Source organism: Aedes aegypti, chromosome 3, assembly GCF_002204515.2.
Source record: "Aedes aegypti strain LVP_AGWG chromosome 3, AaegL5.0 Primary Assembly, whole genome shotgun sequence".
Taxonomy (NCBI): domain Eukaryota; kingdom Metazoa; phylum Arthropoda; class Insecta; order Diptera; family Culicidae; genus Aedes; species Aedes aegypti.
Genome location: NC_035109.1, coordinates 2,826,856 through 2,898,944, shown reverse-complemented (window position 1 = coordinate 2,898,944; position 72,089 = coordinate 2,826,856). Strand labels below are relative to the sequence as shown.

The following is a 72,089-nucleotide window of genomic DNA, read 5'->3' as shown; positions in this document are numbered from 1 at the left end:
TTTATCATCATTTTTATATTCTGCCCATATAGTAGAGGTTGAAATCTTTCTGTTGACGTTAAAAGATCTCTGTTAAGGCTTTTCGTTATTTTGTTATGATTTTTTAAAGCTTAGGTAGTCCACTAATGGTACCGGCACCCTGCCCCCTTATTTGCACATCGTTCAGATTAAAAATGGTTCAAACGTCATTCAGCTCATAGAACGGAGTAAAGTTAAATGGAACGCTGTGGAACGGAACGCAGAATCAAAACAAAATAGTCAAAAAGGGTAACCAGAAGTACGATTTTCTGTTGTTCGTAGGGTAACTAGAAGTTCAAATTGAAAATTGGTTTGCTTGAGGTACCGTTTAAATTAGCGGGGTTGCACGGTATGTGTTTTCGGACTATTTTCAAGCTTTAAAAAATCATAACTACTGAAAGGAACATCAAAACTTATCGGAAAAACACAGTAGTTTATCCAATTCTACAAACTTTTGTCGAACACGATTTTATGATTGGAGCAAGTTTTAACCTAGTTTGGTTGAGGTTCTTGAAAATCTCTATTTTCGGGGAGTGTTTTATCTGGAAGGCAACCTGTATGAAAATTTCGGATTTTTAATTTCCAGACATGATAACTATGCATATCTAAAAGTCAATCCCGTTCAAAGTTAATATTTATCTTACGGAATTAAATTGTAAAAAATAGATAATCATGTAAGGACTGTTCATTTTATAAAGTGGACACCTTGTGCATGCTGTATCTTTCTTATTAATCAATGAAATTTCAATCGGTTTTTTGCACATCGTTCGACTAGTATTGTACAATGTTGTGTTAATAAAAATTCTCCAAAATAATTAAATTTCACACGAATATGGAACAACGATTAGATCGGTCAATTTTTTGAGGTTATCAAAATCAATGATTGTAAGAAATTGGCTGGAAAATTCGATAATTTATATTTTCTATTTTCAAAAAAGGCTTGTTCTTCGAAAGCATCATCAATCAGAAGCCTGATGGAAAAAATCAAGTTATTTTTGGAGCAACAATTTTACAGATATAATAAAATCAATTTTCCCGTATATTTTTAAAGAAATTTTTTTTTAATTTTATGGGAATTGATATGAGTAGAATTTTTTGTGTAAAAGTACGTCCTGACGGAAGTCCTAATATAGTATTAATATGAAAAATAACTTACGCCTTCATAGAGTTACTTAGTAAGTCCCCACGTCACATTCAAAGCACAACAGAAACACAATTGTGTTATTCTTAGAAGACCTATCAAAGTACATTGACAATCATCAAAATTGGCAACACTGCTGTAATAAAATCGATTTTATTTTCCACATATTATTTTCATAATATGTTATTCTGAGATTACCAATTGAAAAATTCGGAGAAAACTGTTTACAATTTGCTGTAGATCGATAAATATGCGTACATGATTTTAAAAATATGAGACTTTTTAGTAAAACTACCATAAACAGTAAAATTTATACTTAAGACTGTAGTTTAATCTCACGATTTAGCCTTCGTTTATACTAATATAGTTTCTTTAGTAATCCAAACTAGTTTTGAACACGCTTTTTACTTTTCTCTTTTGCTGGGAGTGAAAGGATGGTGTATCAGCAAATTTGGACATAAATGGGTAAATCACTAAAGTTACCTAATGTCATAGAATGGTGGAATATAATTGATATTTTTAAAGCTTTACCCTTAGTAGAATAGTAGAGGATACAAACATACAATTTGTTCATAAAAATAAGGATTTTTGTTTTGCGAAAAATAATGTTAAACTTTGACGGACAGCTTTTTTTAAGAGTTTTTGGAAAAACTATTTAGCTCTTCAACCAAAAGCATTTTCAAAGATTTTATATTTTTATAGCATTTTAGAATAATAGGTCAACGATACACAGAAAACCGATTACGATTTTATCAATAAATAAAAAAGATATAGCATAAACAAAGTGTCCACTTTATAAAATGAACAGTCCTTATACACCAAAAAAAAATAAAGATAACGATACCGAATGTTGACCAAATTTGAAGAAATTGTTGCTTGCCATACCTTTGGCCGAAGCACAAATGTTCATGTGTGTGGTAACGTTGTTTAGGAAGAATTAAGAAATGATCAAATTCATAATACACGGGGTTGGTGGTCTAATGGCTTCACAAGCAGAAGTGAAGCCATTAGACCACCAACCCCGTCTATTATGAATTTGATCATTTCTTAATTCTTCCTAAACAACGTTACCACACACATGAACATTTGTGCTTCGGCCAAAGGTATGGCAAGCAACAATTTCTTCAAATTTGGTCAACATGGCCATGGGTTCAATCCCAGGCCCGTCCCTTTCCTCATACTTTGTATCTTTCACTTGCTTCTATCTACCACTCTTAATATAAGGTACCGCGGGGCAAGTGGGTAAATGGGGTAAGTGAAAACAATTTATATATTTTACTGAGTATGTGAATAAACGTTTTAAACTCATGCGTAAACCTTTGAGGTCATTGAGAACATTACGATAGGTAAGAGATTTCTGAGATTTTTCAGCCATTATTGCATAATAGAGTGAAAAATTGTTATCCTGTCAAGTTGGCGGCGTACAATCTTATTTTAATATTTTCAGTGGAAAAAAGTTGCGTAAAATAATTTCCTGTACCACTTCTTAGTTGTCCTCTGTGACAGTTTCAAACTGCAATAAAAAAAAAGTTTTAGAATTAATTCGACGTAGACCTAAAACTAAGTAAATTTAAACACCGTCAATTTTCTTATCAGGTGGGGCAAGTGAAAAGTTTATCATTAGAGGTTGAATTTGTGTTTTCTCATTAAGTAGCCATAAGTAAACATGGTTCGCAGTAGCATGAAAATTTACAGGAAAATGTGTTCTTTGTATTCTATTTCCCAACCGAAACACAGTGAACACATTTTCATCGAATAACTTTCAGTTTTGAGCAGAAAAACTGCTTTTGAATTTTTAATGACGACGATGATTACGATGACGGAGCGTTGAACGTTAAACTAATTGAACACATGGAGACGCATGGTAGCTCACAAATGTTTGGAAAGAACTCGTTCTGTCCGGAACTCATTCCAACGCCACCTATGGAAGTAGAATACATAAAGCGTTAGAGATCCTCATAAATTGCTGTCCTATTCTGAAGAGTTACCATATAGTCTGAAGTATTCATCGGACGTTACTCAAACAATATAGGTACTGAAACACGTTCTTTTTTTTTTGGTATGACATCTAATAACATCATGTTCTCTTTATTTCTCGAATTGATTCGCCTTCACAGGGATATAACATCTATCTTTTGTAATTAGTTTATGCGTCATAAATTATCACCCAAATGAAACAATGTCACATTTTAGATAGGTATCGTTTGAGTTCCATGCTTTAAATTTGTCATTCAAACTGTTTTCGTTCGTTAGCTGAACTGTTGAAATCGGTAAAAATTCACCCTACATCGAATCGCTTCAAGAGACACTGTTAAGGTATATGTTTGAATGTGTTTTTTTATATTATATTCAGATATAAAGAAGGATTACTTGCTACTTTTAAAATCTTTTAACTAACAAACATCTGCACCGCCGGCAATAAATTAACTAGATTTCACGTTCGCTTTCACCATTAGTGGTCCTTATGTGTGCAATCTTTCGAAAGGTACGTTTCATTACATTACACATAGAGAAAGAAAACACTTTCTTACAGAGTACAGTAACAGAGAACAGAGCATTTGGCTAGAACGATAGGATCTTACAAACTGAGAAGCTAATATCTCTTGTACGAAAATACGTGCTTCCTCCTTCCGGTTTGCTAATTCTAACTTAGAACCAATTATCGCGTATAAAACACCTTGTAGTAGAGTGTCTTGGAGCGCCAAAGACTGTAACTGTTGTCAAACTTGAGCAGGTAGGTTCCCTCGCCAGGGTAACTGTGCGATCCGGCATACACTTCGGTTTGGCACTCGCGCCTATAGATGGGGACGATGATGGAGATCGGATTCCGGTTGGCCAGGGCACTGCTCCCACTGCCACTGTTGTACTGCTGTTTGTGCTGCTGCTGACCGCCACACTCCAAATCATCCGCGCAAACCACTGTGGGAAAAGGGAGTGAAATCAACGTCAGTAAGGAAATTGAGGAATTTCTATGGATCAGTTACCGTCATCGTCCTCAAGCGTGTCGTCGTCTTCGTCACTCTCGCTGACATGCACCGAAACGTCCGTCGTCATGGGTTTGCCCCACTCGAAATAGACACCGAATCCGATGTCGTAATTATCCGTAGCGAATTCCCAGAACAAGCTGGAACCACCCTCATGCGTCGGAACTCGAACCTGTTCATCAATATAAAATGTTAATATAACAAAATGACAATGACATTCTAACAATGAAATAAACATTTAGTAATAATCATTTCGAATTCGGATAATCGAATCACCAACATAAAAAGAAAGGAAAATTGCAATAAAATAATCAAAATATTTAACACATATTTAAATATAAATATATATATATATATATATATATATATATATATATATATATATATATATATATACATATATATATATATATATATATTAGAGTGGTTCAAAAAATCGTTTTTGCTCCACACCGCTCATTCGATTCTAGATCAAATTCTGAGTGTCCTCCCAAAATTTGAGCTCATTTGGATGAAAACTGAGACTGCACAAGCTCTTTAAAGTTTATATGTGAATTACTATGAGAAAAGCAACCAATTCATTCAATCGGTCATAAGGTTTGCCCATGTGCTCTTGGGGATTAGAGCTACGTTGATACTGTGAGATAAATTCATCAGCTACAACTTTGCCGAAGACCGTTTTTAAATCGGACGCCCCAGTAGTTAGTTATTGACGAAGACGGTATGGAGCAAAAACGATTTTTGAACCACTCTAATATATATATATATATATATATATATATATATATATATATATATATATATATATATATATATATATATATATATATATATAAGTTAACGAAAACTCCTCATCAAACAAACCCACACGGACGCCAACACCTTTCAATCCAAGACGAACCGGACAATCACCACCAGAAGGAACATGCTGACCATGCACCGTATGCACCGATCGTCACCACCTGCCGACGTAGCACCACTGCATGGCAACAAAGACGGACGAGTCACCTGATCGCGGAATTTGCAGAGTCAGGAGCGTTAGGGAAATAGGTGGGTCCAACTCAGACCAGAGAAGGGAACAATAAATCAATTCGTGTCTGTACGTTGTGGAATGCACTTGTGATTCCGAATCCTCCTGTTAAATTAGACTTAGTTTTTTTAAAAAGTCTTTTCAGAAGACAAATGACTTAAGTGGCGCAGTCGGTAGGATTTTTTTTTTTTTTAAAGTATCGTAACTCGGAATAGTCCATCCACGAACGCATATCGTGGATTAGTGGTTACATCGTTAAAAAAAATTTCGCGAACCTTACGTAGAAAACATCCAGTGCTACCCGGAATTTCCTCCAAGATCGAACGGTAACCCCTTTTTCTATTAACTATCTAACTTCCTTCTTGTATATAAAAATCTTCTTAAAATCTGGGGACTGACGTTTTCTGGAAAAAAATAAAAACGTCATTCCTTTGAACAAAAAATAAACCATACTAATTCAGAGAGAGGAGGACCGACCCACGGTATCCGAATCTCTAAAATATCACAAACCAAGAAAGAAAAACTAACTTAAAACCCAACAAAAAAATAAAAGCTGATAGTGATAGTGATAGTGATAGTGATAAATACAGGGAGATGCCAAAAACAAGAAACAGGAAAATGGCCTCTATCGAAGAGGAACATTCGAACCTAAGTAACGAAGATACTGGAATCTCTGAAAGTGAGCAATTCGCCCGTCTAAGCGAAGGGCCTTCCTCGCGGACGGAGCACCAAACAACAATTGATGCATTGAAGAGAGAGGTGGCTCATCTTACAGCCCAGCTGAGCCTCCTCAGCTCAAAATTATTAGACAATACTCCTAACAACAACACTGTTGCTAGGATCAGAAATGTGATGGCAGACGAGGACGTTTTCAAAAGCCTCCAAACACCATCGATATTGAGAGATTTGATTCCGTTTGATGGGAATCCAATAAAACTGAACCAATTTCTCAAAGCTGTGGATAGGATTATGCCTATCCTAGAGCAAGCGAGAGATACACCTCAGTTTGACGTATGGATGCAAACCATACGATCGAAAATAATCGGTGACGCCGACACAATTCTTGAGCTGTACGGCACCGAGTTGGATTGGGACGAGATTAAGAATAATCTCATAGCCCATTATCACGACAAGAGAGATGAGGTTTCTCTAATTAGAGACCTTTTCTTGCTGAAGCAAATGGGAACGGTGCAGGAACTTTATGAAAAAATTTCCCACATAACTTCCCTACTTATGAACCAGTTAAATCTGAATGAAAAAAATACCAATGTTAGGCTTGCAAAACAGCAGAATTATCAAGCCATAGGCTTAAAAGTGTTTGTGGCAGGGCTATTTCCTCCATTAGGTCCCATCATCAGGGCACGACAACCAAAAACATTAAAGGAAGCTTTACGTTTTTGTAGTGAAGAAGACAATTATAACTATGTTCAAAACTTCGCAAAATCGTTCAATAAAATTCCTGCTAGTTCGACGCAAAATCAACAGAAACCGCCCACGCCCCCATTTAAACAATCGCCTCATTCGAATTTTAAACCACCAGGCTTTTTCAACAAACCAGTCTACTTCGAAACAAAACAGTTTAATCCACCCCATCAGATTAAACCACCTGGCTTCTCTAGTAATTCAAACCCAAATCCATTTTATAGATCAAATAATAATAATACTCAATCTAACGGGTTTTCTCCTAACAAATTTGGCAACAATCAGCAACAAAGTCCATCGGGCGCAAGGCCATATCAAAACTTCTATAAAAAACCTCTATCAGGTAGAACACATGTAGGGTATCAAAATCAAAACCCAAACTTCCAAATAGAAGAGGAACACTCTCAATGTAACGAACCTTGTAATACTCAGTATGATGGAGCTTACACGCAAAAAAATTGTGCGGTAAAAACTACCATTTTAGGGGGTTAACTTAAGCGCTCGCACCGGCAATTTTCAGCAGACCAGAAATGCGCTTGATTTTACCATATCTGTTGTCGAAATCAGATTGTTGTAAATTATTTCTGTCAAATGTACCAGTAATGTGGTGGGATGTACCGTAAACATAGTAAATTGGTCTGAAATTCCATGGTAGTTTCAAGAATGGGCGTAGTCAGCTACAATAGTATTTTTTACCACAGAATTTTTTCCCGTGTATTATTACAATGACCAAGATCAACCTTATTCGAACTACGATGAAATGGAAGCTAACCCACAACATTTTTACTCACATAACACAAACGTAGCTCCCTGCGAACCCGATACTCCAGAAGATGAATTAAATTTTCATATAGCCGAGGAAGCAGCGATGAAAAGATAAACAATTTCTTACCGTTTATCAAAATATTTACGAATAAAGGACCCCTGAAATTTTTAGTTGACACTGGTGCTAATAGAAATTACATTAGCCCCAAACATGTCAATTGGGACAAATGTAAACAAACTCAGCCAGTGAAAATCAAAAACATTAGTGGTAACCATCTCACTAACAAATATGTGGAGTTTGACCCTTTTGCAACTATTCCAGGTTCAAGCAAACAAAAATTCCTTGTCTTCGACTTTCACGATTACTTTGACGGTCTCATTGGATATGAGACGCTAAGATCTTTGAAAGCAGATATTCTTACAAACGAAAACAAACTTCAATTCCCCACCGGCGAGGTAAACATGTATAGAAAATATCCAGACTCAGCGGTCGTACAACTAAATTGCAACGATACTCGAGTCGTGTGTTTACCAACAGACGAGAGTGATGGTGAATTTTACTTGGAGGAAGATATCTCACTAACGCCTCAAGTAATAATTCATGCCGGAGTGTATAATTGCTCAGACAATCGTGTCTTTGCCACTGTATCAAATATCTCAAATGAGCCCACTAAGGTTGTGATCAATGACCCACTGATAGTGGAGTTGAATAATTTCACCACAACTCAAGCAACCCCAGATGAAAATTTGGTTGTCTACTTTGGCCGAGTCTTTGATCAATTGAGACTAGATCACCTCAATAGTGAGGAAAAGATCAACCTATTGAAATTGATAGCTGAATATGAACATATCTTCTATGCCGAAAATCAACAATTAACGTTTACAAATGCTATTAAACATAAGATCAATACCAAAGATGAGATACCTATACACACTAAGTCTTACCGGTACCCGTTCTGTCACAGAGCGGAAGTACAGAGACAAATTTCAAAAATGCTCGATAAGGGAATAATAAGGCCCTCGAGTAGTCCTTGGACGTCCCCTGTTTGGATCGTTCCAAAAAAATTGGACGCATCAGGGAACAAGAAATGGCGGTTAGTCATCGACTACCGTAAATTGAATGAGAAAACGATTGACGATCGTTATCCCATTCCAAATATAACGGATATTCTAGACAAGCTAGGACGTTGTATGTATTTTACAACCCTAGATCTCGCGTCGGGTTTCCACCAAATTGAAGTTGACCCGCGCGATATTGCGAAAACTGCCTTCAACGTCGAAAATGGACATTATGAGTTTTTGAGGATGCCTTTTGGCCTCAAAAATGCCCCCTCGACTTTCCAACGCGTTATGGATAACGTGTTACGAGAACACATTGGTGTTCGGTGTCTTGTCTATATGGACGACATCATAGTGTTCTCGACCAGCCTTAAAGAACATCTCGACAATCTGCGACTAATGTTCGCGAGTTTACAAAAGTATAATATGAAAATACAACCCGATAAAAGCGAATTTCTACACAAAGAGGTAGCTTTCCTCGGGCACATCGTTACCCGCGAAGGAGTGAAACCCAACCAAGATAAAATTGACATTATCAGAAATTGGCCACTCCCGAAGAATGAAAAGGAACTTAGAGGGTTCCTAGGTGTTTTGGGCTATTATCGAAAGTTCATACGGGACTTTGCGAAAATAGCGAAACCATTAACCCAAACATTGAGAAAGGGAGAGAAAATCATACACACTAAGGATTTCATAGACGCATTTGAACGTTGTAGAAATATCTTAACGTCAAGTGATATTCTCCAATATCCCGATCTGGAAAAACCATTTATTCTAACAACAGATGCCTCCAATTACGCCGTTGGTGCTGTTTTATCACAAGGCATAATTGGCAAGGACAAGCCAGTCGCTTTTGCTTCTAGGACTCTCAATAAGTCAGAGGAGAAATACTCTGCAATTGAGAAAGAATTATTGGCAATTGTCTGGGCTTGTAGATATTTCAGGCCGTATCTTTATGGGCGAAAATTTACGCTATATACGGATCATCAACCATTGACCTACGGACAGAATCTAAAAGATACAAACCACAGGCTCATTCACTGGAGGTTATCTCTAGAAGAATTCAATTATGACATAAAATATAGACCCGGAAAGCAAAACATTGTGGCTGACGGTCTTTCTAGGGTTCGAGAAGAATTGAATGCAAACGACATGGATGAAACATCTTCTAACGAATCTTCATCTGAAGATGACTCCGCAGAAACAGTACATTCCGCTGACACGGACGATTCTGCCTTCATACCATGTACATTACACCCACTTAATAAATTCAGTAACCAAATTATTTTAAAATTAGGAGTCAATGAAAATGAAACCTACGAGGAAATATTTCCTCGAATGTTTAGGCGTACCATCACAAAAATTAATTTTGGAGTACCCTATTTAATAAAAATGTTCAAAGAATATATGGACGTAAAAAGATCCAATTGTATTTTCTGTCCAGAGAGCGTTATTAAAACATTGCAAATAGTTTACAAAAATTACTTCAGCAGAGGGAAACCATTTAAAGTCTGCATTAGTCAAAAACTACTGATAGACCTAAAAACCTTGGAAGACCAAAACCTGGTAATAGAGCAAACACATACCAACGGACACCGCAGCGTCTGGGAGAATAACCAACAGATAGCCAGTCGCTATTATTTCCCATCGATGAAAACCACAATCCAACGGTTTATAAGGCTCTGTCGAATTTGTAATAAAAACAAATACGAGAGACACCCTTACAAGATAAAGTATGGCTCTACACCTAATCCAAAAAAATCATTAGAAATAGTACATTTAGATATTTTTATAAAAAACCCTAATATATTTTTATCTTTCGTAGACAAATTTTCCCGATTTGCAACGATCATACCGATCAAATCCCGCAACATAAACGATGTAAGAAATGGGCTTACGAAATACTTTTCCTTGATTGGTACTCCAAATTTGCTCATATCAGATAATGAACCTGCAATGCGTTCTATCGAGATAAGAACCCTTTTGGAAAATCTAAATGTCCAAATACATTTCACTCCACCAAACCACAGTAAAAGTAATGGAACCGTCGAAAGATTCCACTCAACGTTAGGTGAAATCTATCGATGCTTAAAACCCGCGATTCTACCCCATTACCCCGAATGCCATTTCCCAGAATGCCACCACCCCGAATTCCATTACCCCCAATGTACCATTACCCCGAATTCCATCACCCGAATGCTTTTTCCCCGAATTTACAATTATCTTCACATGATGATATTGATGACATTTCCCCATGATATTGGAATTCGGGGTAATGTCATTCGGGGTGATGGATCATTCGGGGTTTTGGAATTCGGGGTAATGGCGTTCGGCTTAATGGCATTCGGGGTAATGGGATTCGGGGTAATGGGGTAGAATCAAAACCCGCATACCCCGATCTAAATGATAAAGAACTTTTCAGAATAGCATGCACTACATACAATAATACAGTGCATTCAGCTTTAAAATTAAAACCAAGGGAAATCATGTATGCAAGAAGAGACGGAGAGGAAATGCCTTTGGACATGAACAAAATTATAGAGAATAGAAATAAATTTTATCAAGAGGTCAGTGCTCAATCGAAATCAACCCAGAATAAAAATTTGGAGTATCACAACAAGAGAGGAACCACCCATCCTACTGGAAGAAGGCACCGTGTACAACAAAGTGCAGGGTGTGCGGAATAAGGGTCGAGAAAGATACCTCCCTGTCACAGTGGTCCAAGATAACGGTAGAACGTTTGAAGACCACTATGGCCGAGAGATCCATAAAGACAACATTCGGCGTACCTGAATCCACTACAAAATTCTTGCATTCACAATTTCAGATGTGGATTCACCTAACGACTCTGACATGCCTGATCATTACGACTACATTATCACAAACTATACAGCTATACGACCTCACGAGAAACCCTGGACTACTAACGATACAATCTGGTAACACACTCATAAAGACAGGACGACACCGCATCTATCATGCCATTGATTTAAACAAATACAAACCACTTTTGGACAACATCGAACTCGCTGTCGATGGACTCAAAATTTTCACCGACTTCGACGACCTGACATCCATGCTAAGAACAAAGTTGGAAGATGTTAAAACCTCATATAGGAAACTTAACCCATTAAAACACAGTAGACGGAGGCGAGGAGCTTTCAACCTGCTAGGATCAGCCATAAAAGCCATAACTGGAAATCTAGACGAAAATGATTTGCATCAAATAAATAATGATATCGAAGAACTAAGAGGTAGCAATCAAGATTTAGTCAGACAAAATAACATTCAAGTAAAATTAAATAGACATTTAGAGAATAGAATCAATAAAATCATAGACACGGTTAATAGAGAACAGAGTATCATCAAACGGCAAATAATAATAGCTAGACAGTCATTTATAAATAACAAACTGATAAATCAGAACTTTACGACTATCCGACAGGCTTTTAAAATTTCCTATCACATTGACCTTTTACAGAAACACCTAGATTCTATTTTTGAAGTTATTCAGTTATCAAAAATCCACATTATATCAAAGAACTTCTTGGAAACAGAGGAAATTAAATTTATTTCAGAGAAATTAGAAGAACAGGGCATAACAGTTTTGAATCCCGATCAGGTCTACGATTATCTGGACATCCGTGCTCTTTTTAAGGGCTCAACACTCTACTTAATAATCGGCATCCCACAAATTTCGCCCTTGTATTTCAATAATTTGATACTGGAACCCCTACCAATCAACGGTAGAACTATTAAATTACCCTGGAATCAAGCAATAATACACAACAACCTGACCTACTTTCTCAAAGATGAATGTCAAAATATTGGAGGAAGCTCTCTTTGCAAGGAAGATACGCTTGAAGACATCTCAGGCGATGAATGTTTCTCAAAAATCATAAGAGGACTCCCCGGACAATGCAGCTTTACAACCTATAGAAGTCTTGACCATGTTACTAGACTAACAGATAACCACGTCATAGTTAAAAACGCATCGGTCACACTATCATCCAGCTGCCTGCAAAACAAGCGAAAGCTTTTTGGCACAACCTTAATATTCTTCTCAAACTGTACCATTTCAATAGATGGGAAGAATTTCACAACTACTGCATTTTCATCGAAAACGCTACCAACAATAATACCCATGGACGGAGTAAAAATTCAGCAGACAGACTTTGAATCAACCATAGATCTCAAAGATCTGGAAAAATTGCACATCGAAACCCGAGAACAACTTCAGATCATCAAATACCAACATTCTCTCCGAACATCCACCAGTTTGGGGCTATCTTCCATTTGTATCATTCTAGGCATTTACATCATTATCTACACTCGGTGTAAGAGAAAGACGTCGCCGGAAGATTCCAGCCTGATCATCAACGTAGACACACGAGACAACACAAAAACGACAAACTGCAGCAAAATTGTATCGGGACGATCCAATCTTCAGGAGGGGCTAGTTAACGAAAACTCCTCATCAAACAAACCCACACGGACGCCAACACCTTTCAATCCAAGACGAACCGGACAATCACCACCAGAAGGAACATGCTGACCATGCACCGTATGCACCGATCGTCACCACGTGCCGACGTAGCACCACTGCATGGCAACAAAGACGGACGAGTCACCTGATCGCGGAATTTGCAGAGTCAGGAGCGTTAGGGAAATAGGTGGGTCCAACTCAGACCAGAGAAGGGAACAATAAATCAATTCGTGTCTGTACGTTGTGGAATGCACTTGTGATTCCGAATCCTCCTGTTAAATTAGACTTAGTTTTTTTAAAAAGTCTTTTCAGAAGACAAATGACTTAAGTTATTTAACATTACCTACACTTTACTAGCTGATGTAACTAAGTTTATAGTATGCTCCAGTAGCATATTTTAGTTCCAGTAGCATACTTGCAAGCACGAACGATCAAACAAGTGACAAAATTTAGCAACATCATTAACACTACATGGCAAGGAGGAATCACTGGAGAGATTTTCCTGAAAGAATCTCTGGAAGAGTCTCAGGAAAAATTCGTGTAGAATTCTGAAGTAAATTGCTGAGTGAATCAATGAAAGATTACCTGGGTTAATTTTAAAAGGGAACTTTGAAGGATTACCTGGACGACAAGTGGAAACAATCAAAATTTCACCGATGGAATATTTTGAAATCTTCCGATTATGAAAATATAACCCAATTACTGAACTCTAGTGAATAAACCCGAGGTATATTCGATTTGCATGATCTACTGGTTTAGACATAGCGTGCGTCAATCATCATTTCACATAAAAGCCTCGATGTAAATATCAAGAATAGTTAGTGTACAAGGATATGTCCCAGGGCTGGATATCGTCCAAAAAATAACATATCGTGATACAACAAGCTGTTAATAACTAGAATTATCATTTAGGACAATATCGTTAGGGATAATAGAAATTCGCATTTTCGCGGAAGCATCAAAATCCACGAAATTTGGCCTTCATCGCAAAAAATAGAAATATAAGTAGTAGAACGTTACTGGCGCTGTTGTAGCAAAAAATGTATTTTTATTGGTACTTATAATTGATGTTTTTGATTGATTGTTTAGTTCCATGTTGTAGAGAATGTTTTATTTTAGTTAAAACAAATTATTTGACACTTATAGACCCGGTCACACGAACAATCGCGACATTAGCATTCTAAGGCTAATGTCCCTACTTCGCAAAACGAGTCGAAGTTTTATCAAAAATGTTCGAATCGTTTAGTTTCAAGTTGAATGAATTTCTGGCTTGCATCGTATCAACCAAAATGCGTAAAACTAACAAACATAATAACTTTGAGACACTTGGGGGCCCAGATAGCCGTAGCGGTAAACGCGCAGCTATTCAGCAAGACCAAGCTGAGGGTCGTGGGTTCGAATCCCACCGGTCGAGGATCTTTTCGGGTTGGAAATTTTCTCGACTTCCCAGGGCATAGAGTATCTTCGTACCTGCCACACGATATACACATGCAAAAATGGTCATTGGCATAGAAAGCTCTCAGTTAATAACTGTGGAAGTGCTCATAAGAACACTAAGCTGAGAAGCAGGCTTTGTCCCAGTTGGGACGTAACGCCAGAAAGAAGAAAGAAGAAGACACTTGTATATTGCGTCCAGTCCAGTATTGGAAATTATATTGAGGATCATTTTTTTCTGAAATACATTTTAAAACTCAATTGCAAAATTCGTGTTCATAGTTAAATTAAACCGTTTGTGCAAATCAGTGCACAAGTAATCAAATTCCTCACGGGACGCCTCTGAGTGGAATTAAATGGTACATTTACTTATAGGTATTTCACTAAACAACTCGAAGATTTTTTACCTTCAGTAAAGTTATTCATAATAACATTTTCTAAAATCTCAAATGAAATAATTTGATTCAAATATTTAGAACTAATTAAAAGCCATCCTATCTAACTTTTTTCTAAGATTCGAAACTCAATTAGTAACATGTTTTTCAATACATCATACATGTAAAATCAACAGACGTGTTACTCACCGTAATTGTATCACCATGTCCAACCCGAATCACACCATCGCCCTTGCCGGAGGTCACCTCTTGCTTGAACAATTTCACGTCCGGCTTTGTCCACATGTTGGCAGGACTTATGACTGCGTACTCTGCAATATTGTTTAAACTTATTCGATAAAAGATCTATGTCAATCAATACTACCGACTCACCTCCAGACTCGTCATCGCTATCGCACTGTTCCTTGTACTCTAGCTGGGTGTTCTCTTTGGCACTGGCTGCCTGTTCAGTTTGAAATCCGGCGTGCTGTTCCGTCACTTGGTTTCCAGCGTCTACTTCTGCCGAATCGCTATCCACGCTTGTGGCGCGCATGTGAGAGAAATTACTGGCCACTTGTGCTTGCAGTTGCTGCATATACTGATGATAGTGCTCGTTCTGCAATTGTCGAATCAGAACTGCCTGCTGTTCAGGATTACCCGGAAACTGCTTCTCGGCGTAGTCCTTAAACTGATGATAAGTTTGTTGATTCAGAGCATCCTGCAGCTGACGCCTCTGGATCTCCTCCCGATTCTTCTCGTCCTCGATTCTCTTCAGCTCGGCCAGTTTCTCTTTTTCCTTCTCAACTTGTTCCCTTCTTTTGGCTTCTTCTGCCTGTGCTTGTTGTGCTTTTTCCTCGCGATCTTTCTTGATCGCCTCGACGTACGGTTTGAACTGAGGACACAGCCGGTCCAACAAATCTATGAACCCTTCCATGGCCTGAAGCTTCGTGATTGTACCCAGATGCTGCCAAGCAATCCGTCGATCCTTCCCAATCACGTCGAACATTCCCAGCTGAGGCGCCTTGCCGGGATCCAAAGGACCATGAGCTGCTTGCTGTGTGAATGCCACCAACTGCAAGTAAAATATAAATCAATGCTATGAGAAACATTCACATGTAGGACACATGGGTAGGTCAGTCAAAGGATTGTCCTATTAATGATTTTATAACATTTTACAGTCTTGGTTTCAAGTTGGTTAACACAACGTCAAAAACGCAGGACAATGAATAAGGGGCGCTCAAATGATGGTTTGCCAGGGGCGCCATGAGGCCACGCTACGGCTCTTGATATTGGTAGAATATTAAAAAAGTACGTCGATATTCATTATGTCAAAATATTCAAAGATTATTTTAAGTAATGACAAAAAAGAAATGTATGTGCATATTAAAGTTATATAAATTAGGATGGATTTATGCCAACACTTGAAGTGACGAATCATCCAGTTTGTTTCGACATTACATTAACGTAACGTTGCCACGATAAAAATGTGTTATCATAAGCATGAAACGAGCTCACCAGATGGTAATCCATCCTCGATTAAACCCGAACATCTTTTTGCACTCGCACAACGCGAATCGGACACGATTGATCCTGATTCCGTCGCTCACCCGACAGGAGCATGCAGAGCAAACAAAAGATCACACACTACTCATTCATCTTCTGTTTCTGAACGTGCATCCCCCGCAATAAACATACCTTCAAATTATCTTCGTAGCTCAAGTGAATCGCCTTGCCGGATTTTTCTGCAAATAACACCCATTAGTAATTATATTCTCGCCTCATCAATTACTGATAACAACACCTTACCCTTATAAAACGCACAGGCCATCTTGTACAATTCCTTCAGCGGAAGATGCCACTTTAGGCTCCGATTGTCGCTCTCGGTGTCGGAGCCGCTACCCTGATGGCCATCCAGCGGAGTCAGCGAAAGGTTCCGCAGCGTTTGGTCCAAATTATCCGGGCTGACCATCGTTATCAATCCTCCTCCTCTCCCTGTTGGTCTTTTTTTTCGGTCTGCCTGTTTTCGCGCACCTCACCTTATTACGGTACTCTTCTCTGTTGCCGAAGTGGGTCGATTGGACGAATCTGCTCACCGTTTTGTATTTTTCCACTGCACAATCTGTTAAATGGCGTTTATATTTGCTAAGCTAATCAATTTTCAATCAAAAGTTTGTATTATTCTGCGAAAAATAAAACTTACACGTATCTTTTGCTGATATTCTGAAAAAGTGATATTTTTTGTGTGAAAATGAAGAACTGTCAAAGCTTGAAGGCAATCATCGATTTGATTTGTTTTACTGATGTCGCGCTACAAGAGCGAATGATCGATGTTTTGTTGCGCACACTTTCAAGATGCATCACGCACGCTTAAAAAGTTCAACACTCTTTTCAAATGAAGCACGGTTATAGCACAGATCAGGCCCATAGAGCGCTGCATATGACGAGCCTAACCTCACTTATTTGACAGCTGCTGGTCCTGTTGTTTACGTTTCGGACTTAATCGTTTTTTCCATCATTTTTTCATCTTCGCATTTCTATCACCAGCATGCTGATGGTGACGATTTTCCACGGTAAGAAGATAGAATAATACGATCCGTGGGTATCTGCAGTGGATTTGACCTCTCCTCGCAGCAAACTTTCACGAAATTAAGAATGATTCGAAAAAAGTACTAAGTCCAAACTGTAAACAACAGGACCAGTATCTGTCAAAATTGATGCGTGACGTCACAGTGCAGTGGAGTATGGCAAGGGATGGCTTCAAGCGTAGTCAACATCTGGATGTGTTTACCCATTTTCGGGTAAATTTATTCGCTAGCAGGCATTGAAGATGCGAGCGAGCACTGTGAGCGCGATCCTGAGATGATCATAGTACCCATCCTTTGTGAGCGAACTGTGTTGCTCAGTCAGACTTCAATCAGTGATCACGAGAAATCGTTGCCAAGATAAACAATGAGCTGGAGTTTTTGTATAACCAAATCAAAGTGTGCGCCTTCAAATAACAATGACACTAGACGCTTAAGGGGGCAGGATCCGTCATTGATTTCGGAATTTTCAAAAGCAGTTTTTTCGTTCAGAACCAAGAAAATGTACAGGAAAATGTGTTCACTGTATTCAGTTCTCCAACCAAAACACAGTGAACACATTTTCTTCGAATAATTTTTAGTTTTGAACAGAAAAACTGCTTTTGAAGTTTCGACGATGACGATGATTACGATGACGGAGCGTTGATCGTTAAAAAAAGCGTTATTTGAAAATATCACACAAATCCGTGCGTTGTTCAAAAGAAGTGATGTTGGATGCTCCAACTGTAATTTTCTGGATAAATTTAGTTGCTTTTAAATAAAACTAAAAGGAAAAATGTCGAATTTGTACGCCATTTCTAGGAATTACACAACCTTATGAACTCAACTCTCAATACCTGAACGGTCCCAATCTAATCTTTTTCTACTATTTTTTTTTGCGGGTTGTCTTTAAAACAGTGCAGTGAAATTTTTATTTAAACGATTGGTGTCCTAATGTTAAATGCTAGTTCATCAATAATCCTAAAGCCGGATGACCCACCCACCAGCCAGTCCGGATTGGATTTTGAACGATAAAAGAGATCCTGGTAAATAAATCGTGGATACCGATTTCACGCCTCTATTTTTCCTAATCCCTTTTTGGAACATTCCACGTTACGGAAGTATTTCCGTTCACTTCCGTTTTGAGTAGGAGCTGGAAAATTACCAATTAGTTTAAGAGAGGTGCTGCGTTATTTCACTTCACAATACAAATACCTTTTGTGCTTTTAAATTAATTAAATAGTAACCGTTTTCAATAAACTCAGTTGAATTTTATTGATGAGCGACAACGATCACGTACCGCTGTGTAGATAAACATCAAAGATCACTGAGTTGTGTTGCTCACGGCCTACCTCTATAATGAGCATCAAGTTAGCATAAAATCAGCTGATTTTTGCTCATGATCTGATCTTTTTCAATGCCTGTTCGAGAGCGTAATCATAAAGCGAAGTATTGTTTGCAAATGTTTGCTCTCATCCCAAAACCATCGTAATATCGAATGTGTTTCAACTTTTTGTCACATTATTGGCTGATTTAACGATAATAAAACTCGATAACAAAAACATAACAAACATTAAACAAAGCAATGATTCATGCTTTCACAACTAACAGTGGGCGATATTCACTTATCGCCCGGGACATCCTGGCTACGAAGAACACTGTGTATTGATATATGCACTCAGGCAAAGGGCTCATTCACAAATTTCATAACGCTGAAGGGGGTGGGTGGGTGCCTTCATGATGTTACGGCTTATACAAAATTTGTAGAATATTCATACAAAAAGCGTTACGAGGGGGTGGGTGGGTGTCAAAAATGGCCATTTTCAGCGTTATGAAATAAATGAATGAACCCAAATTGACTATCGATAAACATAGGAACCCCTTATGAAAAATCGCCACAAGGAATCGGGTTGAAATTCATAACTTTGCCTTATGAAACCGAAATTTTAAAACAAAAATAATTTTCGCGGCAGCCTGGAATCGAACCAAGGACCTTGCGATCTATACACTGAAATGAATTTTATTGTAGAAACTACTGAATCCATGGTAAAATTAAGAATTGCACCAACGATTTTCAACCGACTACATTAATCTGTTAACTCTACTAAAACATAGTCAACATCACTACACAAGAAAATTTATTCTGTTGATTTAACCAGAGTTGTAGTATTTTTGACTAGAAACATTCTTGATTTGAGAAGTTTAGCATCATACTTTTGACTACACTGTGTTGTACGGTGGTTGTCACGCATTGAAATACAATGCTTTGTAGTGGATGCTACTATGGACATAGTCAAATTTACTGCACTGCTCAGTGGTTTTCACCAGGTTATAGTAAACTTAACAGATTTTTGTAGTCGGTTGAAAATCGTTGATGCAGTTCTTACTTCTACCATGGATTCGGTAGATTATACAACAAAATTTGTTTGCGTGTAGGCTCGTGCGTACACCCCGCGCCTGTCCACGCCTTGATGTGGAGTGATGCTAAAACGATACATAAAGCGTTCGTATTGCGATAATCGTTTCATCTTTCATAAGGCAAAATGTATGAATTTCGATAGTCCAGTTCGCTGCGTGTGGTTATCTATGGCGGCTGTCAAATGGGAGTAATATTGAAAAGCCGCCAACCTAAGTCCAGAACCAGTTTTAACCCGCATAAATTAGAACCGTACGAGTACTGTTTCCCGTAGTGTCTGCAACCATTTGCAACCGCATCTGAATAATTTGTCGTAATATGCAAAATAACAATAAACCAACCTTACGGCGAACGATATTGACAGTTTGGGGAACGGTAAATGGACAAATAACAATGTGGGTAATAGGCGGTTAAGTTATATAACCATATCAAAACGATGATTTTCTTGAACAAAATGTTTCGTGGCCAATTTGCCAAAAGGTACATATACTACAGCGGGGATTCGCTGGTTGGAACAGGACTGCCTTCCATCTAACGAATCCGACCCGTTAGTTGGAACGACTGACAGCTGCTGAAAATGCTCCAGACTAACGCATCCGGAATGCAAATCGTCACGAAACGCACATATACATACACGTTTGTTCTATATATGGAGATTTCAATGCGATGGTAGTCAGACGTCAAAGTTAGTTTGACATCTTCTCCTGACATTCGAGTGCTTTTTAGTTGGAATTTTTTTCAACCAGCGAACATCCAACGATCGAGTCATTCCATGTAGCGGACCCCCAACGAGCGAATCCCCACTGTATCCATTTTTTGCCAAATCCATTATAAGTGAAACAGTTAAGAAACATTAAAACCATAAATTTGAGAAAAAACGAATAATGCATGGGTTATTGTTAGTTTATGGTGCTTTATATTTATTTTCACCCTATATTGTACTGTTCTTTTGTGATTATACCGTAAAGGAAAAATAATAAGCTAGGAAATGATGAAGACATCCAATAAGAAATAATGAAACAAGTAAACAATAGTACACAATTTACTTCAATTGATACATTCACAAGCACTTTGCCGAGTCGAAAAAAATGTACTTTTAAACGTTACTGCTTGAATTTGAAGTAAATTCAGACTGCACATATTGGGTGATATGAATAAAAAACGTTGAACTTTACTACATGTAGCATCTACTCAAAAACAAAATCCACAAAGTTTACTACACTTTTGGTATGAATAAAAAACTTTTCGAACATGTAGTACTTACTACTTTCGAACATGAGCAGTGACTGAAGCTGCACGTTAAGAAATTTCCATTCAGGGTGCACGTAAAGAACAATCTATTCAGAGTGACGCTTAAAATTAATACAATCATGCCTATGGCGGAAATGTATGGAATCTAATCGATTACGCGACAATTTGCACAAAATCATGAAGGTGCTGCAATTTGACAAGATTTGTAGTGTAATTTTGCGATTAGTCTGGAATTCTATTTGGGTTTATTCACAAATTTCATAACGCCAAAAATGGTAATTTTTGACACCCACCCACCCCCTCGTTTTGTATGAATATTTTTCAAATTTTGTATGAGTTGTAACATTTTCAAGATACCCGCTCACCCCCTTTAGCGTTATAAAATTTGTGAATGGGCCCTTTATGTCTATGATTTTATGATGATGGTACATCAAAGAATTTTCTGAGTGGTTTTCGGTCTTCGCCAACGCCAGCGATTGATGTTATTTTTAATATTAGCTTAACATCTATGAAGAAATCTTGACTCTACAGCTATCAAATTAGGAATTACATATTTTCTAGCACCAATACTGAGAATAGAATTTAGAGAGGTAGAATTTTGATGCTCCCCGTGTGTTTTCTTAACAGCATGTTGAATTCCGGAAGTTCTAAGTGTTTCTGTGATATTCTTGTTATTTTGTTGGGGTTTCTGATAGTATCCTTGGAATTTCTAGAACTTAAAACGTAGAGATTTTAATGGGAATTGTAGTGATTCCATTTGTAGTCGTAAGAATTCAATGAGGATCTCTCCTAAAAATCCAGGGTTCCCTTTGAAATTATTAAAATTCTTATCGATTTCATAAAAAGTCCCATTGAAATCTATAAAATATTTACCGACATTCAAAAGGTTTATATTAAAGCTTTGCTTTGAAATTCCAACGGAACTGGAGATCAACGGAATCTTAAAGGTTTTTACAATAATTACAAAGATTGTATTCAGAATTACAAATATTCACACAATAATTCGCAGGAATCTCACCGCAATCTCATAGATTCTTACAGAAATACCGTCTCAAAGATACCCACAGAATTCTAAGAGATTAATATCCGGAATCCCATTCCCACCCCAATTCTAGAGTTTTTACTAGATTTCTAATATTTCCGCAATATTCCTAGAATGGTATTTAAACTTCCAGAATTATCATAAAAAATCCGACATCCTTATCGGAATCCCAATGTTCCTACAGGAATTCCGGAATTTCAAAGGAAATCTGAGAATCTGAGATGTCAGAATTTACACGTAAAATTCAGAATTACATTATAAATATCTGAATTCCTACCGACATCCTAAAATTCCTAGAAAATAACATGATTATCGTAATGCCAGAGTTCACACGGATATTACAAATTGCTACTGCCAGTAATCTTACCGGAATCTCAGAATTGGCGGGGCGAATGTTTTCGTCACCTCAGAACTCCTAAGAAAAACTCAAAATACCTTCCGAAATATCAAAACTCATATCGTTTTCCCATGATTTTTACTCAAAAGTAAATTATTCCATTCAATTTCACAATCTCAAAGCATGAGTAGCAACCTCTTAAGCTAACTACCAGTAGCTTTGTAGTAAATGCTACCTTTATTCATAGCAACGCGTTGTTTGTAGTATGTTCGAAAGGTGTAGAAAGGAAAATGACACAAACATGTTCCACTCGTGTTCCACATATAGCGTTTACTACCGAGAATGTAGTAAACTCAACTTTACTACATTTTATTCATACGGCCCATTATGTCTCATTATTTCTCATCATAAAAAAGGTTCAATTTTAAGTTTTATTATTCACTACTATTCCTTACCAACTACCCAGGTAACCAATAAGCACTGTCATAGGCGGCATATGAGCCGCTCAACAGGTTTTCAGTGCCAACAGGCTGCATATTACATTTTCAAGTGCTTTTAGGCACTGTCACCTTCGAGCACTGAAATAAGTCGTATATGCGTATATAATGCCATACCGCAGTGCTTGTAAGCCCTGTGCCCACAAGCCGCATACAACGGCTATCAATGCTGTTGAAAGGCTGGTATACGTGACGTTTATGTCAATCGGATCAAATATGGCTTCACCCAAAACAAATCCCGTGATGATTGAATTCATTCAGAATTATAGGATCGTTGCTATCGAAAAATACTTGCGCATGGTCGTGATCTTCTGATTCCTGATGGTCTCCGAAACGACGGGAGTCCTTTTATAAGGCAAAACAAGCCGAAACTCAAGCTGTATTGGTCCCGGAGGTCATCTGGATTTCAGGGACTACGATCTACTTTACGACGCCTGGAAATATGAATGCAAGCAATTATATTTGATACTTTTACGGTCTTTTCAAAGTTTTCATTCTCCCAAACATTCCCCATACTTCATATTAAAGTCCTTTATGACTCCTTTCGCAATAAAGTACAAATTAGTCCAAATTAAACTGCTGGTATTTCCAGCCTCCAATAATTCTCTGCCTTATAAACGATGTTGAGCAAGGCAACTCACAAAAGCATAGATGGAGCAGATGGAAAAGGGGACCGAATCATCTAATAGGAGCCTGGATAATATCAGTTCGAGTCTAAGATACTTAACAAAAAAAAAATAACTTGGAAAAGGTCAAAGAAAGAGAGAAAAGTACACGAGATAAACAAACTTTTTTTTCTTTTTTCTTCAACCAACCTGCTATAAAATTTTGACGTCTCTCTCTCCAGATACACGGTACGAATAGGCAGTATATCAGCCAAATAATTCGCCAAAAGTGGCTTTTTAACAGCCCTTAATTACTATATACTTCCTATTAGCCCTGTTAGACATGTCTTTTATTCGACTATAGAACCGATTTGGTGCCAAACTTTACGGCTTATTGGTTACTTGGGTATTTAACATTTTTTCTTGAACACTGCGGGCGTTGATTGAATGTTTTCCCAGGTTGTAACGTTCGGCAAATTCCGGAAGTATTAGCTTCCGAAAATGTTATAATCCTGCTGGTTTGGCTGTTCTGGTTTTGTTAGTCAACTTAGTCCTGGTCATATTGCTGATAATTGTGTTGGAATAGAGGTAGTGTCGCACCTCAGGTAGAAGAATCGTCGGTTGAGGAAGCATGCGTCGTCGTAGGTAAAAGTGTGGAAGATTTGTTGTGAGGTATAATATTTGTGTAGGATGTTGAATTGTAAAAATAGATACCTGGTTTGAATAAAGAGAGTTGCAGCTGCTGATTGAGATATCAGTCAGTTAGCTGCCCAGTTGAAGGAGACATCTACTGTATTGTATTTCTTTATGATTTGCAATCGGATGTGGACGGGCTAGCCTCGCTAGGATCTGCATGGTCTTAGCGGACTAGCTCTTCAACAAATTGATCGGTTGTGCAGCTGAAAACGCAAGGAACCGGATGTCGCGTCTGGCCATACTCGTAACTACGACCGTTGAAATGGATTCACTGTCCAACATCGATGTATCTGCATCTTGTCCTATATCTTTTCAGAAAATGAAATCTCGACAACTTGTTCAAATAGTCTCAAGTCAAAAAGTGAATGAATTTACTTTATTGATCCTACGTGTGTCGCAGGCGAAATTCCACATGTTCCGCTCCTACCCAGCTAGATTTTTCACTTTTAGAACGTTTAATTTCCGGATTTACAAAACGGCGAAAGTAAGATTTTCAACTTTCGCAACCTAACCACTACTTTCGCCGCCCCGCTGTATAGAGAGACAAAGTGACTTAACCACGAATCAAAACAAAACACTACTTGAGCCGATTTTACACTGGTAGAAAAACGTCGAAAGTAACTATATGAAACGGCTTATCATTTTGTTATAATTATTTTTGTTGAAAATAATAGAAACTATCTAGTTTTTGAACGTGATCTGATTGTATGCAAAATTTGAGCGATGTACACGGCGAAAAAATGTTAAAAAGGTGATTCTTTTTAAAACAGTTTTAGAAGACAGGTTGTGATTCTTCTCAATTAGTTTTCTCAAAACCGTATGGAAGTTACTTACGTCGATTTGAAAAAGTAATCGAGAAATAAATTAATCCATTTGTAATACTTAGATTGGATTAATTACTTACCAGCACTAGATATTTTTTACGATTTTCTGTTCAAACTGAAGAAAAACAAGCAAAAAAATTTATTCTTTTGTTTTATTTTTTTTTTTCGATGAACATTGCAAAAACAAACACGCTAAAAAAACATACAGCCACTTTTTCGGTTCCACATAAAGCTAAGTATGCTGTTCCGCTCAAGAAAAGTAAAAATTTCTGCCCAAGAAATGGTCAAGAAATTTCGTACAGTGAGCTCCATTTGAATTGACATTTCTTTTCAACTGCGTACTGCGATCAAAGAAAAATGGTTTTCTTGAGCATTTCTTGCAAGAAATTTCCCATGCATCGAGATAGGCGATTACTTTTCTGTTGAAGTGCATACTTCGCTTAAATATAAAAATAATTTTATGTTTTGGATCCCTGTTTTCACACAAATCGTTCAAATATATATTATTTTTTATGTCAAGTTGCGTAACCAGAAAAAATAAAATAATATATAAAATTGATCGCTGCAAAGATTTGCAAAGCTGTTGAAAGAGTGTATATAATGTTTTAACTGTTTGCCGAACTGTTAGGCTGAGATAACATATGGTGAAATGCTCATACGTGTTAGTGTGTTGTGCAAGTAGAAGCACGAATCGTTCGACAAACGGTAATTTTATATTTTTACTGTTTCCCACAATTTTTCATTCCTGTATAGTTTTACAATTTCTGGACACTTTCCAATATTGTCACTGTTTGTTGTGCGTTACACAAATATTTTGAAATGGTTTAATGCTCTACCACTGATATTGTTTAACAAAGAAGCAACTGTTTCCGATATATTTACCTTACCGGTTAGAAGAATCTTATTGTTTGGAAAACAAGGCAAACTGTATTTTTCTATGCGGGAAGGCTTAACGCGGAAAAGTGAATATCATTATTCGCAAAATTACAAGTAATAAACACTTTTAAAAGAAACTGTTTGTAGGCAGTTATTTGCTACTTGCTACTGCAGAGCACTGTTGGCAATTTAATCAGAAAATTCAGCTGAATCCCCAAAATAGATGTTTTTGAGAAAATTGATTACGCCTTCACCATTGTTTAGTCGTTATTTTGTATGGTGTTTAAATTTTAGAACCAGCGACACGTTGGGATAGCAATAAAGAGCCACCAGTACCTCCCTTGAAAATCATACCCAACTAACAATTTTAGCACTATAAGCCAAGATTATTTGCTTTGTACTGTATAACAGTTGAATTGAAGCAGCGAACGCAGCAAAAAATGAAAGCTGTCAAAAATAGAACGATTAGCTTTAATACATCTGTAACGCAAACGTTTTGCAACTACAAATCTTAGCTGAATAAATTTCGTCAGTTATCGCTTTTGCTGCTTTCACTAAGCTGTAACTCAACACCGTAAAAGATAGCAAACTAATGATGTGGAATAAAACTCGTCATCATCAATCCGGCTGCTTCTATACAATATGATTTGTTATGCTGCTCTATATATATTTAAGAAGCGCTTCGTCGTCAGTTATACAGCGAGCATACAGCAGTAAGCTGTAAAACAACAACTTGTGGCGCATCCACTCAGCTTGTTGGATTGCGTTTGACGTTTCGCACCCTTTCACCCTGATGAAGTGGTGTAAGCGCGGCTATGACATCTTTTACGATCATTTTAAAATATTGTGTGAACCGTTTTCGATGTAGAACAAAACGGTGTGTTTTCTCTGCCTTTCGATATAGACTGTGGTGGCAACAAGGACAGCGTCGAGACTTGTGAATGCAGAGATCGTGAGTTCGATTCCGAGCGGTGGCAGGTAACGTTGGGAACATTAGATTTAGATACTTATGATATGAATTCCGGAAGCTGTGAAACATCTTGAAAATAATATATAATCGATAATACAGCGAAGCTGTATAATAATTATTCAACAGTTGCGAAATGGTTGAGAAAGCGCCTTCTGGAGATGTTACACAGCTACTTGTCGTATAACTGTCGAGATAGAGCAATGATAGGTATGAATAAGAGCTGCCAACACAGCTTAAAAGTAGTTGAGAAGATTCGCCAGATTTGTTGGTAAAAGGATCGCATAGAAGCTTTCGTTCGTATGTACAGCGCCTTTACTCAGCATAAAGCGGTAGTGTGAAACGTCAAACGCGAACAAAAACGATGCGTGTGCCTCTGATTGTGAGATTTGTAACATAGCGAATTTGAAATGATCGTTAAATGAGTGGTCGATGGAAATATTGTCAGTGTTACGTCTGTTTGTCTGTGATAAAGCCGTATAGAGAGGGTCTAGAGAATGTTTACATTTGCACTAAATGTTAGTTGGGTAGTCACGAGGACATGTACGCCAAATGCTAAAATCGGTGTGTTTGGCCGAAGGACCTACAGATGGCGGTAGTGAGTAGACGTCAAACGCAAACAAAAACGATGCGAGCGCTTCGGGTGGTGGATTGGCCACCTACCATATATTTTATTCGGCCGTTAAAAAGGAGGTCGATGGAGATCGGTGAGAGTGTAACGTCTGTTAAAAATATTGTCAATATCGTGGTCGTCTAGGGGCCACTGAGCTCATTCCGATTTTCAAACTCGTTTTCGACCAACTTTGCTCGGAAAGTATGTTTTGAACGTGTTGTATCCAGCTTTTTACGCTAGCTTGCCATAAACTTTGAATTACCCCTTTTTGACGTTCCTTGTCTACACTATAATGTTTTTATGGTTAAATCTAAGCAAGCTTTGCGTTGCTGAAAAATTTTCATGTTTATGCAAACGAACGTCAAAAAAATCCCTCATTCAGGTAACAAAAATCTGAAAGTTTTATTCCGAATTTTCTGCGTTTAATACAGTTTAATACATTTTTTTGCAATTTTAGATTTATGATAAGCAGCCATGGACTGGTGCCTGTTAATTCTCGATAGGTTATTTTGAGAACTAAACAACGTGAATGAATGTTACGAACTTTACAACGAATTTAGTTTGTTTGGCAGTGCTCCAGTGATCAAATACTAATATTTTTTTTAGATTTTTCTGCAAGGCGTACCTTGGACGACCTTTGAATGAATTTATGGAGTTCGGAGCTATTCTCGTTTATAGAACAAACCTTCAATCCTACCTTCCCCGGCAGTTACTGAGCCTTTTTTGAATACAAAGGAATGAAACATTTTTTTAACACCCAAGTGATCCAATAGGTAGATAGACTGTACCCCACATTTGGTTTACACGGCGAGTCACCTCACTCGGGTCTGGAATAGTCACCTCGCTATACGAGACCGAGTTTCTTATCCCACTCGCAGAATAAACCCAAAAGTAACAGCATGTGTGAATGACATAGACCTGGACGGAGATCTATATTAGAACATCTCAGACCACTTTGAAAATATCCATGTAACTTTTAATGTATCTCCTCTTCCGTGAAGTTTCCGGAAGGTTATCAAAAATATAACGGCCGAGGTTGGATTATGTTTGTTGATTGTGTTAATCAGAGTATAGAGCCAATAACGATGCACAAAATGCTGTCCTCTCGAATTTCTTTATCTTAAATAATTGGGTCCTAAAATTTTTAATGAAATCTTGTTTTTATTTAACAACACAAAAAAGCATGTTATTGTAACTACTTTAGCAATTTTTCCCGCTCAAATAATGGCTATAACATGTTTAAACTTTAATTTAAAAATTTGGTTCATAAATGAACCTTGACACTTTTGATCATGTTTGACGTTCGCTTAGTCGACAAAAACACCACAGGGGTTTTAGTTCGACCACTGGGGTTGTTCCTATCTGACATTTCGTAAGGGACACGGAAAACAAAATACACCCAAAATCTGAGTTTAAGCCAACCCGGATAAAAACGTATCATTCAGTGAATGGAATAAACCATTAATGTACAATATAACGTATTGGAAACAATACAGCGTATTGTAATTGAATGTCGAAGCAATATTATTCTTGTTTGGATATACAATTCAAAAACAATATAATATATTGTAACAGACCATTGTATTGTTTTTAATTGGTTTTATACCTTACAATTTTGGTCAAATTCCTATTTTCGCGTAAAACAACTGTTGCTTTTTTCTATGTAGCTATGCTGAAAGAAATAAACAAAACAAGTTCAGAAAGCAAGAAATGTTGGGTGAAAAATATTCAAAAAGTTAAAATAAGTAGTTTTTTAGAAGTCACTTGACATTAGCTGTAACGACGAATGCAACCATGATACAGTTCGTTGAATTGTTTTTGTATTGTACAACAATACACGAATTGCTAATCAAGACAATACATGAACATTATATCGTATTGTATCTTCAAAATGTTTGTATGAGAAAATATCTATATTTGTATTGTTACGGTACTTAACCACCCATACATTATATTGCAAAAATCTCATATACCATACAGTGAACTGTTCAAAACAATATATTGTACTGTAATTGTATTGTCATTTTACATATACTGTATTGTATTTCCAATATATTGAATGGTACTGTTACAATACGTTATATTGTTTTTGTATTGTATTTTTTATTCGGGAAAGGATGTGACCAAATCTAAAAAAATGTTTTTTGGGCTTAAACCAACGGAAAACATTAGAAAATTGAGTAAACATGTGTTTTTGGCCTAAACTTAAGCGTTTGGCACTAAAATTGGGACAGGGCTTTGAGACCCTATTAGGTCAGGAACGCTTTTCTCGTGTCGATGCCTAAAATAAATAGAAAGAAGTTCGTAAAAACTAGGTGAGTTTTGTAATATAAAAAACACAGCTGCAAAACAAACCCAGTGAAAATATTTGACATTGCAATCAACAATCGAAGAGCATGGCCTACTAAGACCTAACTATAAAATCGGTTGCCAACAAATGTCATAGTCAAATCACCCCCTACAGTTTTATAGCTAACGTAAAAAGCTGGATATGTCACGCTGTTTTTGTACAGTAAACTTTCATTCGTTGCACTAAGCCCGTGGCCCACCTAGTGAAAAACTTTCACTAATCGGGCTAAGTTTTGAGCTGTCAAATAACCGATTACAATAGATATTCAGCGCTACCAACATTACCAATTACAGTTTATATCAGAAAGTGACGTTTGCCTTCGTTTTAGGTGGGCTATACTGCCGTGAATCGCAAGTCAGTCCCATCTGCATTTTCGTCAAAATTAAGTTGAGCTCAGTTTTCAACATATCTTCCAATGCTCTTTCAGCTGCACTAATGAGATTATATTATTTGTTCGGAAAAATTAGGAAAAAACAGCAAGTCAAATTGTCCTATAATGAAAAGTAACCGCATGTCAGTCCCACTACAGATTTCCGCACCGTGTAACACAAAAATGAACCGTGTTTCGATCATCTTTATATTTTTCTCGGAAAGATATCGTAGTAAAAAGCAAGTTGTGAAGGTTTCATTAAAATTGGAACATGAACCAATCCTCTGGAATTTTTTGAATATTCATATGGAATACGAGTTTGGAAACTTTACAGCCCATTTTCTCAATGCCTACGTTTTACAGATGGGACTGACTTGCGATTCACGACAGTATAGCCCACTTAACAGGCGCCCAATTAAAACGAAGTTCACTCCATTAAACATTTGACAGTTCAACAGCCGACTAAATTGATTAAAAATCGGTCGATTGTTGTTTAACACAGCGATCAACTGACTAATCGCCCAGGCCCATGACAACCATATATCGATACACAGTGTTCTTCGTAGCCAGGATGTCCCGGGCGATAAGTGAATATCGCCCACTGTCAGTTGTAAGAACTGTGAAAATAAAGACCATTGTTTTGTTTAGCAAACAATATGGTTTGATTATCAATTTTTGATATTGTTAAATCAGTTAATATTATGGATCCGACAGAAATAAGGACAAACATTTTTTTTTAAATATATTTTTTCTCAATCTCCAAGCGTCGCGACTTATATTTGAATAGTGCGCTGTGTTCATAAACATCGTAAGAATGCAGCGCCACACATGTCATTATGACAGTTATGTCGGGAACGAGTCACACGTCGCGTGTCCCACACGCGCGTTCCGGTTTGGTGGGCGCGCGACAATAATGTGCCAAAAAGTTGAAGCACATTCAACATTTCGATGGTTTTGGAAGGAGAGCAAACATTAAAAGGCATGCTGCAAGCCTCCAAGCAAGCAATGTGCAAGTGATTTGATTGTGACTCTTGCTCAATTATGGATCATAAACATTAAACAAAACTTCACATTCTGATTGCACTCTCGATTCAAATTACCCGAAAATGGGTAAACACATGGAGATGTTGACTACGCTAAAAGTCGTCCCGTGCCATGGGCCTGTAATCGCCAGATTAAATCGGGTGACCGATGAAATCTGGTATTTAGTAGGTCAACTTACTTGTATTTTACTTAAAATACCGATTTATCTATAGGGCCCATTCACAAATTTCATAAAATTTGTGAATAAACTCCTACCTTTTTAGTAGGTTTACATCGGCCCATCCTCTTAAATCGGGTGAAATTTGATTGATCCCTGTGTCAATCTTCCATAAGCGTCGGTGCAACAATGGGGCTCTGTACACGCTTAAAAAATGTTACACTAGACAGCTTAAATACCATACTAAAACCATATTCGCTCTATTCACTCATTGCGATGCATTTTTACGTATTAAGCTTGGCTAGTATAAACGGGTTTTATATCGATGAATGATTTTTTGGGAGTTATGCATTTAAATGCATAAAAATCTTAAATTCTATATATTGAATAAAATCAACCATTTTCATTAAACAGCTGTAAACAAAAGCATCGAAAACGTGAGGTAGGAAAACAGCATGTAAAGTGTTTATTTTCATTTGAATTGTATCTTACATCTAATTCCTTACAAGTGTATTTAGCTTTCCTGTTTATAGTTCATTCTTCCTCCGATCCGTTTCCGCATCGATGAAAAACCGTTATCCACATCTTTGCCGCAGTTACTTCTGATTTGCTCACGATGTTCGGAATGGAGCTCCTTTAGCAGAATGAACTGAAATTGTTAGATATGATCACTAAACACCGATATGAATACGACAAACGAACTTACCTTATCACTATTCACCAATTCATTTTGTTATTTTTTTTTCTTGCCGCAGCTTCCCTGGGATGAAAATTCCTTCAATGAAGTTGTGTCATATGACTACTGGATACAATAGACTCGCAAATAGAATGATATAATGGGCCGTATGAATAAAATGTAGTAAACTTGAGTTTACTACAATCTCGGTAGTAAACGCTATATGTGGAACACAAGTGGAACATGTTTGTGTCATTTTCCTTTCTACACCTTTCGAACATACTACAAACAACGCATTGCTATGAATAAAGGTAGCATTTACTACAAAGCTACTGGTAGTTAGCTTCAGAGGTTGCTACACATGCTTTGAGATTGCGGAATTGAATGGAATAATTAACTTTTGAGTAAAAATCATTGGAAAACGATATGAGTTTTGATATTTCCGAAGGTATTTTGAGTTTTGCTTAGGAATTCTGAGGTTACGAAAATATTCGCCCCGCCAATGCTGAGATTCCGGTAAGATTAGCGGCAGTAGCAATTTGTAATATCCGTATGAATTCTGGCATTACGATAATCATGTTATTTTCTAGGAATTTTAGAATGTCGGTAGGAATTCAGATATTTATAATGTAATTGGGTCCTAAAATTTTTAATGAAATCTTGTTTTTATTCAATAACACGAAAGAGCATCTTACTGCAACTACTTTAGCAAAATTTCCCGCTCAAATAACGGCTATATCATGTTTAAACTTTAATTTAAAAATTGGGTCCATAAATGAACCTTGACACTTAAGATCATGTTTGACGTTCGCTTAGTCGACAAAAACACCACAGGGGTTTTAGTTTTACCACTGGGGTTGTTCATATCTGACATTTCGGAAGGGACACGGAAAACAAAATACACCCAAAATTTGAGTTAAAGCTAAGGAGTGTGACAAAATCTAAAAAAATGTTTTTTGGACTCAAACCAACGGAAAACATTAGAAAATTGAGTAAACATGTGTTATTGACCTAAACTTAAGCGTTTGGCACTAAAATTGGGACAGGGCTTTAGGACCCTATTCTGAATTTTACGTGTAAATTCTAACATCTCAGATTTCCTTTTGAATACCGGAATTCCTGTAGGAACTTTGAGATACCGGTAGGGATGTCGGATTTTTTATGCTAATTCTGGAAGTATAAATACCATTCTAGGAATATTGCGGAAATATTAGGAATCTGGTACAAATTCTAGAATTGCGGTGGGAATGGGATTCATAATATTAATCTCTTGGAATTCTTTGGGTATCTTTGAGACGGTATTTCTGTAAGAATCTATGATATTGCGGTGGGATTCCTGCGAATTATTGTGTGAATATTTGTAATTCTGAAAATCAATCTTTGTAATTATTGTAAAAAGATTCCATTGATCTCCAGTTCCGTTGGAATTTCAAAGCATAGCTTCAATATAAACGTTTTGAATGTCGGTAAATATTTTATAGATTTCAATGGGATTTTTTGTGAAATCGATAAGAATTTTAATAATTTCAAAGGGAACCATGGTGTTTTAGGGGAGATCCTCATTGAATTCTAACGACTACCAATGGAATCACTACAATTCCCATAAAAATTTCGACATTCTAAGTTCTAGAAATTCCAAGGATACTATCAGAAACCCCACCAAAATAACGAGAATATCACAGAAACACTTAGAACTTCCGGAATTCAACATGCTGTTAAGAAAACACACGGGGAGCATCAAAATTCTACCGCAATTTCACCAGAATCTCAGTACTGGTGCTAGAAAATATGTGGTTCTAAATTTGATAGCTGTAATCTCAAGATCTCTTCATAGATGTTAAGCTAGTATTTAAAAAATCATCAATCACTGGCGTTGGCGAAGGCCGAAAACTACCCAGAAAATTATTTGATGTACCATCATCATAAAATCATAGACATAAAGAGAATACCAGACTAATCGCAAAATTACACTACAAATCTAGTCAAATAACAGCACCTTCATGATTTGTGCAAGTTGTCGTGTAATCGATTAGATTCCATGCATTTTCTTCATATGCATGATTGTAATAATTTTAAGCGTCACTCTGAATAGATTGTTCTTTACGTGCAGAATCACTCTGCACTCTGAATGTAAATTTCTTAACGTGCAGCTTCAGTCACTGCTCATGTTCGAAAGTAGTAAGTACTACATGTTCGAAAAGTTTTTTATTCATACCAAAAGTGTAGTAAACTTTGTGGATTTTGTTTTTGAGTAGATGCTACATGTAGTAAAGTTCAAAGTTTTTTATTCATATCACCCAATGGCGGGTGATCTACTGTGAATTATGATGTTTAGAGCAATAAGTTCACGTTCCAGTTCTTCATTTGACAGTTTTCACTCGCGACACTATTAAACGATCACATAATATCGAATTCAAGCGACATTGATGAATTATTGAAGAACGTGATCGGATTTCGATGAAATAAGAAGCCGAATGAAACCAGATGTAAGTCCGAACAATAACATGAATCTCTAGAAAAGCACGGCAAAACATTAATCAATAATAAACATCATGAAGTATAAAATGTAATATAGCAACGATTGATTTTTAAGATTACCAATGATTAAAAAGGAATAATGTTTGAAAAATAATAAATCTCATACTAATAGGGTCCTAAAGCCCTGTCCCAATTTTAGTGCCAAACGCTTAAGTTTAGGTCAATAACACATGTTTACTCAATTTTCTAATGTTTTCCGTTGGTTTGAGTCCAAAAAACATTTTTTTAGATTTTGTCACACTCCTTAGCTTTAACTCAAATTTTGGGTGTATTTTGTTTTCCGTGTCCCTTCCGAAATGTCAGATATGAACAACCCCAGTGGTAAAACTAAAACCCCTGTGGTGTTTTTGTCGACTAAGCGAACGTCAAACATGATCTTAAGTGTCAAGGTTCATTTATGGACCCAATTTTTAAATTAAAGTTTAAACATGATATAGCCGTTATTTGAGCGGGAAATTTTGCTAAAGTAGTTGCAGTAAGATGCTCTTTCGTGTTATTGAATAAAAACAAGATTTCATTAAAAATTTTAGGACCCAATTAGTATTTTCCATTTTCTCCATGTACAAAAATGTACCTCTCCCTTTCACTCTTTCATAAAATTTGTAAAAAATCAAAACAGTGCAGAGGCCTATTGACCGATTTTTTAATCAATTTAGTCGGCTGTTGAACTGTCAAATCAAACATGTTTAAACATGATTAAACGTACACGCTAAGATCGGTTTACCCAAATATGGGTAAAGTCTCGCATACTCTGAGATAACGCCCCAAAAGCCATTGATAACCACGAGTGTAGCTCGTTGTTTCTGAGCAAATGAAGCAATAAGCATCCAAACCAACATCACGGGCAGGTAGATATTGATCCTTTCTTCCCCACAGCGTTATTAAATAACATGAAAATCCATTCAGATGCTCAGTAACAACGAGCTACACACATGGTTACCAATGGCTTTTAGGGCGAGATCAGAAGTTTTGCGAGAAGTTTACCCATAATCGCCAAAAAGTGCACACACTAAAACCCGTAAATGGGTATTTGATTTTGAGCGACATCATGGAAAAAATACTAAAATATGAGTACTTCATTTTTCTTTTCTTTGCAGATTTTCAATAATGAAAATATTAAACAAACTAGCTACAATACGCGAATACATGATGCACTACTTTTATTAAAATCTAATATGTGTGGTGAATATGACATTTAAATATGAAGATATCGACTATCGATATTCGAGTGCTCATCAGTTGGGTTTTATCCAGGGCCGTCCAATTTCAATTCATTGAAAGCATTTTCAGTCCCCAACTGACTGACTCAAGCTTCCCTTTCGATTGCAGTTCTACTGTTTCGTTTCAATCCGACAAACATTTCATTTCATCGCAGCAAGCGTAGTCTTTCATTTCTTTCGTGCTGCCTGTGCGTCGCGCGTCATCTATCAGAGCCTCACCGCAGCGAGCTGAACTTTCAATCAGTAGTCTCTAACTTTAGGAGCTGATTAATTTAAATGAACGACGTGGTGGCCCGCATACTTTCTCTATCTTAATTTATTACCTAACAAGTTATTTACATTACTATTGCAAATAATAGGTAAAATCCAATTTGAAACATTTTGATAGATTTCAATGAAATCAAATGAAACGAAGTTCTTACGCTTTCATTTCACCTTTCTTGTTCGCTGCTTTCAATAAGGTAACGGAACGAATGAGTGGTGAAAGAAGAACGAAGCGACGCAGTTGTTCGTCACCATCGAGACGACGCAACCAAGCCTTCGTGTTTCACAAAATGCTTTCGAAAATGCACAGCCCTGGTTTTATCCCAATCAGGGAACACCCTGCCATTGACTCATCCCATCTAGCAGGGCCCCAACGAGCGAATCCCCAGCGTGTCCGCACAACAGCGTTGCACATGATGCTGATGGTTGAAAATGACTGTCCCAGTAGAGACCAACTTTAATCCAACTAGATGAACGGATATCCCTCAGGTTGGAATTTTCGGGTTGAAGAGATTGGATGCCGATGCAGCAAATATCGCCATAAATATAAGCTGAAACAGATAATGTTTAAATTCTTAGTATATTTTTATTCAAAATATATAAATAAATACCTTTAAATTATCGAAGTTCTAAAGCAAAACTGTCACCTGTTGATGTTTTGTTTTTCATCCAAATGTGGGTACCTTTATTACTCATGTTTGGGTAAAACGACTTCACTTATAATATGGGTGACTTTTACCAATTTTTATTGGTAAATTTTACCCATATTATGGGTTTTATATGAAAAACTCATATATGGGTAAATCAACTACCTATTTATGGGTAAACTGATCTTAGCGTGTAGTGCAAGCTGCAACGAACGAAATTCGACTGTATTCATATGAGCTAGAGTGCTTGTAAACAAGAGTGACGTCATGTTCCAGTTTTGACAGGTCTCCTGTTCGATTGGAACGCGGATTTGTATGGAAATGACAGTTCGCCGCTGTTCCAATTTTGACATTGACGCCACTCTTATCTAGATCCACTCTGATATGAGCCATTTTACGAGACGTTTCGGAACAGCTGATCGCCGCAACGGCGTCAATTGACAGGAGACCTGGGATTAAATCCAGCGTGATTTTCAACAACGCCTCATCTTACCAAACGAGGACATGGAGAAAATGACAAAAATGAGATCCAAAAATGTACGTTACTGCAACATTACACATAGTTATTGTATCAGCTACCTCTTTGTAACCCATATTGCACATAAAAAAGCACATTTGTGATCAGAAATATTTAAAAATAATTTAGCCATTTAAGTTTTCTCCTGGATGGAAAGCTATGAGCCATTTTACGAGACGTTTCGGAACAGCTGATCGCCGCAACGGCGTCAATTGACAGGAGACCTGGGATTAAATCCAGCGTGATTTTCAATAACGTCTCATCTTACCAAACGAGGACATAGAGAAAATGACAAAAATGAGATCCAAAAATGTTCGTTACTGCAACATTACACCTAGTTATTGTATCAGCTACCTCTTTGTTACCCATATTGCACATAAAAAAGCACTTTTGTGATCAGAAATATTTTAATAATTTTTCTCCATTTAAGTTTTCGCCTGGATGAAAAGCTACGCTAGAGATGCGCACAGTCATCAACCATCATCATCGCGAAAACTGACGGCGATGATTGAAAAATCCCAGGTCTCCTGTCATTTGACCAGGCTTCGTAAAATGGCTTATACTAGAAATCTCGCGTAACAATTCAAAAGGGCCAATCCTCAGATCGTTGACTCTGAGAAAATTCGATTTGAATATTATTCACCACATTTTCAATGCCTATTTTTCAGTATTCAATTCAATCAATGTGATTTCTTGCTAGTTGAATGACGATTTACTATTACTACACGCTAATAATTGATTTTATTCTGAAAACTGACAAAAATGTGGAAAAAATGATAAGTTTAAATGCTTGGCCCATTTACGATTTTCATCAAGGCATGGGCCTTTTTTATTGGCCAAAATAGAATTTTATTAGCGTGCTTGGCCCAAAGCTAGGCCTTTTCGGTTTTCAATGAATGAGCAAGAGAGAGTCATTGGCCTCTCACCATGCTAAGGCCAATGACAGTTTGCGAAATTTTCCGATTGTAGGCCCTCTTGATGGAGCGAGAACCAATCATGGGCCTTTTCGAGTGGGGGCCAATGAATGATTTGGAAAAAAAGCGGTTATTGGCCGTTTTGAAAACCGAGTTTATAACGGTAAGTTTTATGATTATGTTGACAATGTTTGCATAGTTTGTGGGTGTTGGGAGATGCTATCGAATGGTATCAAAACCCGATTTGTTTACAATTTGATCATTGGCCCTTTAGAACTGTTACGCGAGAAATGCGCACAGTCATCAACCATCATCATCGCGAAAACTGACGACGATGATTGAAAAATCCCAGCTCTCCTGTCATTTGACCAGGCTTCGTAAAATGGCTTATAGGCCTATTCACAAGACGTTCAAAATCAGCTGATCGGGAAGCCCTTTGACAGTTCTTCTATGGAAATGACAGCCTCGTGTTTGCACCGGTCTTCCACCGATGTAAACAAATGCATAGGCGGACCTGTCACATGAAAAGGCCTATAAGCCATTTTACGAAGCCTGGTCAAATGACAGGAGACCTGGGATTTTTCAATCATCGGCGTCAGTTTTCGTGATGATGATGGTTGATGACTGTGCGCATTTCTAGCGTAGCTTTTCATCCAGGCGAAAACTTCAATGGAGAAAAATTTATTAAATATTTCTGATCACAAAAGTGCTTTTTTATGTGCAATATGGGTAACAAAGAGGTAGCTGATACAATAACTAGGTGTAATGTTGCAGTAACGAACATTTTCAAATCTCATTTTTGTCATTTTCTCCATGTCCTCGTTTGGTAAGATGAGGCGTTATTGAAAATCACGCTGGATTTAATCCCAGGTCTCCTGTCAATTGACGCCGTTGCGGCGATCAGCTGTTCCGAAACGTCTCGTAAAATGGCTCATTCCTCGCGTAACAGTTCTAAAGGGCCAATGATCAAATTGTAAACAAATCGGGTTTTGATACCATTCGATAGCATCTCCCAACACCCACAAACTATGCAAACATTGTCAACATAATCATAAAACTTACCGTTATAAACTCGGTTTTCAAAACGGCCAATAACCGCTTTTTTTCCAAATCATTCATTGGCCCCCACTCGAAAAGGCCCATGATTGGTTCTCGCTCCATCAAGAGGGCCTACAATCGGAAAATTTCGCAAACTGTCATTGGCCTTAGCATGGTGAGAGGCCAATGACTCTCTCTTGCTCATTCATTGAAAACCGAAAAGGCCTAGCTTTGGGCCAAGCACGCTAATAAAATTCTATTTTGGCCAATAAAAAAGGCCCATGCCTTGATGAAAATCGTAAATGGGCCAAGCATTTAAACTTATCATTTTTTCCACATTTTTGTCAGTTTTCAGAATAAAATCAATTATTAGCGTGTAGTAATAGTAAATCGTCATTCAACTAGCAAGAAATCACATTGATTGAATTGAATACTGAAAAATAGGCATTGAAAATGTGGTGAATAATATTCAAATCGAATTTTCTCAGAGTCAACGATCTGAGGATTGGCCCTTTTGAATTGTTACGCGAGATAGGCCTTTTCATGTGACAGGTCCGTCTATGCATTTGTTTACATCGGTGGAGGACCGGTGCATACACGAGACTGTCATTTTCATAGAAGAACTGTCAAAGAGCTTCCCGATCAGCTGTTTTTGAACGTCATGTGAATAGGCCTATTCCCCTTTTTGTATCTTCATCACTGATCACAGGTACGATTATCTCTTTTACAATGTCAACTTTCAGTTCAAAAACAGTTCAGTGTTCACAACAAAAACAAATTATTCTCTCCAAACCACTCGATCGGTTCAGACGGTCTCTGACAAGGATTGTGAAGCGCGTTCGCGAGCGAAAAGTGAGAAAAGGAAAAAGTGCCTGACTAACCTCAAGTAAAAAGTTGTACATATTAGTGATAAGATTACATTATTGATTACTGTAAGTATTCTCCATTACGTTGATTCAATTAGGTGTAAGACTATAAAAGTGCTTTTTGGGGATATTGATATATAAGGGAGGGTAGGGAATTCTGATGTGGAAACATGATGGGGACGGGAGTTGGAGACAAGATGGAGGATGATGATTGGGCAAAAGTGCCATTACGGAAGTCAAAAGCAAGACACAAAGACACAGACGACGACAGTGACTATGACAGAGAGACAAAGAGAAATAAAAAACAAGGCAACTACACAAGGAAATTGGACAAATATCAGGCCACACGAGTATTGAATGACAACGCTAACGGACATACAACTACGAACGAAACAGAAATCCAAGAAAAACAAAATGGCGATTTTACTGAAAGCAACGAAAATCAGACCACACGCACACAAAAACAGACAGGTACAGTACACAAGTCAGACAAATACACGACAAGACAGAACAAAGACAAAACCGACGGAATTTACGATGACGGATGGATAAAAAACCAACACTACAAGACATTTATTATTGAAAAGGAAATGAAAGACGAAGACAAAACCAATAACGTGAAATACCCACATCCCATGGAGGTAGCAAAAATGCTCAAAAATATTGGAGTAACGAAATACAGTGCAATGAAAGGAGTTGGTAGGGGAAAATTCCAAATTAGTTTTGAGAAACCCAGAGATGCAGAACAGTTACTAAACTCAACCCTACTCAAGGAAAGTTTTGGCTACTCAATCTTTGTCCCAATGAGGTTCAAAGAGAGCATAGGTGTAGTAAGGGACATTCCACCATCTATCACAGAAAACGAAATTACGGAGAATATGGTATGTGGAAACAACATTAAGGTATCGAAAGTGGAAAGAATAAAGAAACGGGTAGGAGAAGGAAAGTTTGTACCAACGTATTCGATAAAAATGTTTGTGAAAGGAGAAAATCTACCTGAAACTGTGGAAATCTATGGGTCGAATAGGTATGTTGAACCTTACATTTTTCCTCTGAAGTTATGCATGAAATGTTGGCGTTACGGTCACCGAGAAAAGTTTTGCAAAGCGAAAGAAATAAGGTGCTGTAACTGCGGACAAGAACATCAAGAAGATAAATGCGAAACAACGGAATCGAAATGTGTGAATTGTACAGGAAATCATAAAGCATCGAGTAAGGAATGTCCGGAAAGAGCTAGACAAGACCTAATTAGACAAGACATGGCCATAAATAAAACATCCTTTTTCGAGGCATCTGACAAATACCCAAAACGACCTAAAAATAACGTACAAGGAAGACTCGACTCCATCAGAGATTACCCACCACTGGAAATTGGAAATCAACAAATGAATAAATCACAAATCAAAAATACCCGAAACATTGTAAACACTAAACCAAATTTTCCGACACCTCAAAATTGGTTCAACACACAAAACTCGAAACACGAATTCCTAACTAATCCGTACAAAACAACCGATATTGAAAAACTAACCCAAATGATCAAAGATGACCTCATTAAACAGTTTAACCTTAACAAAATGTTTGACAAAATTAAAGCGATCCAACAAACCATAATCCAAAGTTCCAAAAAAACCGACTCAATAGAACAAGACCTGTTACTGATAAACATAAGTGAAGAATTAAATAAAATAGTAAATCCGGAAGTAAGTACATAAACCTGAAAAATACAATAGTAAATAGTCAATCATGCATAACAAGCTACGAAAACTTAAAATTATTCAAAATAATGTTACTAGTATACGTCCTATAGATACTAGAGAAACAATCAAAAACTTCCTCTCGCAAAATAGTACAGACATAGTCATACTGAGCGAAATTTGGCTAAAGCCAGATGAAAGTTATAAATTTCCCGGCTACAAATTATTAACCGAAGCCAGATCCACCGGATACGGTGGAGTTGGCTTTTTGATTAAAAATGAAATTGCTTTCAAACCTTTTACATTGCCAAAATTACATCCAGTAGAATCAATAGCAATTATCACTCAGAATACACAACCAAAAATATTATTTATATCCATTTACATACCACCTCTTCCAGTTAACAATAGTGAAATTAGAGAACCACTGATAAAATTATTTGACACAATAGAAAATTTTGAAGGTTCGGTGATATTAGCAGGTGATTTTAATGCTCATAACAAACTTTGGAATCCACTACAAGAAAATTGCCCGAGAGGCGAATTACTAGAACATTTATTAGATAGTCGAGAAATGGTAATATTAAATGACGGCTCTAGTACATTAATTAAACCCCCAAACTCCATTCCATCTTCAATAGACCTAACGCTTGCAACACCGGATCTAGCTTGCAAAATAGGCTGGAATGTTATCAACGAGGATTTTTTTAGCAATCACAGAGTAATAGAATTTGTAATAGACAATACAGTTAATAATTATAACTATAAAACAGAATATTTTAACAAGAAACAGGCTATAGAAAAATTAAACGAATTACAACCCCATGCATTCCACGTACCAGAAGACATCAATGAAATAGTTCAAGAGAAATTCAAAGAATGTACATACAAAACAAATAAACAGAAAAACAAAAACCCAAAAAAATGGTGGACGAATCGTATAAAAGAATTACTGGACATAAAAAACGAAAATCTCAAACAATTTTATAAAAACCAAACAGAGAAAAATTTTACTGAATTCAAAAAGAGTAGAGCAATACTAAAAAGAGAGATTCGAAGAGAAAAAAGGAAAACTTGGAAAGAATTAATAGACTCAATTGATGGAAATATGAACAGCAAAACACTATGGAACACAATAAAAATGGTTGGTGGTGGAAGGCCATCAAAAAACAATATACACCTTTTAAATAATAAAGTTATTTCACAACAGTTCATGAATATAAATTTTCCTCCAATTACTGAAACAGTCAATTATACTCCAAAAAATGGAAACATTATTAAAATAGACTATAGAGAAATATTAAAAATAATAAAATCAAAAAAAGATCATTCAACACCAGGTATAGACAACTTATCATTTTTTATTTTAAAAAATCTTAACTTAAACTTAGTTATTAGATTTGCAGAACTGCTCAACGAAGTGTTAATATCATGCAATATACCAAATGAATGGAAATCAATAAAAGTTATACCACTCCTCAAACCCTCAAAGGATTCAGATAATCCACAATCATATAGACCACTAGCGATGCTAAATGTATTGATTAAGCTTATAAATAATGTAGTTAAAAATAGATTAAATAAGTTCATAGAAGACAAACAAATCATTCCAACAAACTCATATGGATTTAAGAAGCATACGTCAGCTATTAACTGTGTAAATACTCTAGTCACAAAAGTACAAGAAGCTAAGAAAGAGGGTATGGTCGTTGCGGCCACTTTTCTTGATCTTAGTAAGGCGTTCGATAATGTTGACATAAATAAATTATTATCTATAATGGAACAATTAGAAATACCAACTGAAATTATAAATTGGGTCTACGCTTACCTTAAAGAGAGAAAAATGATACTAGAATTAAATGATGGATCGCATATAGTACAAATATCAAATAAAGGACTACCTCAGGGCTGTCCATTATCACCTATACTTTTCAATATTTACACCAAACTGATTCACAATATAACTAGGAACGGGGAAACTTTAATACAATTTGCTGATGACTTTACAGCTATCGTAGTAGGTTTCAGTGTGGCAATAGTCGCTGAAAAAATGACAAGTTTTTTAAGTCGATTAGCAATAGAGTTCAAAAAATTAGGAATGGAATTAAATCCTAATAAGTCAGCTTGTATGATATTCAGAAACAAATTTGACCCAACAGTATCTATAAAAATAAATAATTCACCAATACCAATAGTCCAAACACACAAAATCTTAGGAATCCACTTAAATTATAAACTTTCATACAAAACTCATATTGATAACAGTATAGTAAAAGCGAAGAAAAAAATAAATATTTTAAAAATGATAAGCCGAAAACGAAGTGGTGCACATCCCGATCAAATGTTAAAAATCTATAAAGCAATAGTACGCCCTCACTTAGAGTATGGTATAACAATCATAGGAACCACACCAAAAACAATATTCCAAAAATTAGAAACTACGCAACACCTTGCAATCCGAACTTCATTAAGACACTTAAAATCTACACCTAATCACGTAGTATTATACGAGGCAGGAGAACTTCCCTTAAAATATAGAGCTGAAATGTTAGCATTGAAAGAAATAGCTAAAACACTTTACTACAATAAAAGTACGATTATAGAAAACCTCAATAATGTCATGAGTCAAGATTCGATCCCGAAACACACATCGTATTTAGAAAAAACCGCTTCAGTCAATAATTTCCTATTCTATCAATTAGCTCCAAAAATAGACCCAATTTATGATGAAAATATTTATAATAAATTATCGATTGCCAACAACATTAAAGATCTAAATAAGAAAGCATTAAGTATTAGTTCACAAAAACAATTAGTTTTAGAGTTAATTTCAAACAAATACAATAACTTTTATCAAATATATACAGATGGGTCTATAATCAATAATTTAGTAGGATTTGGTTACTACGACACACAGGAAAAACTTTCATACAGTAGTAAGCTCAAAACTGGATTCACAATTCTTAATGCAGAAATAGTTGCCATAATTAATGCTATAGAATATGCAAATCATAAAAACATAGAGAATTTAGTTATATTCACAGACTCCAAAAATGCTTGCACGTTACTATTAAATTTTCACAAATCAGACAATTTTTTGATTACTAAATTACTTAATGATATACACAAATCCAACATTAACAATATTCACATTCAATGGATACCAAGCCACATAGGGTTGATTGGTAACGATAGAGCTGATCAAGCAGCTAAACTGGGTACTACTAGAAATAAAGAAGAACAAATAGGATATACTTTAGGTGATTTAATAAATGTTTTCAAAAACGAAGTTTCAAGAGAATGGCAGGATCAATATGATTTAATTTCAACAGAGAAGGGTAAATTTCACTACGAACATTCCAGAATAGTAAACAATAGACCATGGTTCAAAGGACTTAATCTAACAACTTACGAAATAATACAAATAGGACGAATTAGAACTGGACATGTTGTTACAAAAGAGAAACTTGCTAACTGGAATCTTGTCTCCAATTCACGTTGTGACCATTGTATGAATACTGAAGATTTGATGCACATACTATACGGTTGCTCACATTATGACACACACAGAGTACATTTTCCAATACTGTACAATAATACACCATTAATTGATATTCTTAACAAAAATAACCCCAAAGAGTACAAACAAATAGTCGAATATCTGAGAAGAATTAACAAAAATGTTTGAGATTAACTATTAAAAAAACACGTAAATGTAATCAGGTCACTATTAAAGTATAGCAAATTACTGAAGGGGCATCAGATTCGGTCGTCCCGTTTGATCAATTTTAAAACACTACTACAAACGTCACAATCCTTGGCTTTATGGACCAAAGAGGTCTGAGCCACAAATCAAGAGAGAAAAAAAAAAAAAAAAACAAATTATTAGTTTTGTGAAAGATTAGCTAAATTATTATTTTCGTAACTAAATAATGGCATCGTCTTCGTCCAATGAATTGCCCGAAAGAGCGGAGCAGTTAAAACTGGACACCAACCCGAAAACGGTCACCAAAGCCACGGAAATCCTGAAACCCCTTCCCAGCGAAGCGGTCGAGAAGAATCTGGACAATGTCCTCGAGGCGGTCAAAACCGTGGACCAGACGTGCGATTTCAAGCGGTGCAAGCAGAAAACCAACATGATGGGCAGCGACTGTGGCTTCTGCAAGCAACGGTACTGCTTCAAGCACGGTCTGCCGGAGATTCACGGTTGTGGGGAAGCGGTCAAGCGACAGGAACGGGAGGAATTCATGCATCCCCTGCCGGCCAAGACGGTTCAAGCGCAGGAAGATTTGAAGAAAGCACACAGCCGTCTGGATCAGAAGCTGAAACAGATGAACCTGGGCCGGAAAGCCAAACCGACGGGGACTTCGTCTAGCAAAAAGAAGGGAAAGTCTTAGGATTATTAATTAGACGCTCGAATTAGGATTTCTTTTATTTCAAATACTTGGGACACATCTAAAATACACAATGTTCGTTACATGAGTAAACTAAACTGATAAGTAGTATTTTATTTCGTAGTATGTAGCGTTGATTAATCTTATCGCATTCTGAAACAAGTCTTCGAAGATTGTCCGCCCAGGAAGAGAAGGGTTTGTTGTTCCTCTTAGGGGACATAGTTGGGATTTTTCCGCAGGATGCAGAAACCTTCCATGATGGGTGTGAGCGAGATGTACTCTTCGGTGGCCAGTTCGGCCCTTTCGCCCATCGCCAGCAGGACCGGAGTGGTGTGCGTTTGGAATCCGGTGATGGTCTTCGGCTTACCGGCTTGGCCAACGACGTCGACGGCCTGAAAAAGAGATTGAAAGGGGTGTGAATAATCGGAATTTTGGGTGGGTAGCGCCATTATAGGGCTGGTAGCAGGTCTCTTTTTAAAGAATTATTCTCTATTTCACTGCAGGTATCTGAAAAGTCTCATTTTCAACAAAATGACCCCTAAGGTCCCCAAAATATCATTCCCCAGAATGCGCAGTCCAGTGGAAACACAAATTGCAGTATTTATTCATCACTATTCTGCACCTGAGAATCATTATCAGACTGAAACAAAGGGTGTGCAAAGAGAAACTAATAGTTTGCATTTTTTCTTAGAATTCACTGAACATATCATTAAGTTACATAGTGATACCGTAAAGTAACCCATATTTCGCGCGCGTTCCAAATTTTGCCGCTGTCATTTTAAAGATGTTTTGCTGAAGACATTTTTATTGGATAATTAATATTATTGATAATATTAATATTTTAAATAAATTTAATAATCCAATGCGTATCAACAAAATATGAATAAAATTGTAGTGAGCAAAATTAGGTAAATACAATTTTGTTGCTAGCTGTTTATTTATTAATTAGTGGAAAAAATATACTGCATGCATAGGTTTCTGGGTAATGGATGAATGGGTTGAAATTCTGGGGAATGGTTTTTCGTGGATATTGGTTTCTGGGGAATGTTATAGAGTCTATTATTTTGCTTGTGCTTGTGTAACCTTATCGACAAATTCTAGAGATTCCAAAGAAGGCTTCGGAGACTATCAAACGACTATTTAACAGATTCTTCAGAAAATTCTTCACAGATTCCTCGTGGAAATGCTTTAGGAATATGTCTATGTGATTTCTACGGATAACTCTTCTGACATATATCAGAATGTTTTTCCAGCGGTGTTTTAAGAGATGCTTAGGCAAATTCCTTCAAAATTTGCTCCAGGTGATCCTTTAGCACTCCGACGCTTTTACCTCCACAAGGAATATTGTGAAAAATTTCCCATAGACAATCTCAGGTTTTCACCCAGATATTTGACTAACTCTTACACTGATTTTCCCATTTTGTAACTACAGCACAGTGGTTCCCAGAGCCGTAATGTGGTCTCATGGTGCCCTTGACAAACCATCAATTTTGGCGCACCTTATTCATAGTTCAGTTTTTTTTGACTGGCAAAATATAAACATAATACTGTTTGTTATGTGCAGTATGTGTTTTTAGAGGATATGAGCATATGGTAAACGTTGTTGCATATGTAAAAAAAATATATATTGTGATTTCAAAACAAGGTATAAAAAACCCTTATATGTGGTAGTCACTATGAAGCTAGCAGGGCAAAGAGGACACCCCTATGGGGCAGTACGAACACCTTAACGCTTATAGGACAATTGTACCGCGAGCATTCATAGGACCTCGTAAAATAAAGTACACATTCAGGAAACCATAGTGATAGGTCACCATGCCCCTAAAAATATGACTAAAACCAATTCACATTTTTCGTAATGATGCTTTCAATATTGCCCCCAGATTAGATTCCATCCACAATTGACGATTTTAAGCCGATTTGTGGTTCCGCATCATAACTTTAGCATTTAAAACTAAATAATTTTGAAATATTTTGCATTTGAAGATAGTTTTTTTCTCTTTAAAAGTATCAACTTTACTATGATTTTTTTTATAAAGTTTTAAAAAAGGCAGAAAAAAAAACCAACTATAATTTTGAGTATATAACAATAATTTAAGATTCAATCAAAAGCAACATTATCCAACAACTTGCAGTCATTTGCCCGTAAAACCTTATTTGTTCATTCATATTTTATATTGCAACACCAAAATATTTCAAATTTGTGCAAAAAAACTGAAAAACAAGAATATAAAAAAAAAACTCCGGATAATCGAGTCTAAAATTCCGGATAAACGAGTCACCGGATAATCGAGTCCGACCTGTATCACATATATGACCTGAGATAAGTTCCCAAGTTTGTTATCCAAACCTTTATTGAAATTTCATTGAAATGCGACGCAATTGCAGAATACCTTTAAACAATTTCTTAAGCTACTCCTTAAATAATCAAGTTTTTTTTTAACTCAAGAGTGGTCGTACATTCAGCCACAACCAGTACCACCTCGCTCGAACTGTGTATGTGAAGCAAATTTTTTTTCAAGATGCGTGTACTCAGTACACGGATGCGACCGATCTTGTTTGTTAAGGTAACTCAAAGAATGTAATACAATAATAGAAAGTTGTATTTTCCTAAGGAGATCCAAACAGGATTTCTAACAAAATTTAGCTTAGATATGCTCTAGAATCATAATGAAAAATGGCAGCATGAAATTTCGAACAAATTCTCAAGAGTTTCTCTTGAAAATTATCAATGAACAAATCTTTCAACATCTAAGATGCTCCCAGCATATTTTGCCAAAATTGGTTCAGAAATTGTTTTAATGTTTTAAAGTTTGTGTCTACGATTTTTTTTCAACTGTGACTTAAGAGACACATTTACAAAATATGCAACTACAAAAATTTTACTAATAATTACGTCACGCATTCTGGCGTCCACTAAAGGCTGGCACCCTTGGCGGGGCCAACCTGGCCCACAACACCCTACGGCACTGGTGGCTCCTAACCTTTTTAAAGCTACGATTCCCTTGGAAGTTCTACAAACTTCTCGATATTATTGATGTTCGGCTTCATTCTTTTGTTCACTAATAATTCACTCATGCGATCACCAAGTATCTTTGCACGAGTCCAATAAGGAACTTCCATAAAATATCTGGACAAAATTTAACAAAAAAAACATGCAGGGCAGGCAGGACATTGAATCACTTCGTTACCTCCATGATTCACTGCTAAATATGAGCTCAGTGGCATTTATAAAACCCCTTGCCAAAGAAAATCAAAAATGCCGGGAATAAGATACGTCTTTCTAATTGTGAATATTTGATCGAATAATCCCGCTTGCAATTCGCAAAATTGCAAATATAAGCAGGAGATTATGTACTCGTTATATTTCCCAACAACAGAAATCCTCGAAGATATTCAGAAAAGAAAATATGATTGGATGTCCACCAAGCCACTTTTGAAAGCTGTTATAAATATTTCAAGAGCTTCATAGCGGTGAACTATTGGCCTTAGAAAGAATTCAAAAGAAAATATCAAAATATACCAAAAACTCTCCGAAAATCTTTTCAGATATCCGTTTTAATTGGGGATGACCCAGCCTAGGGCTGAATATCCCCATAATAGATACCATAGATCGCCGTGACATCAGTCGAAAATCTCATAAAAAATCTAATGATAGATTCGAGAGGGTGACGCAAATAGGTTAATGGAAGAATTTACTTTTCTATGTTGGCAAAAACCCTATTTTTAATCTAGGATTTCGCCAGAAAACTAGCAAAATCTGTCAAGAATTAGCCGCAAAGATTTTTCTATGAATACGTACAGGAAGAATCTCAGCTCCAGTTTCAAGTTCGCACTGGATAGAATTTGAAACGAATGTGCGAACCAGGTATACAATCTCTAAGTGACATAACCACATTGAAAGTCTTTTATTTGTGTTTACGTAGTAAAAAGAAAAAACATTTTGATAATAATTTAAATAGTACATATGTTATGCTTACAGGCATTGTCATATGGATTCCTTCATGAATTCATTCACATCTACTCCCAGGAATGGCTCGAAACATTCCCTCGGAGATTTTTCGAGGAAATATATTCAATAAATTTGGCCTGGGATTCCTCAAGAAGTTCATTCAGAAATTTCTCTAGCTATTTCTTCAACATTTTATTCAAGGTTTACTACTACAGTCCTTGCAAGTGATTCCACGAATAATTTCTCAAGTGAAACTAAATTAATTTTTGAAAAAGCAACAGTAATCATACCTGTAACTTCTCTGATTATTCCTACGCACATTTTTAGTGATTCTGTCAGATTTTACAAATACGCGTATTTCGACTACCACTTGTAGCCTTCTTCAGTGTCAGTAAATCGTATCCACTCCGTATTGCAATGAATAGTAACTTAATTGTTTACCAATAGTTCCACAATTCAAACAATCAGTTGATAATTAGATTCACCTAATGAGCACAAAAACTGGAATTGAATTTATCTTGTTTGTATCATTTGCGATTCCTTGGGATCCAAAATCCTGATATAAGATTTCATCAAGTTTTTAATTATGTCAACTCCAGGATTTGCTCTAAACCTGTGATATTGTTCCAGAAAATTCTAAAAAAAGTCCATTGGGATTTTTTATCTTCAAAAATTTAACTAGCTTAACTTTTTTTCTAGAATTTCTTCTAGGGAGTTGCCAAAAAATGTTCGAGAAATTTCTGGGAAATCCCAAAATATCTTCTGATGAAACACCTTGACACTAGACGTCCCCCTCTTCACCCTGTCACGCTACTTCCAATGTAATACATGCACTATAACACTTTCATAAACCCCCTCCCTTTCCCAAATGACGAGACGTAACTTTTGAATCTTCTCATCAGGAAACAAATTGCTTTAGTGACCGTTTTGGTTATAGTAGAAGTAGAGGCTTGAGAGACCTCCCATTGAAAATAGAGACTTTCCAGAGACTTGCATTAAAATTGTGACCAAGCCTCTAAAACAAGATCTGCTACCAACCCTGCCGCTATAGGATACATACCATACCAACGCGAACTGGGACCGGACACGGGCTGAGGTCCTCCGTGAATGTGATCAACATACGTGGCTGCATAGCGGTGGCCATTGTATAGAGCAGATAGTGCGACTTGCCCAGGATGACTGAAAAGAGCAAAATAGCATTTTAAAATGGGCATACATGAAAATCAACGTCCTTGTAACTTACTGTTCTTCACATCCATGAAGGAAACGAGGGTGGCCATCAGGCCGGCGACCGCTACGGGGCTCATCAGCTGACGATCGCTGTGGTACGGACTGAGGGTGAGCGTTCCCTTGCCTAAATGCGTCAATCCCTGTGCTATACGGACCATAAAGAGGTTGTTGGGATCCTTGGCGTGATATTGAGCCAACTGACGAAGCATCGCTGCCAATCGAGCATTGTTTGTTCCTGCTCCCACGAGGCCCATGGCGAAGATCGAGTTGTGGGCCACTTCCGCATCGCTGTCGTGCGAGAACTTACTCAAAGTATCCAGGATGTTCAGCTTAGGGTTAGAGACGGAGATCAAGCCGAGGGCCAGCGGGACAGCTCGACGAATGCACGGTTCGCAGTAGCGGAGTAGGTTCCCGAACGATCGGAAAGCCATTTCGGATCCGATTTCTTCACCCATGGCGATGAGGGCGATTCCAAGTACGGCCACAGACTGACAAGCGGACAGATCCTTCTCTTTGTCTTCCTTTTCCTTTTGAGCTGCTGCAGCGGCGTCCTTCTTCGAAGAGGAGGAACTCTCACTTTCCGATGCCGGTTCGTAATGTTCCGAGCATAGATGAAGAAGTTGTTGGATCTTGAGAACGTTGCCAGTTCCGGCATAAGCACAGATTTCGACCATGGTGGTGGCCATCGAACGGAACGGTTCTTGAATAATCTCTAATGCAGCGATGACGGCTTCAGCAGCTTCTTGGCGTCCCAAATAAACCAAACCAAGTCCAAGTGGGAGGAAGCGAGCATAGGTGTCCTTCAGTTCCAACTCCGAGCGATCCATAATGGTTTGGAGCAGAACTTCGGTCACTTCGCTATTGCAAGATCCAACGGCAATCATGCCAAGCGAAAGAGCGGCGATTCCCATGACTTCCATCGTAGAACCGGTGCGACGTTCCGAGCTGAACACCGATCCAATCAGTTCCAACACGACGGATCTGTTCGACCCGGCATAAGCCAATCCCAGACCGAGAATGGCTCCGATTCTCATGGTGCTATTCTGATGAAGAACATAATCCGACAGGAGAGCCAGGGCGGGATCAACTTCGTTCCGAACGCCGCAATTGACAATACCGCAAGCGAGTAAAGCTCCCGACTTGATGTAGTCTTCATTGGAGTAGAGATATTTATCGATCGGAGTCAAACCGCCATCGACGTCCCAAAGCAGGATCAGACCCAGAGAGGCAGTTGCGCTCAGCATTCCGTGTTCCTGGTGTAGAGAATAGAAGTAATGATTACTAAACAATTTATAATCAATTACAGCAATCGCGAAAAAAGAAGAATTAGGGGTCGAGTTAGCTGTGCGTACACGATTCTCTCTGCTCTTGGAAGTTTTCTTAAAAACTACCTAAAGCAATAAAACAGTACTTTTCAATGCTAAAATTAAAAACGGTACTTTTCAGTGCTACTAAGACAGTACTTTTCAGTACTATTTTTTCTACTATTGATCTCTTTACGATCCTTGTTTGGACCCGTGCCTTCGATTTTTCGTTGGACCCGCTGGCGTAGCTAGCGGTGGTAATCCTTCTTGAACACCGTCTTGGGAAAAAATCTCTCGAAGGTCACGCCTTCTTTCGTTTTTTTTTTAACTAAACATGGTATCAACAACAAATAATAGAAAGGGTGAATCTCTGAATTCACAACTTCCTTCCAAAAAAGTGGTTTTTTAAAACTGTCACTACACGTGGCAAGAATGGAAGAAAGGACGCTTCCCCGGAATGCGAACTTTCTTCCAAGGGTGAAATGAATAATTGTATCGAAATGAGCAATCAGTTCGATGCTCTAGACAAATTTTCCGAACACCAAATCGAAGCAGCCTCTAGCCCAGGCTCTTTGATTCAAGTGAGGAAGCAAAGAGTGCCGCCTATCGTGGTCAGTTGTTCCGAATTTGGGGGATTTAGGCAGGAGATCTTGAACTCCATTAGGGGAATCAAGGTTTCCTTCCAAATCGCAAAGAAAGGAGACTGTCGCGTTTTGCCGGAAACTATTAAAGATCGCGAACTTCTTCTCAAACATCTTGAAGAGAAGAAGCACAATTTTTTTGCTTATGACGACAAAACTGAACGTTACGTTTGTTCAAAGTTGTCTTGAAAGGTCTCTCAAGTGACTATAAATCACCTGAAGAGATCAAAAATGGAATAAATGATTTACTTGGATTTTCCCCAGTCCAAGTAATCATTATGAAAAAGAGAACCCAATCTGGCATTGTTCGGAAAGGGCTTTCTCAAGAATTTTATTTAGTTCACTTTAACAAAAAAGAACTAAATAATATTAAAGCTTTAGAAAAAGCAAAACTTTTGTTCGATGTCCGTGTGACATGGGAACATTTCCAGAAACCTGGAGGAAATTACCAGAACCCCACTCAGTGCCGTCGGTGCCAAAAGTGGGGTCATGGTACAAAAAATTGTCGCATGGATGCTAAATGCATGATTTGCGGAGGTTCTTCTCACGCCAAAGACGTCTGTCCAGTGAAGGAAGATACCACCAAGTTCATATGCTGTAATTGCGGGGCTAATCATAAGCCAAATTTTTGGAATTGCCCTTCACGCAAAAGAGTCATTGAGGATCGTGCCAGGCAGATGAAAGATAATATCCGTTACGATAACGGTCGTATCCGGAATTTCCCTGGTAGAATATCGAACAATACTCATTTTTCAGTTAACGATCGCTTGATCATGAATCATACCAGTCAGGAAGATCATAATCATGCTCATTCACAAACTAATTTTAATCCGTCGGGTAGCCGTTCGAATCTTTCTATTTCGAATGTATCTACCCACGGTAAATCCTTTGCCGATATCGTAGCAGGAAATTCGAACTCCTCCCCTGTTCGATCCATGGGTACCCATTCTACTTGTTTCAAATCAAATGGAAAAAACCCTACCGCCACAGGTAACTCCGCTTCTTCGTCTACCGAAAATTCTAATTCATCAGGTAATGTACCCACTTCAAGTGATATGTCTGCCTCTGATTTTCATTTTCTAACTGAACAATTGAATCTTATGATCAGTGCTGGGAATGGTAATAGTAGTAGGCTTGAATTTTTGCGAAAATCACGTGGCTCTCCAATACAGTATTCCAAAAACGTGAATCTCATCAAGTAGCCTATGTTGGGTGCACGAATTTTCTAAATCATGAGTGTCATTGAAGGCTCCAAATGCGGGAAATGCAGCGGGAAATAGAACATTTTTCTACAGTAATTCTGGGTTGCCCTTAGCAACGGGTGTTTTGCAATTTTCAAGGCTTTTTGCCTACAGCAGCGATGGGCGTGAGTTTCACTGGCTTCGCTGACTGTGATTGGCTTTGCTTGGCTACTGTAGAGTGAATTTCAAGATTTTTCCCAACCCTGCTTATGATTGATGCAATGTTCAAAGCCTGAACTGAAGCAGTCCAAGTAGGTGTAAAATTTACAAATCAAATTGTTATTGGATTACGTTTTTCTAATGGATCCAAATCATAATTTAAATATTTTCAATTGGAATGCTCGTTCTCTGAATGGTAAAGAGGACGAGCTGTTTAATTATCTTACAACTAATAACGTACATATAGCAGTTATTACCGAAACGGATCTAAACTCAAAAGAGATCCTAACTTTTTTGTTTATCGTAATGATCGACTTGATGGGGCATGTGGGGGAGTTGCAATCATCATTCATAGGAGTATGAAACATCAACTGTTTTCATCATTTGAAACTAAAGTTTCTGTTGAAACACAGTCTGGTAAATATACTTTCATAGCTGCCTATTTGCCTTTTCAATGCTCTGGGCAGCAAGTTAATTTGCTCCAAACTGACTTGCGTAAATTGACTCGCAATAAGTCAACATTTTTTGTCATTGGTGACTTTAATGCCAAACATCGGTCATGGAATAATTCTCAAAGTAATTCCAACGGCAGAATTTTATTTGATGAGTGCTCTTCAGGATATTTCTCAGTTCAATATCCTGATAGCCCCACATGTTTTTCCTCTTCTGAAATCCATCTACGATACTACGGCTGACTTGGTCTTAACCGACTCTAGTCATCTTTGTAGCCAATTAGTTACTCATGTCGATTTTGATTCTGATCATGTCCCTGTTACGTTTCAAATATCCCATGAAGCGATTCTCAATCCTATCAGCTCCACTTTCAATTATTTACGAGCCGACTGGAATATATATGAAACGTATGTTGACTCTAATCTTGATGTTAACATTTCTTTAGAAACTGAAATTGATATTGACAATGCTCTTGAAACTTTAACAAATTTCATTGTTGAAGCCCGAAGCATTGCAATTCCAAAATGTGAAGTAAAATTTGAATCCGTGATTATAGACGATGATCTTAAAATCTTGATCCGTCTTAAAAACGTGAGGAGAAGGCAATTTCAACGCACTCGCGATCCTGCTATGAAAATTATATGGCAGGATTTGCAGAAAGGAATCAAGAAACGTTTTGCACAATTCAGAAACAAAAATTTTGAAAATAAGATTTCTCAATTGGACCCTGGCTCTTAGGGGGGGGGGGGCGCCATTTGGTATAAAGCAGTTTGGCATAAAATAATTTGGCATAACGGCCGTTTGGCATAATAGTCATTTTGCATAATGGACGTTTGGCATAATCATTGAAAACTGAGTTGCTATGCTTTTGGCATTACCATTGCTAACATTTATGTGATTTTCTCTTCTTTTGGTCATAGGCTGTACTTTCTCATTAGGGTTTATTCACAAATTTCATAACGCTGTAGCATGATAGACTTGCATTACAAAGTTAATATTCAAAAAACATAAATAATTCATCTCAAGCATTAGAACATGTTCATGTTCCGATGTTCATAAAGAATATTACAGAACGTTTCCTAGCTCTCACAAATCCTTAAGAGTGTGAAAAGCATAAAACAGTAAAACTAAATTTCACATTAACTGAAATGCTGAACCTTCCCACGATCATAAAAACCTTACTCCACAATTCCCAAGCATTCATATCATGGTAACATTCAAACCAAATTATTGCCAACCTTTTCCAAATTACAACTCAGGCAATGACCCATGTCATTGTCACTACACTCTGACGCCAACGATCATTCCAGACAATCGATATATGCAATAGCGTAATTCGATCTCCTTGCCTACGCCAAGTGCATCGTTCTCACGATGCAAGAGGCCAATGGTTATATTTCTTTTCGCTTATAATGCATAGTGCTAAATTCTGATTGGCTTATATTTACATACCAAAAGTTAACTCCAAGTACCGCCTCTTTTAGAACACCACTTTTAGAACACAAGCAATAGGGTCCTAAAGCCCTGTCCCAATTTTAGTGCCAAACGCTTAAGTTTAGGCCAAAAACACATGTTTACTCAATTTTCTAATGTTTTCCGTTGGTTTAAGCCCAAAAAACATTTTTTTAGATTTTGTCACATCCTTTGGCTTAAACTCAAATTTTGGGTGTATTTTGTTTTCCGTGTCCCTTACGAAATGTCAGATAAGAACAACCCCAGTGGTCGAACTAAAACCCCTGTGGTGTTTTTGTCGACTAAGCGAACGTCAAACATGATCAAAAGTGTCAAGGTTCATTTATGAACCAAATTTTTAAATTAAAGTTTAAACATGTTATAGCCATTATTTGAGCGGGAAAAATTGCTAAAGTAGTTACAATAACATGCTTTTTCGTGTTATTAAATAAAAACAAGATTTCATTAAAAATTTTAGGACCCAATTCAATGATTGTAAGACTTCTTGTAAGTAAAAATGATTCAAAATAAACATTATCTTGTAGACGACTGAGCAACCAACAAGACTAAATAATCCGTACAGTAAAATGCTAAAAATGGCTATTTTCGACACCCACCCACCCCCTTGTAACGCTTTTTGTATGAATATTTTACAAATTTTGTATGAGCCGTAACATCACGAGAACACCCACCCTCCCCCTTCAGCGTTATGGAATATGTGAATGGGCCCTTACGTTGTTAAACTACACTGAACGAAAACTCCGGCCATAAAGTGAATGATTTTTGCCTCATCCGTGCCCCATACCTATTATCAGACATATCCAGAATGCTTATCATCCACTCTAAAATCATCTGTTTACAAATTGCATCGAATGAAAATCTTCCAGTCTTTGAATGATTTTCATCCTTATGGAAGATGCTGAATTTCAAATGATTTTCATTCAAAATTTTTCACTCATGGTTATTATTGTTATATAATTTCGAAAATTCTGATGTGAAACAAAGAAAACACTGATTCAGGTTTAATAAACACTTTAATTTTCTATTTTCATGCGAAATTGAAATTAGCATGAGCATCTAACAGTATAGATAACTGACAGCAATCCTAGAAACCATCTCTTAATCCGTGCCATAATGATCCATCCAACGGTTGATTATTACCACTTTCGTTTCTTTGAACCCTGTAAAGATGTGATTAAACGCAGCACATTTGAAATTCGCACTCTAACAGTTATTTACCTTGCAATCTGTTTAATAATTCTCACCAAATAAAGACGCAACAAGCGGCAGCTATCTTGTTTACACTAAGATTTTCAAGGATGATTTGTTTCCTAGGGTCATTTGCTTTTCATATACCACATTAGTTGATAATTGGATGATTTTCGATATGGAGCATACGATAAATTATTGTCTGCCAATTTTGGTATGATATTCCTTTGTAGAACCACAGTTCGATTGAAGACTGTGAATCATACGAGTACATGCGTAGAATCATTCTAGAACCGGATGATTTTTGTTCAATATCAGTCGATGCGTCATATTCTTAAGTTGGTCATTCAAAATGAGTAATATACCAAATTACAGCCATGCGAATGATAAATCATTCATTTCATGGCGGGAGTTTTCATTCAGTGTAGTGGTTTGCATTGTGACTTCTAACATTTTCATTGACAATTTTGCCTTCTTTCCTACGTTGGCATTATAACTACTAACATTTTCATCAACGATTTTCCCTTTTTTTGATCACCAGATCTTCTTTTAAGTAACACTATTTAAATTTCTAATTTCTTTTCTTTTGTGGAAGAATTAAGCGCCAAGATGCAGAAGTTGTTACTAATCATAGTAGTCACACTAAACAAATAACACATCACAGTAGCCACACTTAACAATTGTTATAGTTCTTGTCACAATAAAACGTTATTCATGTTCCAACCACTGTACGTGAAGGTTGTTCTTTCTACGGCTCCCTGAATATCACCAATAGGTTATGAGCCCAGCCTAGAAAGTTTCTAAACGTAGTACAAAAAGGAAAATTCATCGAAGTGTATTCTCGAAGATGGCACGAAACGGTGGAGACGATTTAGCGGTTGCAGCAGTTCCAGGTCGAAGCCACAATCCATTGAGTCTGCCGTCAATTCAGCTGCTCCAGGGACGCAACAACTGGTCTACCTGGAGGTTCGCTGTGCAGACGTTTTTGGAGTTGGAAGACTTATGGGAAACTGTGAAGCCTGCGGAAAATCCTGACGGAACATTCGTTCAAGTGGATGCATCAAAAGACCGAAGAGCTCGTGGCAAGATTATTTTACTCTTGGACCCCGTGAACTACATTCATGTAACACGACAGCCCGGGAGACGTGGTTACGCCTGGAAGCGGCGTTCGAGGACTCCGGTTTAACAAGGAAAGTCGGACTGCTCAGGAAGCTAATTACAACATCTCTCGGAAACTGCGAGTCCATGGAAGCCTTCGTGAATAGCATCATCGAAACGGCCCACCAGTTGCGGGGAATCGGTTTCGACATAAGCGATGAATGGATTGGAACGTTACTGCTTGCTGGTTTGCCCGAAGAATATCGTCCAATGATAATGGCAATCGAAAACTCTGGACTCAAGATCGGTGCGGACGTGATCAAAACCAAGCTTCTGCAAGATGTGAGTACTACCTCGTCAGCATCAAGTGGTGCGGCCTTCGCAGGCAAGCGGCAGAACTGGCAGCAAAGACAAGGCGTCAATGTGAAATCAGCAAGCAACGGCCCGAAATGCAGGAACTGCAAGAAGTTCGGACATATTGCCAAGAATTGTCCGACGAAGGTTTCCAAGACCGAAAATGGAAACGCTTGGTGCACAGTGCTATCAACCATTGTCGAAGATGATCAAAATTGGTACTTCGATTCTGGAGCTTCAAGTCATTTCACGAAAACGGAAGATTTATTGGAGAATTCCTGTCCGTGCGGTGGAAAAGTTCTAGCAGCGAACAAAGGTTCCATGTCCGTTGTTGCCAAGGGAACAGTCAAGATTTACCCGGAGTGTTGTCCTGAAGATTCGCCCATCGAAATGCATGACGTCCAAGTAATTCCAGAGCTTTCAGTAAATTTGATTTCCGTGAACCAGATAGTGAAGCGAGGCCACACAGTTACGTTCAACGTGGATGGTGTGGAAGTTATCAACCCGGCGGGACAGGTAATCGCTACTGGTACGAGGTACAACGATTTGTTCAAGCTGGACCATCTGGTGTCGCGCAAAGCACTGGCGTGCTCTTCCTCGGAGAACACGAATTGATGGCGTGTTCAAATCAATGCAGTTCGTACCATCCAAGGCCGACCCGTGTTTGTATGTAAGAAAGAAGGGAAACCGAGTAAGCTTCATCCTGATCTACGTTGATGACGTCATTATTGCCACGCAAACTGAAGAGGAGTTCGAGCGGATTTTTGAAGTTCTGCAGAAAAACTTTACTATGACGAACCTGGGCGATGTGAAGCATTTTTTGGGCATCGACATCAAACGCAAGTCAGGAAGTTACACGTTGTGTCAGCAGCAGTACATCCGAAAGCTAGCGGAACGATTCGGCCTACAAGATGCGAAACCATCGAAGATCCCGTTAGATCCTGCATACCTTCAGCAGAAGGAGGAGGAGGATTGCCAACTACCGAACAACAGTCAATACTTAAGTTTAATTGGAGGTCTGCTGTATGTATCCGTGAATTCTCGTCCTGATGTATCAGTAAGCGTGTCCATCCTGGCACAGAAATGTTCCTGCCCTACTCGACGAGATTGGCAAGAAGCAAAGAGGATTCTTCGATATTTGAACAGCACCAGCGATCATCGTTTACACCTTGGATCGACCTCAACTGGACTAGAAATGTTTGTGGACGCCGACTGGGCAAGTAACCATCGTCACCGAAAATCAAACTCTGGATACCTGGTGCGTTACGGAGGAGGTTTGATCAGCTAGGCATCGCGGAAACAGAGCTGTGTTGCGTTGTCCTCTACTGAAGCAGAATTCGTAGCGTTGACGGAAGGATGTCAGGAGCTCAGCTGGATAAAGAAGCTATTGAAAGATTTCGGCGAAGATGTCTCAAACCCAGTACCCACATATGAGGACAATCAAAGCTGTATCAAATTAGTTGAAGGAGACAAAATTGAGAAGAGAAGCAAGCATATTGATACGAAGTTTTTCTACGTTAGAGAGCTGAATGAAGAAAAAGAGATAATGCTGAAATACTGCCCTACTGAGATGATGTTAGCGGACATTTTAACGAAACCTCTGCAAAACGTGAGAATCAAGACACTGCGAGAGAAGATTGGGATTCTACCAGATCTTGCCGAGGAGGACTGTGGAAGAATTAAGCGCCAAGATGCAGAAGTTGTTACTAATCATAGTAGTCACACTAAACAAATAACGCATCACAGTAGTAACACTTAACGATTGTTATAGTTCTTGTCACAATAAAACGTTATTCATGTTCCAACCACTGTACGTGAAGGTTGTTCTTTCTACGGCTCCCTGAATATCACCAATATCTTTTATGCCAAACGTCCATTATGCCAAACGACTTTATGCCAAACGGGGGTAGCCCCCTCAGGACTTCGAAAATATTCTCAATCAAGAGAACGTTTTCGAAAACGCCTGGGAGACTGATTTGGAAGAAGTGAGAACTATTATTAAAAAAATCATAAATATGAAAGCTCCTGGCGAAGATGGAATTTTCTACATCCTCATCAAGAAACTTCCAGAAAGTAGCTTATCATTTTTAGTTGACATATTTCACAAATGTTTTCAATTAGCATATTTTCCTGACAAATGGAAAAATGCTAAGGTTGTTCCAATTTTAAAACCAGACAAAAATCCTGCAGAAGCTTCTAGCTATCGTCCAATCAGTTTGCTTTCCTCCATCAGTAAACTTTTTGAAAAGGTTATTTTGAACAGAATGATGGCCCACATCAACGAAAATTCAATTTTTGCCAATGAACAGTTCGGACTCCGCCATGGACATTCGACCACTCATCAACTCTTACGTGTAACAAATTTGATCCGTTCCAACAAATCTGAAGGCTATTCTACAGGTCTTGCTCTTCTAGACATAGAAAAAGCATTCGACAGTGTTTGGCTTGAAGGTTTGATTGTAAAATTAAAAACTTTAATTTTCCAACATACATGGTTAGAATAATTCAAAGCAATCTGTCAAATCGTAAACTTCAGGTTAATTATCAGAACTCCAGGTCTGAAAGACTTCCTGTAAGAGCTGGGGTTCCCCAAGGCAGCATTTTGGGACCAATATTATACAATATTTTCACATCTGACTTACCTGAGTTACCTCAGGGATGTCAAAAATCCTTGTTTGTTGATGACACAGGCCTCTCCGCCAAAGGACGAAGTCTGCGTGTCATCTGTAGTCGATTGCAAAAAAGTTTGGATATTTTTTCTTCATACTTGCAAAAATGGAAGATTTCTCCTGTTCTTCGGATAGTTCAGGGACGAAAAGCAAGTGGACTGTATTTTAAGAATTTTATTTAACGAAAACAAACACGTCTTAACTCGACGGAATTTTCTACTTTTTTGATATCCTTCTTTCCTTTCTCTTTCGTACTTCCGCTCGCATCGCACCAAATCTACACAAACCATCGCTTTCTACACCTCCTATCGTCTGCGCTGGTAGGACACAGAGAAAAAAATCATATACATGTTTTGGTTTTACACTGTAACAAAAATTGATTCAAAAACCGAACATTGAATAATAAATCTTTCCACTTTTAGTGTAACATACTCCCCCGGGTGAGGCGAAGGTCTCACTTCTCCTTGGGCTCTGCTTGATCCGTGCAGTCATCAATGGGAAGCACAGCGATCTGGGTCGTCGGTCGCTTGTAGATGCTGTTGCCAGTGCGGATCGTAACCACACGTACAACTCCGTCCTTACCTGGATGCGTTTCAATAATGCGACCTAACTTCCAGGTCTTGGGTGGCATGTTGTCCTCCTTCATGATCACCAGCAATCCAGTTCGCAGCAACGTAGGGTCCTTGTACCATTTGCTGCACTTCTGAAGACCCGTCACGTACTCATTCGACCAACGTTGCCAAAAATGCTGCATTCGTTTTTGAACCAGCTGGTATCGTGACAAGCTCGTCTCCTTCAAATCATCGTACAGTGGTTCTGCTACCGCCGTCAGTTCCCGTCCGACTAGAAAGTGTCCTGGGCTCAGCGCTTCGTAATCGAAGGGATCATCCGTTAGCTGCACAAGCGGTCTCGAGTTCAAAACACCTTCTATTTGGATCAATAAAGTGTTCAACTCTTCATAGGTCAGGTAGCTTTCGTTTAGTGCCTTGCACAAATGGGATTTCATGCATTTGATATTAGCTTCCCAAATACCTCCCTGGTGTGGAGCCTTGGGAGGGTTGAAGCTCCATTTGATTCCTCTGGGCTGGCAGAACTCGTTCACTTTCTCGTCCAGCACCTGAGACTGTAGCAGGTTCAACAGTTCGGAAAGTTCTCGGTCTGCTCCCCGAAAATTAGTTCCGTTGTCAGAGAACAGCTCAGATGGATTTCCTCGTCGGTTAGCAAATCGATGAAGTGCTGCCAGGAAACCATCAGTCGTCAAAGAGCTCACCAGTTCGAGATGTATGGATTTGGTAGACATGCATACGAAAAGACACACGTACACCTTCACCTTAGCTCTCATTCGTCCAACTTTAATGAAGAATGGTCCTGCGAAATCAATTCCAGTCCTGGCAAAAGGTTGGGCAGCAGTCACTCGGCAGCTCGGAAGATCGCCCATATACTGCTGTACGTCTCTGGGGATTGTCCGGAAGCAAACTACACATTTCCTCAGGACTCGATGAATAGTTCGCTTCGCGTTCACTGGCCAAAATTTCTGTCGGACCACCGCAAGTAGTCCATTCAAACTGACATGAAGATGCTCACGATGCAACGCTTCTATTAGCACCTCCGTGAAGTGGTTATTCTCCGGCAAAATCATTGGGTGCTTCTGGTCTTTCGGCAGGTCTGAGTTCCTTATGCGACCGCCAACTCGCAGCAGCCTTTCGTTGTCGTCGTAGATTGGATTCAAATTGCGAAGTTTTCCCTTCACTGATTGATTCGCTTGGATACAACTGATTTCTTCCTTATAGACCACCAGCTGGACAATGGTCACCATCGCCTTCTGTGCTTCGGTGTAGTCTTCACTATTCAGTGCACCACTTCTGCGCGTCGTCTTGTTTCCCTTCAAGCGGCAGTTGTGTAGGAAACGAACCACGTACCCGAAAATACGCTGCAGCTTTCGATAACTGCTGTACTTCAGGATCACTTCGTACGGCTCAAGTTGTTTCTTCGGTATTACAGAATCACGTTCCGGTACCAAAGTCGTCACAATTTGGTGGGCATATTCTTCCGGTTCCACCACACCACATTCATCGTCTTCAACAACAGAAATCACACTTGGGCCAAACCACCATTCTTCACACCGCATTAAATCCTCAGGGAATACACCACGTGACACCAAATCCGCTGGGTTGTGCTGAGTCGAAATATAGTGCCACGTGTGCCACGCAAAAAGTTTTCTTATTTTCACTACGCGGTTTTGCACGAACACTGGGGTATTTGGCTTCATTTGTCTCAACCAGTTCAAAACTATTTTCGAGTCCGACCGAAGCACCACCTTTGCGGTTGTTAATGCTAAGGTTTCGCGCACTTTATTCACTTGTTCAGCTAGCAGCAACGCAGCGCATAACTCTAGCCTCGGGATCGTCATCTCATCAGGGGTTGCGTTCGCCTTGATGTCTCGTTGTAGTTCTTTCATTGGGGCAACTCGTGACTTGCCACAAATCAGTCGAACTTCTGCAGCACCATCACTCTTCACGCTTCTCATATAGATGCAACATCCGTACGCCACCTTGGAAGCGTCAGCAAATCCATGCAGCTCCACAGCAACCGTATCGTCAATAGTAATCCGCCGATCGATCCGGAGGGAATTCAAACAGCAAAGCTCGGATCTGAATCGGTTCCATATACGAAATTGCTCCTTTGGAATCGCATCATCCCATCCTACGTTCTGTTGCCATAGCTGTTGCATTACCAGTTTGGCGATGAGTACCACCGGTGCTAGTAAGCCATGAGGATCGAACAGTTTTGACATATCGGACAGCACTGACCTCTTCGTGGGAAATTCAGAGCCATCTCTAATTGGCTTCACGTGGAACAGGAATTCATCGCTGGAGGGATCCCAAAGAATGCCAAGAGTTTTTATCACTCCGTTGATCTCGCAGTCTTCGAAGTTCATCTGCTTCTCCCTGGCATGAGATGGAATGTCCTCGAGTAACGCCTCATCATTCGCACCCCATTTGTGGAGCTGGAATCCACCTCTATCCAATAGTGCGATCAAATCTCGCTGGAGCTGCCTAGCATCGCTAAGCGTGTCAGCACCAGTCATCACATCATCGACGTAAAAGCATTTCTCAACTGCCTCGCTCGCCGCTGGGAAATCTTCTTGCTCGTCTCTAGCCAACTGGACAACCGATCGTGTCGCCAGGAAAGGCGCTGCAGCTGTACCGTAAGTAACAGTATTTAACTCCAACTCCTTCATTGGCTGATTTTTATCTTCTCTCCACAGAATTCGCTGATACTTTCGATGAGCCTCGTGAACCATCACCTGCCGATACATTTTCGGGATGTCGGCGGTGAAGACGAATTTATGCAAGCGAAATCTCAATATCACATTGAAGAGTGACTCTTGCACTGTGGGCCCAATCTCCATCACATCGTTTAACGACAAATCTGTATTACTCTTCGCTGAAGCGTCGAACACCACTCTCAGCTTGGTAGTTGAGCTGTCCGGTTTAATCACGCAGTGGTGTGGAAGATAGTAGACAGACTCAGGTCTATCGCATTCAGGATCCGTCACAACTCGGCAATGGCCAAGTGCCAGATACTCGCTGATGAAATCAATATACATTTGCTTCAACTCCGGCTGACCTTCTAAGCGACGCTCCAGGGATAAAAATCGTCGCATCGCTTGGTTCCGGGATTCTCCGAGCTCTCCAACATTATCGCGTAATGGCAGCATTACCATGTAACGGCCATCCTTGGTTCTACTGTGCGTCTCCTGGAAACTCAATTCACATTTATCGTCTGGCTTAGGCGACGCATCACCTCCAAACTCGTCGATGGTCCAAAACCGCCGCAACAGTTGGCACAGTTGCTCGTCGGTTTCCTCCGATGTTCCAGCTTGACACACCTTCACGGTTCCGATCACCGCAGAGTCGGACACCGGTCCAGAAACGAGCCATCCAAGCTGACTCTCCTGCAATAATGGTAGATTCGGGGCCAATTTGATCTTACCTTTTTGCAGCACTTCGAAAAACAGCTCCGCACCGAGTAGCATGTCAATGCGACCTGGTTCGTAGAAATGCGGATCTGCTAGTTCCACCGTCTTGGGAATCTGCCAGCTGTATGGGTCGATCTTAGAAGCCGGCAATGCACCGGTCACTCGGGGCACAACCAGATAATCCAACGATGATTGGAAACCAGTTGTTCTTGATGCCACTCTAGCGTTCACTCTGTACTTCACGACAGTCTTCATCCCATTCACTCCATCGATTGGGATATTGGCATCCTCCTTTCGCAGTCGCAACAATTCCGCCATTCTGGTTGACATGAAGTTTGCCATCGCTCCGGAATCCAGCAGCACACGGCACTTATGCGCTACTTCGTTGGAATCATACACCATCACGATAGCTGTCGCCAACAAAATCTGCTTCGGCTGCATTGGCTCGATTGGAATCGTGCACTTTGCTGCTGTCAGTGGATGGGAGGAACTCGTTGCTTGCTCTGCCGCAGGTGGCTGAGGGAATTCAACTGCAACAGGCTTCTTCTCTTCCGGATGCATCAGTGCATGATGTTTCTTCGAGCAAGTTGGACACGTTTTACCGCTCTTGCAGGCTACCGTTCGATGTCCTCGTAGCAGGCAACTGAAACATAATCCCAGCTGCTTCGCCTTCATATACCGCTCGTCAACATTCAACCTTTTGAACGCTCCACATGCATCAATCGAATGAGCACTTCCGCACACGGGACATCCATCGGTCGTCTTCGAAATCATCACAGTGTGCGTCTTACTGGTAATGATAGATGGCTGGGTCTTCATCGGCACGATCTTGCTCTTGATTGGCATGACATTTTGTTCACACCGCTCCAGAACATGGCAATGCTTTCGCAGGAATGCAATCGTGTCCTTATACACAGGTAACTTACCGTGTTCACAAGATGCTTCCCAGCTTCTTCGGGTACTCGGATCCAGCTTCGACGCTAGCAACGTGATAACGATGGCTTCAGACATCTTGTCCATCTTGAGCTTGTGGAACTCCAGGGACTCCACACGCTTCGTACAGTCATCGATCAACGTTCGCAGTTCCACTGACGACTCCTTGGCCATCTGCTTCAAGTTCAGCAACCTTGTCACGTGGCCATGAATCACCATCGAGAGGTTCTCGTAACGTTCGACCAGAATTCTCCATGCACCTTCGTAGTTGTTATCGTTGAGGGTCTGCTCATCGATTGCCCCCTTCGCTTCTCCGACCAACGCCTTATCCAAATAATGGAGTTTCGTCGCCGGGGAATCCTGGGTGCACCGGTCGACAATATCGCAAAATCGCGCCTTGAACTTGTGCCAGTGCTCGTATTTGCCGTCGAATGTTGGCAATGGTGTTTGCTGCAACAACAACGATGGTGGCATTCTATACGGCACGACACTTTCCGATACGCCACTGGATCCAGCACGATCACTGATTCCAGCACGATCACTGATTGCCACAGCATTACCTTGAAACTTCACAGCCAGCAGCTGCTTCTCTCGCTCCAACGCTGCCTCGTTCGCAATGGTCTTTTCGATGTCTTCGTAGTGCTGTATCATCTCACAGAGGGAAATTCGAACGAACTCGTACAGCTCTTCAAATTCGACGAATTTTGGCTCGAATTCTTCTCTCCTCTGTGGATCGGTGAGGTAAATACGATTCAGAAAATTGTTGTATTCCTCATAAGAAGAATCAACCGTCTTCAGATACAGCTTCAAGCCATGATGCGTGAACTTTTCAGGATCCTGTTCTGCATTCAAAATGGCCGACTTTATTCGCACCACTTTCGACCTTGCAGCGTGGCAACACTGCTCCAACGCAACAACACTTTCCGCCATTTCCTTCTCTTTCTGCCGCTGTTCAGCTTCCTCTTTCTGCTCACGCACACTACGAAGCACACTGAATTCACCGGTCGGGGTTGAAAATGGCGTCGACGGAAACAACACTTTCTTCACTTTACCAGAACGCAAAAACATTACATGCGAATAGTTCTTTTAGTTCTTCTTTTCACTACCGCACAATTTTCACGCTCTTCTTCTTCGTTGAGGTTTGACCTCCACTTTTCAAAGTTCTATTCTGCCGTCCGATTAGCAGCTCACACTTCCGGAACGTGCAAGTAACCGGGAGCTTTCTTCGACCACTCAATCGGGAACAGAATTCAATTTCCGACCACGTTTATCGGAAAACACTATCCGATGCAACGCATGCAATCGGATTCACTTCGCGATTCGACCGTCTCAACTGCCGAAACTCGCGTCGATTCTTTCTCGTTCCGCGCACGAACCGAGAATCTAAACTGCTTCCATCCACTAATCCGACATCCGGCTCGAAGGACCAAAATGTTCTTCGGATAGTTCAGGGACGAAAAGCAAGTGGACTGTATTTTAAGAATTTTATTCAACGAAAACAAACACGTCTTAACTCGACGGAATTTTCTACTTTTTTGATATCCTTCTTTCCTTTCTCTTTCGTACTTCCGCTCGCATCGCGCCAAATCTACACAAACCATCGCTTTCTACACCTCCTATCGTCTGCGCTGGTAGGACACAGAGAAAAAAATCATATACATGTTTTGGTTTTACACTGTAACAAAAATTGATTCAAAAACCGAACATTGAATAATAAATCTTTCCACTTTTAGTGTAACATCTCCTAATGCTTCCAAAACTCAACTAATAATATTCCCACATAAACCAAAAGCTCTTTATTTGAAACCTTCAAGTAGACATGTTGTCACGATGAGAGGGGTTCTAATAAATTGGTCAGATGAAGTTAAGTATCTAGGGCTCATGCTAGATAAGAATTTAACTTTCAAAAATTACATTGAGGGCATTCGAGCCAAATGCAATATGTATTTAAAATGTCTCTATCCCCTTATTAATAGAAAATCAAAACTTTGTCCTAAGAACAAGCTTTTGATATTCAAACAAATTTTCAGGCCAGCCATGTTGTATGCTGTACCATTATGGACTATCTGTTGTAATACCAGGAAGAAAGCTCTGCAGAGAATTCAGAATAAAATTTTGAAAATGATTCTGAGACTTCCTCCCTGGTATAGTACCAATGAGTTACATAGAATATCCAATGTTGAAACATTGGAACAAATGTCAAATAAAATAATAAATAATTTCAGGCAAAAATCGTTACAATCTTCTATTGCCACGATTAATGCGTTATATGTTTAGGTTAAGTATATTTAAAGCGTTTTTTTTTTCTCTTATAAGCAGGTGAAATCAACTCACCTGTAAAAAATCTGAACTGCTACGGCAAATGAAATGTAATATGTTGTTAACAAAATGTTAATTAAATCTTAAATTTGTTTTACCAAATTAGGATGATAGTGTTGTCTAATAACACAGAACACCTAGATATAAGAAATGAATGTAATGGTTGAAATGATACTAATAAAGAAATTAAAAAAAAGAGGGGTTGTTACTGTAGGTATATAACGGGTAACTAACACTGAAGAAGGCAACCATGTTAAGTGAATAAACGAAAGAAGACGTGACCTTCGAGAGGTTTTTTTCCCAAGACGGTGTCCAAGAAGGATTACCACCGCTAGCTTTTACTTACATTCCGAATTGTCCATCACTTCCTACGTCAAGCGCGTTACTGAAACTTACCTTGTTCTTGTAGAGCCACTTATTGCCGTCCTCCATAAGCAATTTGTCCTGTCCAAACCCAGCATTGACGAATCCATTCACAAAGCTAGCCGCCAAGTTCTGCCTTGCCGAATCAATCTGCGACCCGAACGGTGTCCGGGAATTATCCAAATGGGACTTGTAAACATCCTCCGGGGTCTTCGGTTCCATAATGTCCAACTCGCGGGCCAAATTCAGGAAGTGATTGTTCAAATGCGAATTGGACATGATCTCCACCAGATCGTCGTAATCGTTGGATCCTTCCGGCAGTTCTAAGAATATCTGCTGCCTTCCCAGCATAAACGCCAGCTGCTTCTGGATGGCCAAATCATTGCACGAGGTGAAAATGTCCTGAATCAGCTGCATGTCGTTAATCATCAGGGCCAGTCTCATCGCTTGGGTGTGCATATTGAACTTCCGGGACAAATTCAGCGCACACTTCAACAGGCTAATGTTCTCCGGTTCCGGAACGTACGGAACGCAACTCTGCAGATACAGACAAACCCTCGGATAGGCGCTTTCATCCACGTAAGCTTCCAGCAGATCCAACCGTTCGATTTCCATCAACAGATCGCACGCTTCCGCTTCGGCATTATGGGCCATATTGTACGGGATAATCTGATGGATCAAACAGATCAACCGCTTCTTGAAATCCTCCGTCGTTTCCGGCCAATTGGAAGCAATTTCCCCGCTCAAATGGCGCACATATTCGTGACCCCAATCGCCGATATTCTCGTTGCTGTCATCGCACAGCAAACGATACACCAGGCACTCCTTCCCAGTTCCCATGGTCATGGCCAGAACCGAGATAATCTCCGCGCACAATTTGGTCGTATTCTTATCCTTTAGCGTGGCCGTCATCGTTTTGTGAATCTCCTTCATGGTCTCAAAATGGGGCCTCATAAACTTCAGTGGCTTTGGAACCGAGGTCATTGAAGTGGTGGAAGCCTTGATCAACTTGGCCATCGCTTCCAGCGCCGGATGATAAAGTTCCGTGGCCGGTTCCTGCAGCCTCTCGACCAACATATTCAACTCATCCTGAAGCTGTTTGTCCTCATCGCTCTGAAAAAGCAGAAACTCCCTTTTAGATGACAAAGCATCTTTCTCTCAAACGAACACAAAAGCGAAAGCAAAGAGACTTCACTCACCAGTTCGGCTTTTTCCTCCTCCTTTTCCTTGGTCTTTCCCTTCAAGGGGGTTTCTTCAATTTTCTCCGCCGTGGACATTTTTCACTCGAATAGCAGCACCGATTTTCGCACGAATTGCAATTATTCTCCACTAATTTACGCGAAAAAACAGCACTTTTCCAAATTCAACCGCAGCAAAGACAAAAATGACGATGAGTTGTGAAAACAGAGCGCTTTCGAGGTTAGGCGGAGCTGTCAGAAATGAAGTTCGCTGAGATCGGGGAAAACGAATGTCGACAGCAGTGGGCGATCCCGAGACGCACATCATCAGAAGCATTTAGCCGGTCCTGAAAACAAATCGTTGATTGACACGTTGAAAAAATTCTACAGAAAGAGCCGACTATCCAGTTTTTTGTCTGATTGGAATAGAGGTCTATCCAAGGGGTGGATCACTCTTGATAAGACCTGTTCATATTTTAAAAAATTCCTGGAAATCTACACGCTAAGAAAATAAAATACTGGATAAGTTAAATATCATTCTAAAACCATATTTGGTAAATATTCATTGGAATGAACACACTTAGATCAAATCACCGAATTCGGTAATCCATTTACCGAAATCTCAACAGCTGAACGGTCGGTAATCAGTTCGGTAAACGAATAAATTACGGACCTATCGGTAATTCGCATTTTCGATCTCAGTTGTCAAAACAACCGATTGATCGGTAATCGTTTACCGAAGAACTGTAAACACGGTGCACCGATTTTTGTTCCTCGGAACCCAATTTTTGGACAAAAAAGAACAACGTTGACAATTTTAGATCACGGCCTTTTTTTATTAGTAATTGGTTTTTATAAATATTGAGGAATATATTACCGGATCCAGCATAATATTTTGATGAAACAACAAAAAACACGTCGGGTGTGATGTCACATTGCAGTTTCCACATATGGTTCGAAGCGCCAGGAACAACGAGAGAGCAGCGGAGGCTGATGGCTGGACTGCAAATAATTATGTTAGATGATAGATAAAACATTCGGTTCATATTACTCACCTTAATCATAACGAAGTGTTCCTAAAATCTATCGGATGCTGAGAAAAATCGAGAATTCCACAGAGATTCGTTGCAACGGGGAAACAAAAACATTCAAGATGAATTCATGCTGTCATTCAGCCAAATTACAGAATTCGGTAACCTAATAGCCCGTTTACCGAAACTTCAGTGAAATGTTTTACAGTTTTCGGTAATACTAACGATTCACAGATTGTTGTCTTCCGCAGCAGAGAGAAAACCAGGGGGTGGGAAACTCGGCTCACTGTGCCCGGCACATTAATCGGCACGACACCGCACATCTGGGCACCCTTCCAATCATTTCTTTTTTCTTCTTTTTCTGCACACGATTAGATTTGACAGCTGAAATTTTGTTGTTGGTTGTTCGGTTCAACTAGTTTGTTTGTTTC

General features: G+C 38.7%; 3 protein-coding genes across 5 annotated transcripts; 1 reads left to right on the top strand and 2 right to left on the bottom strand.

The window, feature by feature from the left end:
* Nucleotides 1-3,268: 3,268 nt before the first annotated feature.
* LOC5567855 (Golgi resident protein GCP60) lies at nt 3,269-17,023 on the bottom strand. 3 transcript variants are annotated; one of them, XM_021849386.1, is made up of 7 exons: nt 16,914-17,023; nt 16,520-16,832; nt 16,409-16,455; nt 15,107-15,785; nt 14,924-15,045; nt 4,144-4,315; nt 3,269-4,078 (listed from the first exon to the last, which is right to left on the bottom strand). In XM_021849386.1, the coding sequence occupies exons 2-7, from the start codon at nt 16,680-16,682 to the stop codon at nt 3,819-3,821; spliced, it is 1,443 nt and encodes a 480-aa protein (XP_021705078.1). In that variant the 5' UTR covers nt 16,683-16,832; nt 16,914-17,023; the 3' UTR covers nt 3,269-3,818. The 3 variants fall into 3 exon arrangements, with proteins under 3 accessions (XP_021705078.1, XP_021705079.1, XP_021705080.1); XM_021849387.1 differs by having other exon boundaries at nt 16,520-16,860; nt 16,914-16,977; XM_021849388.1 differs by having other exon boundaries at nt 16,520-16,855; nt 16,914-16,972.
* Nucleotides 17,024-45,535: 28,512 nt separating this feature from the next.
* On the top strand, nt 45,536-46,188 carry LOC5567852 (DNA-binding protein SMUBP-2). The gene has a single exon (XM_001651843.2). The coding sequence runs from the start codon at nt 45,629-45,631 to the stop codon at nt 46,091-46,093; it is 465 nt and encodes a 154-aa protein (XP_001651893.2). The 5' UTR covers nt 45,536-45,628; the 3' UTR covers nt 46,094-46,188.
* Nucleotides 46,116-70,871, bottom strand: LOC5567857 (26S proteasome non-ATPase regulatory subunit 2). The gene is made up of 5 exons (XM_001651844.2): nt 70,649-70,871; nt 69,483-70,562; nt 51,286-52,525; nt 51,103-51,221; nt 46,116-46,482 (listed from the first exon to the last, which is right to left on the bottom strand). Exons 1-5 carry the CDS (start codon nt 70,724-70,726, stop codon nt 46,300-46,302), a joined length of 2,700 nt encoding a protein of 899 aa, XP_001651894.1. The 5' UTR covers nt 70,727-70,871; the 3' UTR covers nt 46,116-46,299.
* Nucleotides 70,872-72,089: the final 1,218 nt, after the last annotated feature.

Coding starts and splice junctions, on each gene's coding strand:
- LOC5567852 (XM_001651843.2), top strand. CDS start 45,629: ATGGCATCGTCTTCGTCCAATGAATTGCCCGAAAGAGCGGAGCAGTTA.
- LOC5567857 (XM_001651844.2), bottom strand. CDS start 70,726: ATGTCCACGGCGGAGAAAATTGAAGAAACCCCCTTGAAGGGAAAGACC. Junction 51,222..51,285: donor CTTCATGGATGTGAAGAACA/GTAAGTTACAAG, acceptor TGCTCTTTTCAG/TCATCCTGGGCAAGTCGCAC. Junction 46,483..51,102: donor TCCCAGTTCGCGTTGGTATG/GTATGTATCCTA, acceptor TCTCTTTTTCAG/GCCGTCGACGTCGTTGGCCA.
- LOC5567855 (XM_021849386.1), bottom strand. CDS start 16,682: ATGGTCAGCCCGGATAATTTGGACCAAACGCTGCGGAACCTTTCGCTG. Junction 16,456..16,519: donor GGCCTGTGCGTTTTATAAGG/GTAAGGTGTTGT, acceptor TGTTATTTGCAG/AAAAATCCGGCAAGGCGATT. Junction 15,046..15,106: donor TAGCGATGACGAGTCTGGAG/GTGAGTCGGTAG, acceptor ACAATATTGCAG/AGTACGCAGTCATAAGTCCT.